Source organism: Solanum dulcamara, chromosome 2 (genome assembly GCF_947179165.1).
Source record: "Solanum dulcamara chromosome 2, daSolDulc1.2, whole genome shotgun sequence".
NCBI classification, from domain to species: domain Eukaryota; kingdom Viridiplantae; phylum Streptophyta; class Magnoliopsida; order Solanales; family Solanaceae; genus Solanum; species Solanum dulcamara.
Genome location: NC_077238.1, coordinates 40,937,050 through 41,009,138, shown reverse-complemented (window position 1 = coordinate 41,009,138; position 72,089 = coordinate 40,937,050). Strand labels below are relative to the sequence as shown.

Here is a 72,089-nt window from a genome sequence, read left to right as displayed (position 1 = left end):
TAGGAGAGTTGTAGAGAAATTTGCTTCTATTTCAGCACCACTGACAAGATTAACTCAGAAGGGGGCCAAATTCCAGTGGACTAATGCTTGTGAACGAAGCTTTCAATTATTGAAAGAGAAGGTGACTACAGCTCCAGTTTTAACACTTCCAAAAGGACCAGATGGGTATGTTATTTATTGTGATGCTTCAGGTATGGGGATAGGTTATGTCTTAATGCAACACGGAAAAGTTATAGCTTACGCTTCCCGGCAGCTTAAAAAGCATGAAAGAAATTACCCTACTCATGATCTGGAACTGGCAGCAGTGATTCATGCTCTGAAGATATGGAGGCACTATTTATATGGTGTTCATGTTGATATCTATACAGATCATAAGAGTCTCCAGTATATTTTTAAGCAGAAAGACTTGAATTTACGGCAGAGGAGATGGCTGGAGTTCTTAAAAGACTATGATGTCGATATTTTATATCATCCAGGGAAGGCCAATGTCGTAGCAGATGCACTCAGTCGTAAGTCCTTGGGTAGCTTGGCAGATGTTCCACCAGGAAAGAAGGAAATAGTTCACGAAATTGGTCAATTGGCCAGTCTTGGAGTTCGCTTGGCTGAATCGGGAGATAATGGGGTTTCTGTTTGAGAGTTTGCTGAATCTTCCATTATAGAAGAAATAAAGCGACATCAATATGAAGATCCTATTTTGGCACGGTATCGAGATACAGGTATTGACAAAGAGAAGACCTCTTTTGGTATTACATCTGATGGAGTATTATTATACAGGGGTAGGTTATGTGTACCTGACATTGCTGGGCTACGGCGACAGGTTATGGGTGAGGCACATTATGCTCGATATTCTATTCATCCGGGGACAACAAAAATGTACCATGACCTCAGATGTTTATTCTGGTGGGATGGTATGAAAAGAGATGTTGTTGAGTTCGTGGCCCAATGTCCAAACTGTCAGCAAGTCAAGATTGAACACTAGAAACCAGGCAGCTTATTACAGGAGATAGAAATTCCAACGTAGAAGTGGGAGATGATTAATATGGATTTTATTACAGGTTTACCTCCCACTCCACGAAAGTATGATTCGATATGGGTTGTTGTTGATAGGTTGACTAAGTCAGCCCATTTCCTTCCGGTTCGGATCACATATTCAGCTGAGGATTATGCCAGGTTATATATTAAGGAGATAGTAAAGCTCCACGGAGTTCCTGTATCCATTATCACTGATAGAGGTGCCCAGTTTACAGCAAATTTCTGGAGATCTTTTCAGGCGGGATCGGGCACCCAGGTGAGCCTTAGTACAGCATTCCATCCTCAGTCTGATGGTCAAGCCGAGCGTACTATTCAAACGCTGGAAGATATGCTGCGGGCCTGTGTTATTGATTTCAAGGGTAGCTGGGATGACCATCTACCACTTGTTGAATTTGCTTATAATAATAGCTATCATTCTAGTATTCAGATGGCACCGTATGAGGCTCTGTATGGAAGAAAATACAGTTTACCTATAGGTTGGTTCGATGTGGGTGAAACTAAGTTGATTTGCCCAGATCTGATTCAGCAGGCAGTTGAGAAGGTGAAGCTTATTCAGGAACGATTATTGGCAGCTCAAAGTCGACAGAAAGCATATGCTGACAACCGGCGTCGACCTTTAGAGTTCCAAGTGGATGACTGGGTATTCTTGAAAGTGTCACCTATGAAGGGCGTCATGAGATTCGGCAGAAAAGGAAAGCTTAGTCCGAGATACATTGGGCCTTATCAGATTGTCCGTAAAGTAGGCAAGGTTGCCTATGAGTTGGACCTACCAGCTGATTTAGAAGCGGTACATCCGGTATTTCACGTGTCTATGCTTCGCAAATTCATTGGCGATCCTTCCAGAGTATTTCCCGTACAGGACATTCAGGTGACCGAAGAGCTGTCCTATGAGAAAGAGCCGGTGGCTATTTTAGATCGTCAGGTCAGGAGATTACGCACCAAAGATGTGGCCTCAGTTAAAGTATTATGGCGCAATAAGCACCGAGAAGAAATGATTTGGGAGGCTGAGGAAGAAATGAAGAAAAAGTATCCTCAGTTGTTTTCTACACCCACAAGTAACCTAAATGTCTTATTTATCTATGTTGGTTAGTTAATAAATTATGTGAAATCATTGTGTTCATAAAACCCCCTAGAACCAATGTAACATTCGGGGTCGAATGTTCTAAAGGGGGGGAGAATGTTATAACCCGTACTTTGCGCCTAAGGACATGTTAGGGATACTTGTAATAATTCAAGGGTAAGACTATGCTTGGCCTTGTGATATACAAGCTTCATATGATTAAGTTGGGAGGTGGAATTATTATGAAAAGCTTAGGGGTAAAAGTGGAATTTCGCATGTGGAAATACTATAAAAGGGTGAGGACAAAATTGGAATTTGGTGATGGGAATATTGGAAAAGGCTAAGGGTAAAATTGGAATTTCACAACATGTAGTTTTTATGAAGATGTATGGGCTAGGTGCTTGGGCTTGGAACTTAAAAACTAAAAAAAATGGGCAAGATAGGCCCAATCATTAAGCCATGGCCCAAAACAAAAAAAAAAGAGATCCAAGCCCATGTAAATTCATCCATGTGATGAATGAAATAAAGAGGGCTCTTAGTCATAAAATCCTAGAAACTTCAAGACAAATTGACAAGGAGAAAAACAAAAGAAAGAAGAGAAAACAAAGAAGGGAAAATCGGCCAAGAAGACCAAAAATTTACCCCTTCAAATTTTATCCCAAAAATTATAATTTCCTAGTATTCCTACTAAGTCAAGTGTGCTCTACTACATGGTGTAGTTGTTTTGGAAGTTTGGAGGCTTGTTTAGTTGATTTGGAGATTTGGAGAAGTGAAGGAAAAGGTAAGAATTAATTCAATTTCTTTGTGTTATGAAGTTTGTTGATGTTGTAATATGTGGAGGTGTGTGCAATTTATAAAAATATGGAAGTTTGCATGGTATATGGTGCCATGTATACATGTTCTTATATGAGTAAGATTTATTCAATTTTTGTGTAGTATTTTGTGTAATATTTTTTTGTAGTATTTGAATAGTAGTTATGATAGTTATTTGATGTTGAAAATGGAAGTTGGATGAAATTTATTGAAGTTGGAAATATGGGTTAGGTGATGTAATGGAAAAAAAAATTAAGTTTGTATAATTTGTTAGTTGTGGTTATGGTTTTGGGAATATAAATGAAGTTTAAATGGTGTAAGTTGGTATTAAAATGGATTGTAGGAATTATGTAATTTTAGTATGATATTATAAGAATATGGAGGTAAGTTATTAAAAGTATGGATTGTTGTTGTTGATTATGAAGTTGAAAGAAGGAAATGAATTTGATTATGAAGTTGAAAGAAGAAAATGAATTGTAATATTTTTGTTGTATTTATGAAATTTTTGAGTGAAATATGGAATTGATGAAAATTGGATAGCTTACTTGAAATATTTTTCACCTATGTTGGAATGAGTTGAAATTAATTATGGACATGAAATATTCATATTTACTTGGAAATGCAAAGTTTGGTTGAAAGTTGTTGCACTAGTTGGAAAGAAACCAATTTATGTTATAGTGTGTTTAAATTGATTATTGATGGTATTGGTGTTGTTGTTGGCTTGGTTGTTGATATTATGGCCGAGTTGTAATCTCGGAGTTGTCATATATATAGGGGAGATGCTGCCGAAATTTTTGTAGACAAGTATTGGAAAAATTGAATTCTTAAAGTCTTATGAATAGTAATTGGTAAATGTGACCAATTGTAGATTTTGGTGGAAACGAGAATTGAAGTTGGACAACCGTAAAAAGCCAATAAGGTATGTAAAGCTTTACCTTTTCTTCTCTTGGCATGTCTTAGATGTAATAGGTGTGGATACGAGCCTCGGGGATCGCTCCATTCTTCGGAATCAACGCTCAAAATTACCCCTTTTCTATTCAATAGAATTGAATTAGGTATTTATGAATATTTTGAAAAAATTGTCTAAACTTCTAGAATTTGCACAAATGAAATTCGACTACCTTGAAACTCTTATAAATAACGTTATAAAGTTTAATGCAAGTAAATTGTATACGCCACCTCATTCGACCGAGGTGGGCCCCACTATTATGAATTTTTCTTTGTTATTCCGTTTGGCTTATGTTAGGTAGTACTGAGAGAAATTCTTTACTACTCTTCTGAATATTATATGACTAATTATTCCATTAAGTCCCATAATATATTTTGAAATATGGAGACGATTCCAGAAAACTATTTTGACATAGACTATCGTGAGGTTGGAAAGATTTGCGCTATTATTATTATTCAAGTTCTTTTTATATATGATTTATTATCAAAATCATGCTATCGAGTCTGTATAAGTATTTTAAATTTTAAATTGCATTTAGTTTCTCACTACTCTACTCGTGTATACTGTAACCACTCTTCCACTGAGCTTGGGCCAGGATATATTTTCGTGCGTATTTCTCTGCATTGTTCGCCGTGTCCCGACGTGAGGGGGCAGGTATAACATGTACATGGGGTGGTGTATATTATGCCACGGAGTTATGCTGTGCCATGTACACCTGTGTTTGGGATATGATATGATCCGATATAATATGATTTGATACGATTTGATATGGCCATCTGATATGATGTGATTTGTTATGGAGATATTTCCTACTCTGGTGTTATGCTGTGCTGTGGAGCCGACGATGGGAGGGCGACCATATTTTGTTCTTTGAGTCCCATAATAGGGCCGAATATGGCATATGTTTTTGCATATATGATTTGAGATTATGATAAGCATATTGAAATATTGAACATTTATTTTGTATTCTGTACATACTATTCAGATTATGATTTTATCTAGTACAGTTCATGCTTTACATATTCGGTACATTTTTCGTACTGACCCCCTTTCTTCGGGGGATGCGTTACATGCCCGCAGGTACCGAAGTTTGATTTGCTGATCCGCCGGTTTAGAACATCTGCTGTGTTATTGATAGAGCTCTCTTGTTCGGAGCTTGCATTTTGGTACTGACTTTATCTCTATATATTTAGATATGTTGGTCAGGGGTACGACGGGGCCCTGTCCCATCTTATTACTATGCTATCATCTGTAGAGGTCTGTAGACAGAGTTATATTGTGGGTTTTGTACATATGTCTTGGATTTTATTTGTTTCATGACGGTCTGTCGACCCTCGTGCCTATATTTGTTTTTTTTGATCTATTTAGTGATCTTTCCTAATTACTACCTATATTTTCTCGGCTAACATGCTAATTTAGGGTAAGGGTACGCTTGGGTGCTCAAATCGAGCATCAGTCACGGCCTACAGGGTTGGGTCGTGACACTTTTCTATTTGGAATGAAATGTCCTGCATTTCTGCTTTTGACAACAATAAACAATCACTTATTTAAAATAGCATAGTTGTACAAAAATTATTATATGAAAAATACAGTAAAATATAACCTTTATGCATGAAATAAGTGCATGCTTTGAAAAAATATTTTTTAATAGTAGCTTGGCCTTAAAAACAAAAATGTTGATTTCTTTTTTTAAAAAAATAAATAAATAAGTAAAAGAAAATGAAAAGTTATTGTCATGAAAAATGATTCATTTCTAACTAGAGGTAGCAAACCCAAACATCTATATTATGTTATCTATTTTTTTAAAACAAAATCCCAAGAACTTAAAGCTCTCTACAAATTTATCAAAAAGCTTTTGGTGAAAAGTTTTAGCTATTTCTTAACATAACTTAGATGTCTTGACATGTGTACAAATCAGTATAGTTAAAAAAAAAATTTAAAGGTTAGCAAATAATATTTCACTATAAAACTACAACAAACTATTTTGTTAATTGGCTAAAATAATTAACCCAAAAATGGTAACCAAACAATAAAAGGTGTCCCGTAATACATATACACAAAAATCATTAAAAATCAAACATAATATAAGTAATAAGATAAAAAGATTATTAATTTTTCAGATTTTTCTTTCTCCTAGATGAGTTTCGAGGATGTAAGAGACACAACGTGAAAGATAGGATGCGCATTTCAATGTCAAGCAGTGGCTATGGGTCTCAGAACGAGACCTTTTACGGCAGTGAGTCTTGTAGTAAGACTCCATTTTTGCTCCAAGAGTGTTGTTGCAGGAAAGTGAACAGGAGCACTTTTGTCATGAATCTACCCTCGCTCTTCAAGTAAAGTCAAGTGCAATAAAGAGAAAATTTGAAAATTTTTGCAAGAAATATTCAAAATAAAGTGTAAGGATTTTTATGTTTAAAGCTTTTTTTTTGGATCTAGATTCTTATCCGTGCTCAAACTCCTTCCGCCTACCTTCCTCTTCTAGAGAATGAACCCCTCCTATATATAAACTTGTCTGGTTATCCTCCTTTCTATTTGTTGATATCTTTTACCCTAAAATAATATGGAATGGGCCAACTAATACTATATTGGGGAACGAATATTATAGTTTTTTTGAATAAAATAATAGGAATGGGAGGATGAATATTATATATATATATTGGAAAGTTGAAGTGGGGACAAAGGGTGATGGGTATAGTTGGGCAGTGGGAAGATTGTATGAGTTAAAGTATATGTGTAAGGCTGAAAGTTAGTAATATGAGGTAGGGAATATATTAATGTTAGTGTGTTGTTGTAAAGGGAAAAGGGGGATGGGTTGCTGGAATATTTTAAAGGATAATGGTGTAGGGGGTCGTTTGGTAAAGGAAATATTTTGGGGTTGGGAAAAAGTGGTCACATGTAGGGGTGTCTGAAAAAGGGAGATGGGAATGGGCTTATTCAAATATTCATTGGGGGAATCGAAGAATTGGTGAATTTTTTCTAGTAGTATGGGTTAGTTGGTGGTATATTTAATATAATACAATATATTATAGCGAAGGTAGACAATTGAATTGGAAGTTGGGTCTAATTGTATAAAGTGTGATATATTATTATAGACAATAAATGAGAATTGAAGTTAGGTGTGCTGTAGTTGTAGGTATATGCATCATAAATATGTGATTGGCATCTGTTAATTGGGGGGAAATGGACACGTTGTAATGTAGTGGATTGCAACTATTGATATATTATTGTATATAGTATGACTAGTAAATAAAATGATTGGGGTGGCGAATTAGGAAGAAAATAACTTTAAAAGGTTAGAATTACAATCAAGAAATGGTCGTACAGTTTCAATTAATGTCAAAATAAGTTAATGTCAAAATAAGTTAAATTAAAAAATAAAATTAATTAATAAAGTCGGCTAAAAATTAAATAAAATGAATCAATATATATTAATTAACGAGCTTCTTAATTTTGATAAAGTAAAATAATTAAATTAAGTTTAAACTAGTTAACTTAAAATATGAATCTATTAATTAAGCCAAACTAATTAACAAAATATTTAGTTTAAAACAAAAAAATAATCTTTTTGAGACGATTTTTGAAATGATAAAAGAATAGTTATATAAATATATATATATATATATTATTCAAGAATTATGTTTTAAAAAATGCCAAAATTACTTTAAAATATTTTTAAAAAAATTGAATATTTGCTAGCTAATTATTTTTAAATTGTTTAAAATTGAAGAAACTCACTTTTTTTAAATTACATTGTGGAGGACCAATATTGGGTGTCAGTAGTTGTCCCTCTTTGATCGAAGATGATGAAAGATTTTTTTTTGAGAAAAGAAGTTGACGTAATAACTAATTTTATCTGGACCATCAACATTAAAATAAAGTTTATGAAAATACGGGGATAAGAAAAATTGTTAAAAGATTATGGCTTAACTTTTATTTCTGAGTTGCCAACATGTCTCGAGTTACCTGAGAATTAAGCCAATTGCGGCTCTGAAATTATGCCAGAATAAGGTGGAGTGAGTTGAAAATACCATAATTCATAAAATTATATCGGTATTAGTGAATGACGAAAATGATGACAGAGGCGGCCAAGGAAAAGAACAAGATTGAACAAGTGAAGAGTTATTTAAAAATGAAGTGAAGTAAAATGGAAATTTAAGATGTTACATAGTGACAATATAAAGAGATAAAGATGAAATTGAAATCTGAACTCAACAAAGGGTGAGAATATTAGGAAGAACGAAGTAAAGCCTAGCCAAAAAATTGTCCCAGTATCGAGTTATGACGAGATTGAATTTTAGGACTTGCAAATAGATCAAAGAAAAAGGTTTGAAAATAATTATGAAGTGCTAAAAGGTTTGTGATTTGGCTGAAAACTTGATGTGGAAATTTTCTACATACCCCAAATTGTGGTACGTTGGTTGAGTAGAGTTGGAGAGTAGATTCATGACCATTGTTGGTGAGTTTGACTCTCAAACAAATATTCCCAGTTCACTGCTTAGAAATAGTTCCACATTGTGCTAAGACTTCTGCAAAAGTTAAACTTGATAAGACAATTAGTAAACAAACATTAAATATAAAGCGATGTACAATAAACTCATGGAAATGACACCTCTAGGGTGTGAATATATAAAAATGCATCCTTGCAAGCCGTAATGATTTAATAAAATCTTTAACAAATCTTATGAAAATGAAGTTTTAAGGCCGATGATTCATGAGAATGCTTCCTTGTAGTGATGGTTAATGAAATGAGGCCTTCACCCAAATAATTTATAAAGAGGAGGTTTTTCGCCAAATGATTTATAAAGAATGTGACTTTTGAGTGCGGTTTATGAAAATGAGGTTTCTCAAGTCGTTGATTCATGAAAATGAAATCTTTGAAAATATTATATTTTTACAAGCGTTTTGTGCAATTATCTAAAGGCAATTGTGTAATGTATTTAAAGAATTTGTGCGATGAGTTAGAAAGGATTTGAAAGCCATGTGGAACGCATTTTAAAAATATCTGAAAGTATTTATGCAGTGCATTTGATAATGTTTGAAAGTATTTGTGCAATGCATTTGAATATATTAAAAAACATTTGTGTAGTCATTTGATAATGTATGAAAGCATTTGTGTAGTGCATTTGAATATATTGGAAAATATTTGTGCAGTGCATTTAAAAACATTTGAAAGCATTTGTGCAATGCATTTGAACATATTTCACAAAATTTTGTGCAATGTGTTTGAAGATATTTGAAACCATTTGTGCAGTGCATTTAAGAATATTTATGCGGAGCAATTTAATATAGGTAGTGCATTTGAAAATATTGTTGCATCAAGATATTTGGAAATTTCTAGAATCGTTACTTATATGTTTCCCAAAACATAAATTTATAAGTAATTCATACCATTTGGTGTATGGTCCTTTGAAGGCTGTAAACATTATTGGCTTGTTTGCTGACAAGCCTACATTCAAAGAAAAATTATGTGTTTCAGGGGGAGGTTGATTCGCATTGACTTTGAAGCTCTGGCTCTTCATACTTCTTTTTTTTCTTCAATTTTATTTCAACTTGCAACCCCCATCCATTATAAATCTTGTCTAATAAATAACAAAAAAATATTTGATTGAAAAGATTATATTAAAAGCAATAAGATAAATTATACATATATTGGCATGATTCAAAATGGGCCATTAGTGGCACCCACACTTAACCACCTTGGTGGGAGAACCAAAGATACAAAATCCAACTTATAAAATATGACAATAATGCAGAAGCTCAATTTATGAGTGTAAGAAATAATAAAACCACTTAAGTCTATTACATACGCTTTCTCAAAACCTGAAAGTCATCACTTCAAAGACATCTAATTATAAAATACTAAGTTTGAAAATATTAACACCAGAATAAATAAATAACTTAATGTGTCCAAAAAATAAGGACATCATGCCATGCTTGAGAGAATCCATCATGCGCTAGAAGGAATATCTCACCCTAGAACCTGATATGCTGGACACTGGCTAGAGCTGAGGTCGAGTTGAAGTCGCTGAAACACTTGCTGCACTCCACAAAATAAAACAAAGAAAAATACAAGTAGGGGTCAGTACAAGACAACATGTACTAAGTAGGTATCATCGACCGACTCCAAATAGAAATCAATATGCATAAAGTAATAGCGAAAAATCAACCATAGCACTTAACAGGTGGCAACCAACAAGATCAAGATCAAGTGAAAACACAATAAACCATTACTTAATGAGTCAACAATATCAAAAGTATACATTTGGACCTAAGCCTCCATACCACGGTCTTTTGGGAAATGAGTTATTTGAGATTGGATAGTATTAAGTCATTTTATTATGTTTTCCTTTAATATTACTGCATTAGAATGTGACGCCTGATCTAATAATATCGTGTCAGAACATGACACTCGTTCTAAATATACCTCATCGGAATGTGACACCCTATCCAAATATACCATGTTAGAACATGACACCCGATCCAAATATACCGTGTTGGAATGTGATATCCAATCCAAATATACAGTGTCGAAAGGTGACACCCAATCCAAATATAATTAATTTATCATTCTTTATTATCACATTCTACTTTACTAACAATATTTCATCAAGCCTTCTTTATTCAAGACATTATTTTTAGTACGGTAAATTCAAGATTATGGATTTCACGCTCTTGAGATTTCAGACCAATCACAACAACATATCAATTATTTAATCCACAAAAATCAAATTCATAGTAAACTTCACACATTACTCAATGACTATCAATTGCACTTGAGAGTCTATATATGATATAGAATAAACCATAACCTGCCTCAACCGAAGAACCAAAGTCAAGAAAGCTAATTCACCAATGCATTTCCTTTCTTCATAGCCTCACGCTTCCAATCTATCAAGTATACAATATTCGTAAGCAAAAAATTCCATAGACACCAATATTATATATATGTTTAACCTAGACCCAAAAACTAAATGAACTCTATAATCAATTTCCTAAAGCTCAAGCCTAGGGTTAAGCCTCAATTCCTCCAATGTCATAACTCTAATGGTATTCATATAATATAATACACCTAATATTTAATTACCTATCTCAATATATCAAAACTTAAATCATAATTTAATAACTATAAGAAAAAATCAAACCAATGACAAATTACATAAATAAACATCTAACCCACAATACTCTAAAAATAATCCCTCAAAATTCTGTGTACATATGGCATTACTATAACCCTAAACTCATCCTACACATGCCACACTCCCTAATGATTGGCTCATCATTAACCATCATTGCACATCTCTTAAACCCACCAAAATTCTCTTCAAACTCTTTTCTTACAATTTCTTTCACCCTTCAGCCAACCATAAAAAAAAAATTCACTACCTATCAACTAAACAAAAATTCAAAAGGTTGGATTTTCTTCTTCTTTTTTTGATTGAATTTACCTGGAGCCATCGTTCTTTTCTCGTCCGCTGCTAGTCTCGTGTCTTCTCCCTTTATCTTTCTTTTCTTTTCTAAAAGTGACAAAACCTACTAACTTATTTTAATAAATATGGAATAAGCAACATATGATATTAAATAAATCATCAATTTAGTCCATCAATTTAAATAATTATCTAAAGTTACCCCTGAATAAAATAACCATAGTTATCAAATAGTCCAAACTACCATCCAATATTTATGGGATACACCTTTTATGCATAAAAAGCTCTAATACTCAAAATAACCTAATGGGTCGGTACAACAGATACCAATTTACCCACTGTTCATCCTTGAATGGTCAAAAGAAGAGTGAGGGTAGAAAAGGGTACCTGACTTGATGAAAAAATGTGGATATCTTAAATGCATATCAGCCTCAATCTCCCAAGTGGACTCCTAAACAAGACGATTCCTCCACTATAACTTCATAGACGTAATCTCCCTTGACCTCAACTTGTGGACCTCCTTATCAAAAATAGGTACAGGCTCCTCCACATAAGAATAATTCTCATCAAGCAAGACCGAATTCCAGTGAATAATATAGTTTCCATCACCATGATATTTTTTCATCATAGAAACATGAAACACTAGGTGTACTCTGAAAAAATTGGAGGTAAAGCAACCTCATAGGCCACTACTCCAAAATGCTTAAGAACTCCAAACGTCTAATATACCTCAGATTAAGCTTACCTCGCTTACCAAATCTCACCACACCCTTCATGGGTGAAACCTTTAACAACACTTGCTCTCTTTCCATAAACTCCATGTCCCTAACCTTTCAGTCTGCATACTCCTTCTGTATTTTCTAAGCTGTTAGGAGCTTCTCCAGAATAAATTTCCCCCAGGCCTCACCTCAAACGCATTAAACCAACCAATAAGAGACCTACATCTCCTACCATACAATGCCTCAAATGGAGCCATATAAATACTCAAGTGATAGCTATTATTATATGAAAACTCTGCCAAGGTTAGGAACTAATACAAGTGACCACCAAAATCTATCATGCATGTACGAAGCATATCCTTTAGTACTTAAATTGTCCTCTCATATTGACCATCGGTCTAAGGGTGAAATGCAGTACTAAGATTCAATCTAGTACCTAACTCAGCATGCAAGGTCCTCCAAAAGTTAGAAGTAAATTACATACCACTATCTCATATGATAGAAATCAAAACTCCATGTAATCGAACAATCTCGCGGATATAGAGTTTGGCTAACTTCTATGCATCATAAGTTACCTTGACTAGAATAAAGTTAAAAGACTTAGTTAACCCATCAACAATCACCCACATTGAAACAAACTTACCCAATGTCTTTGGAAGACCAACCACAAAATCCATTGCAATCCTTTCCCACTTCCATTCTGGAATAGGCATTCTTTGAAGTGTCCCTCCAGGACTTTGGTGCTCATATTTTACCTACTGAAAATTTGGACAATGGGCAACAAAATCAATAATGTCACGCTTCATTCTACTCTACCAATAATGTTGTCTCAAATTATGATACATCTTGGTTGCACTAAGATGTATAGAGTACCTTTTACTGTGAGCCTCTACAAGAATAGTCTGAATTAAATTATCAATATAGGGTACACATAACTGCCTCGTAATGCTCATGATGTTATCCTTATCAATCACAGCCTCCTTAGTCTCTCCCTACAAGACTATATGAAGAATCTGACTCAGCTTCTCATCATCAAATTACTTTCCTTTAATCTTCTCAAGGAAAGAATATCTTGCCTCCACACAGGCCAAGAATCCTCCTTTCTCAGTTACTTCTAGCCTCATAAAGTCATTAACCAGTGTTTGAACCTCTCTAGCTAATAGACGTTTGATAACCTGTAAGTGAGCTAAACTTCCCATGCTCCCTGCTTTTCTGCTCAAGGCATTAGCCACTACATTCGCTTTTTACTAGGTAATAAAGGATAGCGATATCATATTCCTTTAGCAATTTCATCCACCTCATCTGCCTCTAATTCAAGTCTCTCTAAGTGAACACATGTTGTAAACTACGATGATCTATATACATTTCACATTTTACCCCATATAGATAATGTCTCCGTTGCTTAAATGCAAATACAACCGTAGCCAACTCCAAATCATGAGTGGGTAATTATGTTCATACACCTTCAATTGCCTTGAAGAATAGGCAATTACATTCTTCTCCTGCATTAGCACTACGCCTAAACTAGAATATGATGCATCACAATAAACAATGAAATTCTTACCTTCTACTGGCAAGGCAATAATCGGTGCAGTAGTCAATAAGGTCTTCTATTTCAGAAAACTCTCTTCACACTCCTCTAATCACATAAATAGAGCATTCTTCTGGGTTAGATTGGTCAGCTGGGAAGCAATGAAAGTAAATCCCTTGATGAACCGACAGTAGTAGCTAGCCTAACAAACAAATCTCCTTATATCTAAGACATTAGTGGGTCTTTCCCAACTTTTCACTACTTCAATCTTTTAGGAATCCACCATCACTCCATCCTTAAAAACCACGTGCCCCAAGAAGGACACTGAATCAAGCCAGAACTCACACTTGGAGAATATGGCATATAGACTTTTCTCCCTTAACAATTCCATAATAATCCTCAAAGTCTCTTCATCTTCTTTTCTACTCTTTCAGTAGATCAATATATCATCAACAAAAACAATAACAAAGAGATCCAAATATGGCATAAAGATTTCATTCATTAAACTCAAGAAAGCAGCAGGCGCATTTTTAAGCCCAAAAGGCATTACCAAGAATTCATAGTGCCCATACTTGGTTCAAAAAATAGTCTTTGATACATCTGCTTCCCGTATTTTCAGTTGATGGTAATTGGAGCTCAAATCAATTTTTGAGAAAATACAAGCACCTTGAAACTAATCGAATAAGTCATCAATGCAAGGAAGGGGATACTTATTTTTAATAGTCACCTTGTTCAGCTTCCTGTAGTCTATGTACATACGAAGGCTACCATCCTTCTTCTTTACAAATAAAATAGGAGCACCCTAAGCAGAGGCACTCGATCTAATAAAACCTTTACCCAACAACTAGTAAAGTTAGGCCTTCAACTCCCTCAACTCACTCGGGGCCACTCTATAAAGTGGAATGGAAATGGGGTGAGTGCCTAGATCCAGGTCAATACAAAGATCAATATCCCTATTAGGTGGCATACCAGGTAAGTCTGTAGGGAAAACATCCATAAATTCTCGCACTATCGAAATAGACTCAGTGCTTTAAAACTATCATCCCTGAGATGTGATAAGAAGGCTAAACAACCCTTACTCACCAACCTCTTATCACGAAGAAAAGAGATAATCCAACCTAGGTAGAAGATAGTCACCCTCCCACACCAACTGATCCATCCCAAGCTTGGCTAATGTCATAGTCTTAGCATTCCAATCTAAGATAGCAAAATTTGGAGAGAGAAAATTCATACCAAGGATTCCATCAAAGTCAACCATCTCCATAATAATCAATTCTACATAAGTTCTTCTCCCCACAAAAGTCACAAGGAAAGACCTATACACTTTCTCAACTAGTACAAACTCACCAACACGAGTAGAAACATGAATAGGTATATCAAGCAAGTTACAATATAAATTAAGTCCATTAGAAAATGTGGAAGATAAATAAGAAAATGTGGATCCAGGATCAAACAATATGAAAGCCATGCGATCACAAACTAGAAGAGTACATATGATAACAGCATCGAATGCCTCTACCTCTGACCTCTTGGGAAAGCATAAAATTGGGCTATGTCGCCCGTCTGACCATTTCTCTTGCCAGGCTTTACTCTGATAGCTCTAACCGGCCCACCACCCCGACTGAATTGGCGAGCACCACGACCTTGGCTATCACATCCTCCATAATTATGGCCTATACCACAACCACCGCCTCTACCTCTAGCTATTGGGGCTATATAACCGTGATTATACCAAGCCTGACTCTACCTTGGATAACTATTTTTTATATATCCAGTATTACCACATCTGTAATAAGTCGTAGGGTCAAGAATGGGTCTTTGTGAAAACAAATAGACTAAAGATAACCCCTAAAATTTGAAAAGGGTTGACTAGTTATTAACGGACCTCCATCTGAAACTTACAATAAAGACTGAATAGGACGGGCCGAATAATCTCCAGAACTCTCTCCTCTGGAGTAAGAACCACTAAACTAACATCCCTTACGAAACTTCTTGAACTTTATCTCTTTAGCAAAGTTATCTGGCTTAACCCCCCTCCACCTCTATCACAAAATCAACCACTTCCTGAAAAGATTTTGCTGAAGCAGCCACCTATAAAGATGGAATCTGTAAATCTGACTTCAATCCCTTCACAAAGTGGTGAATCTACTCTTCTGGACTAAAGTAAAGATGAGTAGCATATCTGTCTAAGGAAAAAATCTTGTCCTCATAGGAGGCAACTGACATCCTCCCTTGCTCTATATTTAGAAACTCATCTCTTCTCCTCTCCCTCAAGGTCTGGGGAATATACTTCTCTATGAAAAAGTCAGAAAAAGTTATCCAAGTTATAGGTGGTGCCTCTGCTGATTGGCACTTAACATGAGACCGCCAACATATTTTGGTGTCTCCCTGAAATTGGAATGTCATAAACTCAACACCAAATTGCTCTACTATATCCATCTTATGAAGCATCTTATGACAATCAACAAGGAAATAGTAGGCATCCTTAAATTCTGTACTCCTGAAGACCGGGGGTTTCAATTTCAAGAACTTAATAAAGAGATCATGCTTGTACTAGTCATTATCGGCCTTGTAGTCAATTGAGGAAACATATTTGTTCTCGAGGACGCAGTCATGAAGGGAGCCACAACAACTACATGTTGTACTCCTAGAATATTAGGTGATGGGGGAACTTGTCCTTGATCGGATAACCCACTGAGATAGGTGAGAACTTGGTGGATCATCTCTGGAGTAGGTCGGGGTGGTTCTTCTCTCTCATGAACCTGCTCATCATCCACTTCAACAGCCTCTCTAGCTACCACATCAGCTGGTGGAGGGGTTGCTGCTTTTTCTCTAGATGGCCCAGTTGTCTGGCCCTTGCCCTTGGTGGGCTTTCTCCCGCATCCTCTACCACGACTTCTCATTCCTACTCCTCCTCTAACTATAGCCCCAATGGCTGGTTCAAGTGCTATTGTTGCTCTAGTTTTAACTATCTGAGAAAATAAAGTAAAGAAAGGTCAGATACCAATTTGTATCACCTAGATCCCAATTGGATTCAAGTAATAGTAAAAAAGAAAGAAGGAATAGAGCTTTCCTAAAGTCTCGTAGCGTCTCGAAGAAAAATAAAGGCATCCCCATACCATTCCACAAGACTCTACTATACATGTCCAAGTGTGATGAGATCATCGAACCTAAGGCTCTAATACCAAGTTTGTCACGACCTAAAATGGGTCATGACTGGCACCCAAACTACAACTTATAAAATATGAAAATAATGTGGAAGCTCAATTTATGAGACTAAAAAATAATAAAACCACTTAAGTAAGTTTATTACATACGCTTTCCCAAAACCTAAAATTCATCACTTCAAGGACATCTAATTATAAAATACCAAGTTTGAAAAATATCAACACCAGAATTAATAAATAACTTAATGTGTCTGAAAATTAAGAACATCATACAATGCCCGAGCAAATCCAACACGAGCTAGAAGGAATATCTCACCCTGGAACCTGATATGCTGGACACTGGCTAAAGCTGAGGTCGAGTCGAAGTTAATGGAACACTTGTTTTACTCCACAAAATAAAATAAAGAAAAATACAAGTAGGGGTCAGTACAGGACAACATGTACTTAGTAGGTATCATCGGCCGATTCAAAATAGAAATCAATATGCATAAAGTAATAGCTAAAAATCAACTATAGCACTTAACATGTACCAACCAACAAGATCAATATCAAGTGACAACACAATGAACCATTATATAATCAGTCAACAATATCAAAAGTATACACGAGGACCCAAGCCTCCACACCACGATCTTTTGGAAAATGAGTTATTTGAGATTGGATAGTATTAAGTCATTTTAATATATTTTCCTTTAATATTATTGTGTCGGAATGTGACACTCGATTCAATACTATCATGTTAGAGCGTGACACTCAGTCCAAATATACCGTGTCAAAATGTGATTCCCGATCCAGAATTACCATGTCGGAATGTGACACCCGATCCAAATATATCATGTCAGAATGTGACACTCAATCCAAATATACCATGTCAAAACGTGACACCCAATCAAATATAAGTAATTTATCATTCTTTATTATCATATTACACTTTATAAATAGTATTTCATCAAGCTTTTTTTATTTCAAGGCATCACTTTTAATAGGGTAAGTTCAAAATTATGGATTTTATGGTCTAGGGATTTCAAACCATTCACGACAACATATCAACTATTCAAATCATAACAATCAAATGCATAGTAAAGTTCACACATAACTCAATGATTATCAATTTTTCTTAAGAGTTTATCTATGACATAGAATAAACCATAACCTACCTCAACAGAAAAACCAAAGTCAAGCAAGCTAATTCACCAATGACTTTCCTTTCTTCATAGCCTCACTCTTTCAATCTATCAAATATACAATATTCATAAGCAAACAAATCCGTAGACACCAATATTATAAATATCTTTAACCTAGACGCAATAACTCAACAAACTCTATAATTAATTTCCTAAAGCTCAAGCCTAGGGTTAAGCCTCAATTCCTCCAATGTCATAACTCTAATGGTATTCATATAATATAATTCATCTAATATTTAATTACCTATCTCAGTATATTAAAAATTAAATTATAATTTAATAACTATAAGAAAAATTCAAACCAAAGCCAAATTACATAAATAAACATCTTACCCACAAAACTCTAGAAATAATCAATCAAAATTATGTGTACGCATGGCATTCCTATAACCCTAAACTCATCCTACACATGTCATATTCCCCAATGATTGGCTCATCATTAGCCATGATTGCACATCTCCTAAGCCAACCAAAATTCTATTCAAACTCTTTTCTTACAATTTCTTTCACCTTCCATCAAACCATATAAAAAAATGAATTTTCACTATCTATCAACTAAACATAAATGCAAAAGGTTGGATTTTCTTCTTCTTTTCTTGATTGAATTTACCTAGAGCCGTCGTTCTCCTCTTTTGCGCCTCTAGTCTCGTGTCTTCTCCCTTTTTCTTTTGTTTCTTTTCTAAAATAATCATGTACTAAAAGTGAAAAAACCTATTAACTTATTTTAATAAATATAGAATAAGTAGCGTAGAATATTAAATAAATTGTCAATTTAGCCCATCAATTAAAATAATTATCTAAAGTTTCTCCCAAACTAAATAATCATAGTTATCAAATAGTCCAAAATACCATTCAAAATTTACGTGATGAACCTTTTATGAATAAAAAGCTCTACTACTCAAAATGACATTATGGATCGTTACATATATATAATACTAAAGAATTTCTGCAAAACATTATATTGTGACATGTTGTGAAACGAAGCAATGTCATTTTTCTAGAGTCTTTCATCTTCCTAATTATTCAATTGACCATATACTCTTCAATTCTCTTGATGTCTTCTTGCAATGCTATCCCTCAAAACTGTCTAAGTTTCAGTGAAAGAGAGATTCTGACATTCTATTACGATGAGACCAAGCCATATATAGGCTACCTATTATCCCATCACACATAATTTGTGAATACATTTCTTGAGAATTTGAGACAAAGGGGTCAAATCTTCCACAGGTTTCCTTTGTATCCAACATGAATTAGACCATAGATTGTTTGTTACATACAAAATAAAGTGGGGAACTGAAAATTTTCTCATAATGTGACCGAAGCCGATATAGGTCGCCTACGTATCCCACCAAGGGAATAAGGCCAATAGTAGTTCATAATACATAACAATGGGATCTTTTTGCAAAATTTCTACTAAGTTACAAAAATCGATGCGATTTTCCTAAATATCCCACCAAGGGAATCAGGTCAAAATGTAGTTCTTCAATACATACCAAAATATTACACGAAAATAATATAAAAGCTTCTAGACATAGTATTTCTTAACCGCATCTGATTTGATATCTTTTGGCCATATCTTTCCATCCATTTATGCTAGAATCAAGGCTCCTTCAGTTAATACTCGGTGAACCACATAAGGCCCATGACAATTAGGCACAAACTTCCCATTAGCTTCATCTTGGTGTGGGAATATCCGCTTCAAAATCAATTATCGCAGTTTGAACTTTCTTAGTCTTACCTTTTTATTGAAAGCTTTGGCCATCCTTTGTTGATAAAGTTGTCCATGACAAACTGCATTCATTCTCTTTTTATCAATAAGCATTAACTGTTCATATCGGCTTTGTATCCAATTAGAATCAGTCAACTCAGCTTCTTGGATAATCCTTAGGAATGGTATCTCAACTTCCATTGGTAATACTGCTTTTGTTCTATAAACTAAAAGATAAGGTGTTTCCCCAGTCGAATTCGTAATTATGGTACGATAGCCGAGAAGGGAAAATGGCAAATTCTTGTGCCAATGCTTGTAATTGTCAATCATCTTTCGCAATATTCTTTTGATATTCTTGTTAGCAGCCTCAACTGCTCCATTCATTTGAGGCCGAAAAGGAGTGGAATTGTAGTGAATGATTTTGAACTTCTCACGTATTTCATGCATCAAGACACTATTGAGATTAGCTCCATTATATGTTATAATTAAATTAAGGATGCCAAATCTACAAATAATGTTATTGCGAACAAAATTTGTCACCACTTTCTTTGTCACAGACTTGTATAAAGATGCTTCTCCCTATTTTGGGAAGTAATCAATAGCTACCAAAATGAACCTATGTCCACTTGATGCGGCTTTCTCAATAGGACTAATTATATCCATGTCACAGGCTGCAAACAACCAAGGAGAGCTCGTCATATTGAGTTCATTTAATAGAACCCAAATCAAATCACCATGAATCTGACATTGATGATATTTTCTCACGAAATGAATGCAGTCTGTTTTCATGATCATCCAGAAATATCTAGCCCACAGAATCTTCTTTTCCAAAGTAAAACCATTCATGTATGGCCCACATGTATCCCATGTATTTCTTCAATCAACTTGCTCTCCTCTTGGGAGTCAACATACCTTAATAACCCTAAATCTTGAGTCCTCCTATAAAGGATTTCTCTACTTAAGAAAAAGTGATTTGCAAGTCTCCATAGTGTTCTCCTTTGAATATTGCTTATGCCTTCTGGATAATCTCTTTCTTTGAGATACCTCACAATATCATAGTACCAAGGTTCTCCATACAATTTTTCATCTACATGGAAATAATAGGTCGGTTGATCTTGCACATTGATCTTGATCGTATTTATGTTATTCCTGTCTAGATGTTGAATCATAGAAAATATGGTTTCCAAAGAGTCTGCAAACTCATTTTGATCTATAGTAACGTGCCTGAATTATATCTTGACAAACTTCTTGTATAATTACTTCACGCATTGCAAATAGGGTAGTATCTTCATATTTTTGTTGCTTTATTCACCTTGTACTTAATGAATTAATAAGTCTGAGTCACCTATAGCCAATAATTTTTGTATGTTCATATCAATAGACATTCTGAGTCCAAGAATACAAGCCTTATATTCTGCTATATTATTAGTGCATAGGAACTTGAACTTTACTGAAATTGGATAAGGTAGACTTGACTCAGAGACTAGCACTGCCCCAGCACCGGCTCCTTTAGAGTTCATAGTGCCATCAAAGAATATTCTCCATCTAGGATATTTTTCTGAAAAATCCTCCCCAATAAATAATACCTTTTCATTCGGGAAGTAAGTTTTAAGAGGTTTGTACTCTTCATCCACAGGGTTTTCAGCAAGATGATCAGCAAGCGCTTGTCCTTTGATGGCTTTTTGAGTGACATAAATAATATCAAATTCACTTAGCAAAATTTGCCATTTGCCAGCTTCTCATTAGGTACAGGCTTCCGAAAAGTATACTAGAGTGGATCCATCATTGAGATGAAAGAAGTGGTATACGCACATCAAAAATACCTTAACTTTTGTGCGACCTAAGTCAAAGAATAACAAGTACATTCCAACAAAGTATACCGAGCTTCGTAAGGTGTGAATTTCTTACTAAAGTAGTATATAGCCTGTTATTTCTTCCCAGTTTTATCATATTGTCCCAACACACATCCGAATGCATTGTCTGATACCTACAAATATAGCAGCAATGGTCTTTCCAGTTCTGGAGGCACCAAGATGGGCGGACTAGAAAAATACTCCTTGATTCTATTAAAATCTTATTGTCAATCTTCCATCCATTTGATAGCAATATATTTCTTTAATAACTTGAAGATTTGCTCATAAATTACTATCGATTGTGCAATGAATTGACTAATGTATTTGATAGGACCAAGAAAACTCATTACATCCTTTTGACTTTTTAGAGGAGGCAAGTCTTGAATAGCCTTTATCTTTGAAGAATCCAATTCTATGCCCTTCCTATTAACAACGAAACCCAATAATTTTCCAACAGGGACACCAAATGCATACTTTGCAGGATTTAATTTCTATTTATATCGCCTCAAAGAACTTCTTCAAATCTGTGATGTGATCTGAGCTCTTCCATGACTTTATAATGACATCGTCCATATAGACTTCAATCTCCTTATGGATCATGTTATGAAAAATAGAAGTCATAGCTCTCATGTATGTTGCCCCTACATTCTTTAGTCCAAAAGGCATTACCCTATAATAATATACTCCCCAAGGTGTGATGAATGTCATCTTCTCAGCATCTTCTTCATCCATTAGAATCTGGTAGTAGCCTGTAAATTAATCAAAAAATGACTACAACTCATGCTTTTCACAATTATCTATAAGTATGTGAATGTTCGGAAAAGGGAAATCATCTTTAGGGTTTTTCTTTGTTGAGATCTCGATAATCTACACATACTTTAATTTTTCCATCTTTTTTTGGCACTGGCACTATGTTGGCCAACCATGTACGATACTTTGTGACTCGGATGATGTTGGCATAAAATTTCTTGGAAACTTCTTCCTTAACGTTTAAACTTAGATCAGGCTTGATCTTTCTTGGCTTTTGCTTGACTAAGGGGCAAGATGGATCTGTCGGCAACTTAGGGAAAGAATATATGTGCTTAGACCCAACATATCATCATAAGACCATGCGAATACATCCATATATTATCTCAAAAGATCAATAAGTTCCTTTCTTTAGGACAGAGTCAAATGGATGCTAATTCTTGTTTCTTTCACTAGTTCTGAATCTCCAAATTTACCATCTCAGTTTCACCCAAATTTGACTTTTCCTTATCCTAAAAATGTTCAAAATCTTCAATCAACTCTTTAGGATGCACATCTTCTTTATATTCCACAAAACATTATTCTGTACTTGGAATTTGTTTGCTTGTTTAATTACATGTCACATTCTCGATATTGACAGATTTATTAGTTTCCTTTATGAAAGAGAGAAAGAATAATAAAATAAAATAAATAATTAAGGACAAAATTTTGAAATTTAAAGAAAAAAATATAGTTTAGATATGGCATTTAAGCTTTTGAAAGGTTGAGGCAAAATATATCAAGTTCATAAACATGATTCAGGCCTTAATTTTGAATCATGTTATTTTATTTATTATAATAAAATCATCTTCCAAGATTCCCGAAGAAACGGGGATGGGTTACAAGTCCAATTGATCAAAGCATCTTTAGGCTGAATATCTCATATGATCGGGATCTCAGCACAATCCTTCAAAATTATATTGCATTCCACTTCTTCAATAAATAGGTTTTTGATTACTTCCATGAGGTTGTCTTCAACAACTTCCTCTAATTCTTTTGTAAAACATGCCTTGGAAAATGACTGATTCAAGAGTAGGATGGGCTGTGCCAAGGGAGTATCACTTTTCCTTCTAAGATTGGCCGAAGAGACTTCTTCAGGAGTAGGATCATATCCTAAGCCAAAGGTGTATTTCTGATGAAGAAATTGAATGGGTTCCACTATTCCATACAAGTTCACTCCAAGACCTCGACCGAGCATGAAACCATTATTGAACATTTTCCAAGCCACTATCATAAGTACATAGTTCAATTTTACCCTTTCAACTTGAGTGAAACACATAATCTCTTTAGTATAGAATACAGACTTATCCAGTTCTTTCATACTTTCAACAACAGGGATCAAATTATCAGAATACATTGAATTATTACCTTCTCCATGAATAATAATTTTGTGATGATTTTAGATAAATTTTCAAAGTTTGGTGAAGGGTAGAAGGGACTGCACCAGCCATATGGATCCATGACATCCCAAGCAATAAATTGTAACTAGCATATATGTCCAATACTTGAAATACCACTACGAACTCCGGGAGTCCAATTTGCAATGGAAATTCAATTTCGTCAATGACACCCCTTTGTATCCCATCAAAACCTCTAACCTTTACATGACTTTCACAAATTTTTCCAATATCAATTCCCAAAGCTCGAAGGGTAATAAAAGGACATACGTTAATGGATGAACCATTATAAATCAGAACTCTAGTAATAAACTTTTCCCTATACCTGACAGTAATGTTCAATGTTTTTTTATGCCCCAAACCTTCAAGTGGTAATTCATCTTTATGAAAAGAGACTTTGTTATCTTCCAAAACTTGCCCTACCATGGCTGAAAAACTCTCACTTGTGATATCGGCCGGAATATAAGCTTCACTTAGAACTTTCACCAAAGTGCTCCTGTGAGTTGCAGAATTCATCAGTATTAACATTAAGGAAATTTGGGCCGGAGTCTTCTTCAACTGTTCAACAACAGAATATTCCTAGGTTGGCATCTTCCTCCAGAAATCCTCTATTTTAGCCTTTGTCATAACCCTTTTTTGGTTATTTTCCTTATTTGATCCTGTTCTGCAACTTCTTCAAGGGCATAACATCGCTTAGATCTTGTCATTTCCACAGTAGCAGTTTTACAATTATATTTTCTTTTCCTTTGTCTTTTGCATCAGTCGAGTAACTCCAAGGAACCACTTTAGTGTCAAAAGAAGTTGATTGAGAAACCAAAAATATGATCTTAGGCTTAGGAACCAGAACTTCCACTTTAATTGGCGTTCGTGCTTGGACTGTGATTATGGGAGCAATAAAGTCTTATGTCATAATATTTTTCTCTTATTTGATTGATACAATGATTACTTCCAAATTGCATTCTTCATTAATGGAAATTATGTTCACATTTCCATGGTTTGGCAGAGGATTATTATTTACATTAGGGGCAGCACCTTTGAGTTGAATGATTCCTTCTTTGATCAATGCCTCAATGTTATCCTTGAGAGTAAGACAATTTTGGTGTCATGTCCATCATCTCCAGAGTAATAAGAAGAATGCTTAGTCTCATCATACTATCCTGGAAAGGGATTGGGAATTCGTCCTTGGATTGGTTGGAGTACCCCTGCAGTTCTCAACCTTTCATATAGTTGGGATAAAGGTTCGGCTAGAGGTGTATAAGTTTTGGATGGTCTTCTTTCAAAGTTTGGGTGGGGTCTAGGTGGATTTGATGGATAATTTTATGATTGGTAGTGGGATTGAGATGAGTATATAGGCTGTTATCATGATGGATTTGGACAGGTAGATTTTCTGTGTGGATAATATATTAGTTGAGTGATATAAAGTGGGTAAGGGATGGTAGAAGGTTGGCAATAGGGCTGAGGAACTTGGGTATACTGACTTTAGTATGAAGGTTGGGGTAATGGTTTTTGTTATGTTAACATTTGGTTTGGCCTACGTTCTTGGATGGTCATGATAGCGGACTCTCCATCCTTCTTCTTCTTAAGATCTCCTAGAATTGAATATGACTGGATTGCCTTACTTGTTGCTTGCAAGGCTGCCAAGTTAGTGATTCTCCTAGTTTTAATACCTTCTTCAATGAATTCTCACATCCTTACAACTTCAAAAAACTTATCCTACCATACTTATCATCTTTTCATACTATGTTGCATCCTTTTGATATTGTATAAAAGGAGAGGTTATCTCACTTTTCATCATCGAAGGTAGAGCTTTCACGACGTTTGCTCTCCACCTCATGGCATACTCCCTGAAAGACTCCATTGACATCTTTTCCAACTTCATCAAATAGAACCTATCTGGTATAGTCTTAGTGTTAAACTTGAACCTATCCATGAACTCTTATGCCATGGTATTCCAACTATGCCATTTATTTGGAACCTGAGTTGTGTACCAATCCAGGGCTTCTCTTGTTAAACTTCTTATAAATAACTTCATTCTAATGGCCTCATCTTTCTCCACTCCAACTAGCTTGTTATAATATGATCTTAAATGAGCTCGAGGATTTCCCTTACTATGAAACACATCAAATTTTGGTACCTTATATCCCACAAGCAACTCAACATTAGGATGAACACATAAATTCTCATACTCAAGACCTTTACACCCCTTTTGGACTTGGATACTTCTGAATGCTTCCTTCAAATTATGAATCTCATTAGCTACACTTTCATCTATTTTTGAGTTGGACTCTGTCTCTATCTCCTCATAGGGATCGACTTCTGGCATGACTAGCATTGGGATAACAAAAGGTTGAGCTTCCACTACATATACTTGTGGAATAAATTATGTGTTAGGAATTGCAGTCTGTGTCACCGGTATGTGTTGGGTTACTTGGTATTTTTGGGTGAGCGAGTTAGTTTGAGTGAGTGGGGAGTTTGGGTAAATGGGATATTTTTGATAAGTGGAGCTTAGGTAAGTGATGTAGTTTAGAGGACTGGAGTTTGGGAAATATATGGGTAGTGAAAGGTAGTAGATTAATTTGTTGTGAGTTGATATTTATAAAAGTGACTTGTGGTTGGTTGATGGGTCGTTTGGGAACAAGCAAATTGGTTTTGAGAAGGGAAGGATTTAGTGGAAATTCTTGAGGCGTAGAAGAGTCAACATATGGAATAGTTGCATTTGTCCTATACTTAGGAAGTGGTGTATTTAAACTAATGGACAAATTAGTAAGGTTTCAAAGTCGATCAATTTCGCTTTGCATATTGGCCATTTGTTTCATCAGGCTAGCAATGTGTTCATCATAAGGGATTAGATCCCTTCCTTCTGAAGCCTTAGGTTCATCTCTTGGGATAGTGACAAGTCCCAAACCCCTTTGGTCGAATACACTTAAATCAGCTATATCGGTGGATGATTGAGCTTTTGATCTAGTAGAGTATGGATAATCCACCAGTTCACAGTCAACGCAAATCAACCTTTGGGGAAATAAATCAAAAAGAAAAAAGAACCTCTGTAAAATAAGAGAGAAAAATGTTAGTATAAAGTGGAGAATCATTGCTTTAATCAATCAATTAGGAATATAGTGTTGAGAAAACATGCATCACATAGAAAATAAATCACATCGTAAAAGGAGGAATACATAGCACAAATACGTCCAAATATGCATAGGACCTATTTTATGTTAGAGGTGTGCCTAAATGCCAAATAAATGAGATTATAATAGGTTGATCCAAGCTCGTAAATTGAGACAACTCGAGTTGGAAGACAAAAGACCAAATTTTTATTAAATAACAATAGAAGGGTACAATAACAACAAAAATACATAAAAAGATGACATAACATGGAAACAATCCTAAGACTTGGCCTAATTTTTACTCTTAATCAAGATGGTGGAGGGAATGAGGATGATGCTCCAACATTACTAGGCTCTGCTCTCGCATTATCCAAAAATTGCATTATATTCATCATTTGATCCCACATCTCTGGTGTAACTATTTTGGTTTCAAGATGACAATGTTATATACAAATTGCAGTCCTAATATCCTCAAAACCTTGCTCACCCTCCAAGTTTATGCTATTGCGATCCTCTCGAAGCCATGTCTGATATTCTAGAATTCTTCTTGTTGGTACATTTCCTACCTCTATTGTGATAACATTATCCCATTAATGAAGAATCTCATGAGCTCTAGGGACTTTAAAGTCTAATCCGAAGGAAATTTTAGAAAATTTCATGTTTCGTTGAAGAGGAATTATATGTGCTTGACCGAACTATTAGAGCACGCGTACCAAAGCATATGGCTAGAGACCTCCCAATATGATGAGCTTGATGTAATAAAACCTTATACATATTATGTAGGCAATAGGACATGAGAGTAGTTGATATTTCCATTGAATTTGGTCACTAGTGCAGGAAATCAAGAAGTCATACCAATCATTAGTACCAACTGGAGACATAAACCTTTTTATCCTATCATAAAACTGTTAATATGATTTGTATTACTAAATCATACGTCTACCATGTTGTCACGTTGGTAAAAATGTTCTATCGCCCACATTTGCAAAAGAAGATTGCAACCTTCAAAGAAGTTTGTTTCCCTTCTTTTACACTTTTCAAGAGCTTGAAGTATTTCAGCCAAAATCATAGGAACCAAGGTGATTTATTTTCCGTCAACTCCTTTGAAAAACGCTTTAGACACACAAAATATACAAGTGCTAATCTTTCCATATTCTCGTGGGAATACCAAAGTTTAGAGTAAAGCCACAGCAAATGCAATAAAACAATTAACTTGCCAATGGTTAGAAGTGCAAGAGAATTCTTTTTCTAAATAACTTGTAACTGTCCGAGCATCCGTACCTCCCATATAAGTAATCTAAGGAAACCCAATTATGTTCTAAGCACCCAAGTTTGTTGGTGTTTTTCAATCCTATGTATTGAAGAAATTTCTTCCCTGACTGGCTATGTAAAATAATCTAACCTCTTCATCGATACTTCAAACTAATAAAATAATGGATTTCCTCCAACGTATGTGTTATCTCAAAGTCCCTGAATGCGAACACAACATGATATGGATCCCAAAATGGAAGTAATGCTCTAACCACATGTTTGTCTAGGGAGATCTTGATTAGTATAGTGCGGAACCCAATTTTTTTTAATTGCTAATTTCTCACTGGGGCTGAAATTTTCCCACCATCTCTTTAATTTGTACGGGATACCTGCGACCATCCTAATTTTAGGCACTTGGGAGATTGAGTCCATCCTACAATACAAATTAATAAAATGAGGACACATTTTCCAAACTCACTATGTCAAAATTAGGCTTGGATCCATCTATCATTATCATGTTCCATAAAATATGCTTAGTGGTTGTTGGGTAGTGAAACCTATTGACATATGGGTAGTTTTCCTAAATGTGTAGTTGACACCATGGGTCAACCCACCTAAGGTGTATGCATGCATGACTTAGATTGAAAGGGAAGCACAACTCTATCTTCTATTTTTTAAGATTTGGCTTACTAAACAAAAGGTTCCCGAGCGGACAACTCGAGTGAAGAGGCTATGCGGTCACACAAAAAAATATCTAAACACCCGTGCATATGCCAACTCTCCTAAATTTTGGGATTTTTTGAAAAAGTTTTGTGGGTGTGAAAAACACACCTCACGTGTACGTGTGATAGTGTTAATTTTCCAGAATTGGAGAAAGTATAAACGGAATGACAATTTATAAAGTAGTAACAAATATACAATTACATAAAGCAATAAAAATTACAAGCATACAATTAATATCAAGCAATAACAAATAAATAATCACATAAATAAAACATCAAAATAAATAAGGTAAAATATACAACAAAGAAATGTAATGAATAACCTAAGTCTGTTATGGTTTAGAACCTAATATTCTCCAGCAGAGTAGCCAAGCTGTTATAACCCCATTTTAACTCGATGTAAAATGGTGTAAAACATATTGGTAATTCCTAAATTATTTAACTTAAGGAGTTACACCTAATTATTTTTAAAGGTAAATTAGGATACCTAAATAAATTCACTAATGTAATGCTAAAAATAAACTCTAATTAGTGGTATACTTAACTTATGTGATTTAGGTAAGGGTTCTAGTTATCCTAAAGGGAAGAGGTTAAACATCATTTAAGATTCGTTAAGAAACGATTACCAACCAAACTTAGGTTAAATGATTAAAACTAAAAACATTGCTCAAAAACTTTGAAAAATTGAGTAATTAAGTGAGAAAAGATTTTCAAACTTGAAATTAATAGACGAACATTGCACTTCGAAACTCTTTTCTATTTGGAATGAAATGACCTGCATATGCTTTTGACAACAATAAATAGTCACTTGTGTAAAACAACATAGTTGTGCAAAAATTATAAAATGAAAAATACACTAAAATATAACATTTATGCATGAAATAAGTGCATGCTTTGAAAAAATAATTTAGTAGTAGCTTGTCCTTAAAAACAAAAATGTTTTCTTTTTTTTAAAAAAAAAATAAGTAAAAGAAAATGAAAAGTTGTCTTCACAAAAATTGATTCATTTCTAACTAGAGGTAGCAAACTCAAACATCTATATTATGTTATTTATTTATTTATTTTTAAAAAAAGTACCATGAACTTAATGCTCTCTACATATTTATCAAAAATCTTTTGGTGAAAAGTTTTATCTAATTCTTAATATAACTTAGACGTCTTGAAATGCGTACAAATCATTATAGTTAAAAAAATGTTTTTTAAAAAGTTAGCAAATAATATTTCACTATAAAACTACAACAAACTATTTTGTTAATGGCTAAAATAATTTACCCCAAAATGGAAAACAAAGGATAAAAGGTGTCCAGCAATACATATTTACAAAAATTATCAAAAAGCAAACATAATATAAGAAATAAGATAAAAAGATGAGTAATTCTTCAGATTTTGCTTGCTCCTGGATGAGTTTCGAGGAAGAAAGAGGCACAAAGTGAAAGATAGGATGTGTGTTTCAATGTCTAGCTTTCACAACCCAACCCCGTAGGCCGTGATGGGTGCTGAACTAGACACACCTGTACACCCGGCCAACTATACCTAGTCTGTCTCCTGATCACTCTCAAAATACACCAACAGGTAAGAAAATATACAAGCCGACAAGGCTGTGGTAACCTGTGGGGTCATTGCGTGATACACATATATGCGAGCCGACAAGGCCGCCACGACACAGGGAATGCCCTAAACCATAATTCATATCCACACAACTATACATTCATATCCACACAACTATACATTCACGCATATGCGACTCATGTACCACTCATATACAGTTCATATGCAGTACACATACAGCTTATATACACTTATATACACACACAACTTATATACGTACAACCCACATCTGTATCCATAGACCTCTAAGAGTAAGAAAACAATAACATAATGCGGGACAGGGCCCCCGCCGTACCCATGAATAAACTAATATGCACATCAGAGTTTAGTACCCAAAATCAGGCTCCAGCACAATGGAGCGCTCTTGGACTATTGAGTGGGACTCCTATGCTGGTGGATCCCCAACCTGTGTACCTATACCTGCGGGTATGAAATGCAGCCCCCCCAAAGAAAAGGGAGGTCAGTACACCATATGTACTGAGTATGTAAAACGTAACATAATACAATTGGAGGTATATCCGAAACAGAGAAGTAGGGGAACAAATTATCAAATCAGAAATGTGTACCTGTACTCTGTGAATTATAAAAGCATGCATGCTTAATTTATACAATATAGCCGGCTCATATCTATAGGACCATCATAGGCTCGGCACCATCACCACTTTATTACAACACATCATCATCATATATATATATACATACGTACCCATCCCTCTAGTGAGGGACTCGGTGAGTTGTTCATGTCATTGTCGTATCATATTTTCATATAGCGTACCCGGCCCTTTAATGAGGGACTCGGTGACAATGCAATGAACTGTGCACGATTACATACCCGGCCCGGGACTCGGTGAAAGAAGTGTTACAGTATACACGAGTGGAGTGGTGAGTAACTATATGCATTTTAAATCATTATCGGAGACTCGACCGTATAAGAAGAATAAACTAGCGTCTGAGGATCAGAGTAGTAATGTGATCACCTCAAGTGTCTCCTAGTTTCCATTTGGGGCTACATCAATTATAATCTCGGGGATCCTATATATATACTAAAGTAATACTAGCCAGTTATGAAATCGGAAGCAGTTATCATCCTATAGTCTTTAGGGCTAGGAGTCTGTACATTTATTACTTTCTTAACATATAGAAAGTTCTAGGAAAGTAGTTCGACATCCATAAGTGAATAAGAGACACTTAGAAATGAAATTATTTCAAATATCATGTCACCTTTTACTTGCCTCTAAGACATGCCAAAAGAACAGAAAGAATAAGCTTTACATACCTCTTATGGACCTCCCCTAACCGTGTTCGCGTCGCTGTCCTCGAAACCTATTTAACATGGAAGTAATGCAAGTATTAACAACCTTAGACTTTTCAGTAACTTAGACTACTTATGAGTATTCATAGCATTCCTCCCTTCGCTCGCCTTTTCGACTAGTCCCTTAACTAGTTAAGGCGTTAACGGAAATCAGACAGCACCTCCCCTATAATGTGCCCCATCCGAATTCCCCAATCATGTCCTTAACACCTACATCCAACCAAAAACATAACCAGCAGCTCATATATATGTATATTATAGCAGCATTACACAATATAAACCCCAAACAACTCATTCGAAACTACGATACCAAAACTAGGGTTTTTATCCTTCCTTTTGTGCATTCTTTAATTTGTGCAAAATGGAGGGTCCTGTGTCTGAAACCAGCAGCCCCCATGCCATTTTTAACTCATTTCCATCACCACAATACATCACCAAATGACCAGCAGTCACACACCACAAGCACAACTCATTATTCGATTACAATTCAACTATAGCGATTCCAATTTCGTTTATTTCGAATGTCGAACTTTTCACGACTTTCTCCCCACTTAAATCAGCCTATAAGGTGTATAATACACCCTATAATAACATCATAAACTTCAAATTAGAGGGGAAGACCTTACCTTTCCCGAAATTGGCTAGAACTCACAGAAATTGTGCCTCGAAACTCTTTTTAGTGTGCTGTAACGTCGTGGCAGCTTGCTATCCGAATTTTAATGAAAAAAACCCTAATTTTATACTACTAATACTTCCATGTCATCGTGGTATACGCTAGATAATTAATTTATGGAACGAAACCGGGACTTACCTTATTTTTCCCTTCTAGCCGCCATGTTTTTCTCCCTAGATTAGGGTTTGTTTTCTCTTCACTTTGGCTTAATTTTTGGATAAGAACTGAAGTTTATGATGTATATACACATATATATGTGGTCCTAGGGAGTGAAACGTGTCATCCCCTAGAGGTGACACGTGTCCATCCCCTATTGGGCCACCCCATCCATGCGCTAAAGGAGGGGCTGCCATGTGGTAGTGGGGCCCACCTCCCCCAAGAAGGTGGGTAACCTACTTGACCCCAACAAGGTGGGTCACCTGCTTGCTTGAGGTGCTGCCACGTGTCACCCTTTCATTGGCTGCCCTGCATCATTTTTTTCTCTTCCTCATGGGTTCGTAATTTCGTCTTATTTTAAGAGCCTATGTCATCCATACTACGTAAGCTTGGTACGTACTCCAATAGCTTAAGTATGTAAGACTTCCAAGTTAGTAGCTTACGTACGTAAATCGAGTCCAATGACTCATTACTTTAGCCTCCAATTCCTTCTGAATTCTTATGACTCTATTTCCAACCTTCTCTACTATGGGGTATCACATTCTCCGTTCCTTAGAGTCGTTTGATAGTGTCATAGCCTATCCGGCTCACATGACAATGTCTAAGGAACTTAAGAGACATTTCGAGTTTAGAAAATGTGGGGTGTAACACTAGCGGTGGCTATGGGTCTCAGAACGAGACCTCTTACTGTAGTGAGTCTTGTAGTAAGACTCCATTTTTGGTCCTAGAGTGTTGTTTTGGGAAAGTGACCGGAAGAGCTTCAGTCACGAATCTACCATCGCTCTTCAAGTAAAGTCAAGTGCAATAGAGAGAAAATTCAAAAATTCTTTGCAAGAAATATTCAAAATAAAGTGTAAGAATTTTTGTGAGTTAAAACTTTTTTTTTTGGCTCAAGATTCTTATCCTTTCTCAAACTCCTTCCGCCTGCCTTCCTCTTCTAGAGAATGAACCTCTCCTCTTTATAAACTTGTTTGGTTATCCCCCTTTCTATTTTCTGATATCTTTTTCCCTAAAATAATATGGAATGGGCCAACTAATACTATATTGGGGAATGAATATTATATTTTTTTTGAATAAAATAATTAGAATGGATGGATGAATATTATATATATTGGAACGTTGAAGTGGGGAAAAAGGGTGATGGGTATTGTTGGGTGGTGGAAAGATTGTATAGGTTAAAGTATATGTGTAATACTCAAAGTTAGTAATATGGGGTAGGAAATATTTTAATTTTACTGTGCTGTTGATTTTGTTATAAAGGGAAAAGGGGGATGGGTTGATGGAATATTTTAAAAGATTATAGTGTTGGGGGTTGTTTGTTAAAGGGAATATTTTGGGGTTGGGAAAAAGTGGTCACATGTAGGTGTGTCTGAAAAAGGAGGATGGGAATGGGCTTATTTGAATATTGATTGGGGGAATTAAGGAATTGGGGAATGTTGTCTAGTAGTGTGGGTCAGTTGGTGTTATATTTAATATAGTATTATATATTATAAAAAAAGTAGACAATTGAATTGGAAAGTTGGGTCTAATTGTATAGAGTATGTTATATTATTATACACAATAAATGAGAATTGGAGTTAGGTGTGCTGTAGTTGTAGGTGTTAACATATTGGAGGAGTATATGAATCATATATATGGTATTGACATTTGTTAATTGGGGGAAAAAATGGACACGTTGTAATTTAGTGGATTGCAACTGTTTATATATTATTGTATGTAGTATGAGTAGTAAATAAAATGATTGGGGTGGGGAATTAGTAAGAAAATAACTTTAAAAGGTTAGAATTACAATCAAGAAATCGTCATATGATTTCAATTATAGTCAAAATAATTTAATGATTTCATTAAAAAATAAAATTAATTAATGAAGTCGGCTAAAATTTAAATAAAATGAATCAATATCAGTTAATTAACGAGTTTCTTAATTTTGACAAAGTAAAATAATTAACATAAGTTTAAACTAATTAACTTAAAATATGAGTCTATTAACTAAGCCAAACTAATTAACAAAATATTTAGTTTAAAACAAAAAAAATCTTTTTGATATGATTTTCGAATAATGATAAAAGTAATAATTATATAAATAAATATATATATTGTTCAAGAATTATTTTAAATAATAAAAAATATATTTTTGGATTTTTGCAAGCTAATTATTTTAAATTATTTAAAATTGAAGAAACTCGATTCTTTTAAATTACGTTGTGTCAATAACCAGCTCATTTGAAAATTGAAATTTAACCACTCGGGTTCTACAATCAATAGAAGCATAACATGCATATAGCCAATCCATCCCAAGGATGATATCAAAATCGATCATCTCAAGCTCAACTGGATCACATAAGGTATCTTTATGGAAAACCATAACTGGACAACTTTTATAGACTCTTTTAGCCACAACTGACTCACCTACAGGAGCATAAATGGAGAAAGGCTCTAACAATGTTTCGGGACTAACATCAAATCTCATGGACATATAAGGGGAAACAAAAGATAAATTTGCACTCGGATCTAGCAAAGCATAAACATAATAGTGAAAGATCCGTAACATACAGGTAACAACATCGGGCGTCTCCTCCACCTCCTTCCTACCATAGAGAGCATAGAATCTATTATTGCGTTGACCACTCTTTTGGGCCACCTTAAGCAACTTGTCCTTGAGGACGAACATCTTTATCCTTACATCCTTAGCATGATTACCCGACTTACCACACCGGTAGCACACATTCAATTCGGCTAGACATTCACCTTGGTGGTTCCACCACACTTCTTGCATACGAGAGTAACTTGGCCAATGGGAGCACCTCCTTGAGATTTAGGGTTGGGCACCCTATCTTTATCAAGCCTTGTAGTAGTAGCATTAGAATACCCTTTGATGGAGTACCTTTGGCAAAAACGAGAATGTCCACCACTTCTAGACTTAGCACGAGAGAATTCACTATCATTTGTCCTTGGCCTCTTAGACTCCCTATTCTTCAACTTTAACTTCTCACTTTCTAGTTGCTCCGCATAGTTCATGATTCTAGACATATCCATCTCTCGAATTAACATAGCCATTTTGCACTCCGTTTCAACCATATCCGACATACCCAATACAAACTTGCTCATACAAGCTCTTGAGTCAGCCACCAAGAATGGAGCATATTTTGACAATTGAGAAAACTTGAGGGCATACTCCCTCACATCATACAACCTTGCTTGAGGTTGATGAACTCTTGCACCTTAGCCTCCCTCAACTCTAGTGGGTAGAAGCGATCAAGAAACACCCCTTTAAACTCATCCCAAGTCACGGGCTCCACCTCTCTTGGCCTCTCACTTTTCCATTGATCAAAACAAATTTGTGCAACACTCCTCAATTGGTACGTAGCCAACTCTGCCCTTTCAACCGGGCTAATCCCCATGATCTCAATAATCTTATGGATGCTATCGATAAACTCTTGGGGATCCTCATCAAGCTTAGAACCCCAAAACTCCGAAGGATTCATCCTCATAAAGTCATGAACCCTTGTTGCAACCATAATAGCATTCAGACTCATGGAAGAAACCACCTCACGATTCCTTGAGCCATAACAGCTTAAGCGAGTACTTGAAAGGCTGCTCTAAACTTGGCATTGGAAACTTGATCATTCATAGGATCATTCGGAGCTTGTTTCTCCTCTTCAACCACGTTCCTTCTAACTGGTATCTTCATGGAGGCATATTCTAAAAATTGCAAAGAACAAACGTTAGAGGCAAAAGACTTAACTAGTCTACTGCATGACATAGATCATGAAAGAAGTGAGACCTTTCCTAAAATATTTCATAGCCTTATATACATGGATGTGGAGCGCTTCACACCAATGAATAAGACTCGACTTAATGATCTTGTGATCATTATTTCAAATTTAACTTGAAAAATCATAATTTTAGCTATGACTCATTGAAAACTATCTTTATAAATCATTTAACTCATGATTAACTCATAAAAATCATCTTTAACTCATGATCATCGCTTGAAAATATGAGAAGAAAACTAGTTATTGAATGATATACTCCTTTAAAAACACTCAAAACGACTTAGAATAAGGTTAAAATGCTTTGCAAAGGACCAAAATAAACCAAGGACGTGTGTAGTAAATTGCTGAAAAAAATTGTAGCCATCCTTCATGGAAGGAAATATGGCTTGTAATGGATTTCACGGTCAGTAGTGGCAATTGTGAACGTGCAACTAACTAATAGGGCTTCACTAAAACAGGCATAACATTTTAGTCCAAATTCCAAATGAGGCAATCTTTATGGCATTGGAAAGAACATTCAAAGACCTTTAATTTGATAAGACACGGGCCACTGAATTTCTTATGTTCTAGGATATATGATTTTTTGAACTTAATCCATATAAAATCTTATATCCAAACTCAATCGATAAGGAGGCTTTCTACTTAACTTTCTGCTAGAGTATTCTTGTGACCTTAAAACTTCTTTAAATCTATTTCCACACTAAAGAATTGACCATAACACCTATGTACAATTAAGAATTATATGGTGCAACCCTATATGCATATGAAAAATTGTTTAGGTTTTAGCTTAGAAATTTTTAGGGTGATACAATATCATACCCTTGGGAACATTTCCCTTCAAATGAGCCTCAAACTAGCATGAATAGTACACGGAAAGAGGACCATCAACCCTACCTGAATGTAGTGACACATTTAAATTGCATAAACTATGAAACTTTCAACTTAATATAAAACATAGCTTAAAATCAATTTCATGAACATACATGCATGTGAAAGATATGGAAAAATTGAAATGTAAGAGTAGATAACACTTTGTAAGAGTAGACATGAGGAGCTAACACTTCAACTAACACTGAGAATCAACTACACAGGTTCTAAAATCAATTAGGGCATAACAAACATAAAGCCAAATGTATACCAATCATAATACCGAATCAGAAACTCATAACATACTTGATGAGGTACCTTGTGAAGTTAGTGAGCTAAAAAAGGGTAGGGCTGAGCTCACGGGAGACCATCCTCATCATTTTAGCAATAAAAGGGAAATTCCTAATCTTATGACCCATCTTACCACAATAAAAACCTAGAATTGAACTGGCTAGACAATCTCTCGGGTTGTTCCTCCCACACTTCTGATATGCAAGAAAAGTCTAACTACTAGAACGGTCACTTTGATGCTTAAGTTCTAGGACCTTGTCCTTGCTTAATTAGACACCTGATCATTTGTAAAAGATTGACCACCATTGGTTCGAGCCCTATTGGACTCCCTTTTAGACCTCTCTTTCAACTTCTCTTCCTCTATTTGCTCAGTATGTGTCATGATCCTAGAGATGCCCATCTCCTTGATAAATATGGAAATTTTGCACTCTTTGGAAACTAAATTTGAGACTCCCAAAATGAACTTACTTATGTGAGATCTAGGGTTGGCAACCATGAAAAGAGCATACTTTGACAATTGTGTGAACCTCAATAGATATTCCCTCACACTCGAGTTTCGTTGCTTCAAGATGATAAATTCTTGAATCTTAACTTTCCTTAACTCCAAAGGAAAGAAACAGTGAGAAAAGTATCCTTGAACTCCTAATCAACGGGATCTGCATCCCTAGCTCTTTCACCCTTCGATTGATTAAACTAAATTTGATTGACTCCCTTCAATTGTTAAGTAGCCAAATCCGCCTTCTCTATCAACATCAGCCCCTTAATATCAACAATATTATGAATCAGTTCAATAAACTCTTAGGAATCCTCATCCAACTTGGACCCATGAAACTCTAGTAGATTTATCTTAGTAAAGTCATGAACTCTTGTCGCCTGTATACCCATAGTTGGGTTCATAGGAGCAACTACTACCCTGTTAACTTGGACCGACATAGTGTAAGACCTCGGATGTTGGAAAGTCAAAAAATAAGGAAAAAAATGAAATCCTTGAAAAACTATAGATTTTGGCACCAAGTGACGACCACGAAGGCCATCAGGAGCCATGGTCCATACCATACCTCATGGTGAGACACAATGGTGGTGGGTCTGCAACTCAGTCCTACAGGTAAAGGACCATAGTAAGGGATCACGAGCCATGGTGAGCACTACGGATAATAATGCCCTCCGTAGTGAGCCCTCCCCTAAGGTACTCAGAAAACTTTCCAAGGAAGGGACCACATTTGACCACCATGAGATGTGTAACCTTTCATGTACTATGGTGGTTTCCTTGGTGGTCTCTCTTACAGACCATCCTGCAGGTTCTGCACCACACCTCAAGTTTACAGACCATGAAGGTCTCCGTGGAGGAACTACTGAAACTTCCCCTACAACCCCCATGATTCAAGAATCAAGTCCAAATTCACATAAACCACCACGGACCGTGGTGAGGATCATGGATTGTGATGGGTCCTTCGTGTTTTCCTAGTATCTAATTTTAATAAAGGGTATTTTAGTCATTCCTTATGTTTTCTTTAATGTATATGGACATTTTTGGGACTAGATTTATTATGTAATTATCCTAAATACTCATAAGTCTATTCTTTTCCCTCATTAACTCCCAACCAACTTTAAGAATTGTCTCTCAAGGTTCCTTCTACAGTTCATCTTCTTCATCAAATTTTGGCTAGGGTTTCTTCAACAACAAGTCTTATTTTTTCAATTCAAGTTCAAATTCATTCAAGGTATGTGGGGATTGGGTCATGGGTTCCTTTCACTCATGGAGTCCTAAGTTTTTATTTAAAATCTCATGAATTTCAATTGGGTTTATAACCCTAATTTGATGAATTGCATTAGGATGTTTTAGTTATGTTTTTATTTGTTATCAAAATCATTATAAGTAGGTTTCTACATGAATTGCATGATTTTAAGTATAATTTTTAATGCCCATGCACAAAGTTATTTTCAATGATGATTTACATTAATTATGGTTATGAAGTTCATTGATCTAAAAGTATTCGAATGGTTTTCATTCAAATTGACTTTGTATATGAATTTTACTCTAAATTCAAGTATGAATTATAATCATGGATTGTAATTATGTTCAACTTATTATTTTCATGCAAGTTGTGAAGAAAGGTGACTTAGGGCCCTATGTCGAGACCTTGAAACCTAATGACATGACTTATGCAAATATGATATTGTAATTTTGAAAGGTTAATAATCATATTGCAAGTATGTTATGGAAATGATCTACTCTATGCATGTTAAACCTATGTATAAGTTTCAGGGTATATGTTAAGTATGATCACTATGTATGTATTCTGTAGGATTTGACTTAGCACCGAATGATGACTTGAGGTTTGGGCTCAACTTATCGGGTCCTTATATAACATATCTTGTCTCATAACTATGTGCCACCATAGGATTTTCCTTTACGGCCTAGCTAGTGGATCCACATATAGCATATGTACATGACTCGACTAGCAGGGTAGAGTCTACCTTGGCAAGAAGATTCTTCTTTCTTCATTGTTTGGGGAGAAATTGGACTTCCATTTTATAACTCACATGGTCTTATTATTGGTTACGTTTCTATCCCACATATGTATACTCTCTTTATGTTCTTTTATGATTTTCAAATATGTCTCTTAATTGCTTTGATCATTATAGTTTTCTCATGACTTTACCCATTCTCTTTTATCATGTACATTAAATTGATCATTGCATCCTATGAGTTATATTGCATGTTATTCCCCTATACTAAGTACATTCAAATATACTTACGTATATTATTGCCAATATTATCTCATAATGTAGGGGTTGAGGATCGTATTCATATACGTGGCTATTTGAGTTCCATTCGGTGAAGTGATGGTGAGTCCTTATCTTATCGAGGGCTAGTTATGACTTTGTTTTCTATCCTAAAGATTTTGTTATATTTGTATTGAGGATGAGAAGGGTTATGTTTTAGCCCCCGCTCATCTTAAGTAGTATAGGCATTATTGTACATATGTTGTAGAGTCTATGTAGTCAAGTTTATATTTCTTTTATGATCATGTTTTAGATTCTTTCCATGTTACTTCCGCAGTTAATTTACATTGTGTATACTTATAATATGTCAAGAAGCTTGGTTGGAGCCTTTTGAGGTTGTAATCGCCATGTTACAATTAGGCTTTAGGTTGGGTCGTGACAAACTTTATATCAGAGTGCAAGGTTTAAGATGTACTCAAGAGTCAAACATGCTACGTCAAGTAGAATATTGTTCATGGTTGTGAAGTGCGCCACATCTATATATAGAAGGCTATAAGGTGTTTTAGGAAATCCTTAGTTCTTTCATGATTTATGTCATGCGATAGAGTATACTCTAATACTTCCTCTCCCAAACAAATGTTCTTTGCAATTTTCAGAAAATGCCTCCAAGAAGACAATTCCCTCAAGCTAATGGTCCTCTTCTCAATCAAGTAACAAATGAAGAGTTCCATACCACCATCACTATGCTAGCCCAAGTTGTGTCCAATCAAGAGGTTGTGGCTTCTCCTAATGCTCTTACTCCATCTTTTAGAGTGAGGAACTTTACAAGAATGAACCCTCCCGAGTTCCATGGTTTGAAAGTTTATGAGGATCCTCAAAATTATATTGAAAAGGTCTATAAGATAGTGAGTATTATGGGAGTGACTACGGATGAGAAAGTAGAGTTGGTGGCCTACTAACTCAAGAGTGTTCCTCAAGTGTATACTCAACGGACATTAAAAAGGGTGGATAAAGGAGTAATTAATTGGGAAGCATTCAAACTTGCCTTCTTGATCACTTTTTACCTCTTGAACTAAGGGAAGCCAAGGTGTTGGATTTCATCAGTCTTTGATAAGGCAACATGGGTCTGATGGATTATTCCCTCAAATTTACCAAGCTCTCAAAGTATGCTCCTTCATTGGTTGCCGATCTATATGCCTGAATGAGTCAATTCATATCGGGGGTATCCAATTTGGTTGCCAAGGAATTTCATACAGACATGCTAATTAATAAAATTGACATATCTCAGCTCATGACTTTTTTCAAATAAATTAAAGGAGAGAAACTCAAGAAGATAAAAATAAGGGATTTTAAGAGAGCTTGGTATAAAGGTGGGTTCTCCAACGCTAGGAATAGTGGTAGTGGTGGAAGTGGCCATTCTTAAAAAGTCCAAGGTTCGGGAAAGAAGTTTGATAAGGATAGGGTGACATACCCTAATGCTCAAAGAGGAGGTGTGAATGCTATTAACCCTTCATTTCCCAAGTATGGGAAGAATCATGAAGGGATATGTTTGATCAGTATAGGTGCTTGCTATGGATGTTGCAAGGTGAGCCATAGGAAATCTGAGTGATCTCATGTTGACAACAAAGGTAGAGAAGTTCATCCTCAAGGCCAAGTAGTTGAAGGAGGCCATGTACAACAAGGTTCCCAAGCTCAACCTAAGGGTAGCCAACACAACAATCGGTTCTATGCTCTCTTGGTAGGCAGGAGGTGGAGGAGATTCCCTATGTTGTTACCAGTATGTTATGGGTCTTTCACTATGATTTTTATGTCTTGCTTGATCCAAATGCAAATATAAATATTAATGGAGCCTTTTTTCGTTTATACATCAGTAGGTGAGTCGGTTATGGCTAAAAGAGTCTCTAAAAATCGTCCATTTTCAATTTACCATAAAGTCACCTCTATTGATCTAGTAGAACTTGATATGGCCGATTTTGGTATCATTCTTGGTATGGATTGGATTCATGCATGTTATGCCTCTATATGTTGTAAAACTCGTGAGGTTAAGTTTTAGTTTCCAAATGATCCAGTCCTAGAGTGGAAGGATAGTAATTCCTTATTTAAGGGTTAATTCATCTCATGCCTTTAAACTCGAAAAATGATTACCAAAGGTTGCATCTACAATCTAGTTCGAGTTAGAGATACTAACTCCAAAATTCCTACTCTTGATCAGTTTCAATTGTTAATGAGTTTCCAAAAGTTTTTCCTAAAGATCTCCTAAGTATTCCTCCCAAAGGGAAATAGACTTTGGTCTCGATATCCTATACTTAGGCTATCTGTATTCCTCCTTGCCGAATGGCTCTGGTAGAATTGAAAGAGTTAAAGGATTAGTTGAAGGATTTGCTAGATAAGGGTTACATTAAATTGGGTATCTCTCTATGGGTTGCTCATGTTCTTTTTGTCATAAAAAATGGTGGATCTCTTTAAATCTGTATCGATTATCGATAGTTGAATAAGGTCATAATTAAGAATAAGTATCTCATTTCAAGGATTGATGACTTATTCAATCAACTTCAAGGAGCGAGCTACTTTTTAAAGATTAGTCTCCGATCGGGCTATCATGAATTTAGAGTATGGAAATGTCACATTCTGAAGATGGCCTTTAGAACTCGGTATGGTCACTTCAAATTCTTCATTATGTCTTTTAGACTAATGAATGCCCCTACAACTTTTATGGATTTAATGAACAGGGTGTTCAAACAATACTTTGATATGTTCGTGATTGTGTTCAATAATGATATTTTGATCTATTTTTGAAGTGAGGAAGGGCATGCGAATTATTTGAGGATTATGTTTCAAATTCTCAAGGACCGCCAGTTGTATGCAAAGCTTAGTCAGTTGATTTCCTTGGTCATATTATTCCAGAGAAGGAATTATGGTTGATCCAAAGAAGACCTAGGCAGTTAAGAATTTGTGTATACCATTAAGTCTTTCTAATATCTAAGTGATTATAGACAGTTTGTGGAATTTTCTTTCATTGCATTACCTTTGACTACTTTGAATGGAAAGAAGGTGAAGTTCCAATAGTTTGAGATATGTGAGAAAAGCTTCCAAGAGTTGAAGGATAAGCTTAACTCTGCTCTGGCGTTGACTTTACTAGAAGGTTTCAATGGGTTTGTTGTTTATTATGATGCTTCATGAGTGGTCTTGGTTGTGTGCTAATAAAAAATGGTAAAGTGATAGATTATGCTTCAAGGCAACTCAAGGCACATGAGAAGAATTACCCAAGTTGGCAGTGGTGGTATTTTCTTTGAAGTTGTGTAGACACTATCTTTATGGTGTCTATGTGGATATTTTCACCGATCACAACAGTTTGCAATATGTGTTCACTCAAAAAAACTTGAACCTTCAACAAAGGAGATGGCTGGAATTATTAAAGGACTATGACATGAGTGTGCTATACCATCAACATAAGGCAAATGTGGTTGTCGATGCTCTTAGTAGACTGTCGATGAATAGGGTTGCTTATATTGAGGATGAGAAGAAAGAGCTCATTTGGGATGTGCATATATTAGACCATTTGAGTGTGCGATTGGTTAATTTTGATGATGTGGTGTTACTGTGAAATATTTTTTCGAATTTTCTCTTATGGAAGATGTAAAGGTAAAATAAGATAGCGATCCCACTTTAGTTGAATTAAAGAAAGCGGTTTCTAAAAAAGGCATTAAGGCTTTCTCCTAAGGGGAAGATGGTGTTTGAAGATATCAAGATCAATTGTGTGTTCCGAATATTAATGGCTTAAAAGAAATGATATTGTCCGTAGATCATAGTTTACGGTATTCTATTCATTTCGGTTCCACAAAGATGCATCGAGATTTGAAAGAAGTGTATTGGTTGAATGGCATGAAGAGGGATACTACGAAATTTGTGGCTAAGTTACCTAATTGTCAACAAGTATAAGTTGAGCATCAAAAACTGGGAGGTTTGTCTCAAGACATTGAGATTCCTACTTGAAAGTAGGAGGCCTTGAATATGGACTTTATTACATGTTTCCCTGTACTTGTAGGAAAAATTATTCCAATAGGGTGATTGTTGACCGAATGACTAAGTCGACCCATTTTCTCTTAGTTAAGACATCATATTTAGTTGAGGACTATGGTAGATTGTATATCTGGGTATTGGTCAAGCTTCATAATGTTCCATTGTCTATCATTTTGGATTGAGGTACTCAGTTTACATCTCAGTTTTGAAGATCTTTCCAAACGGGTCTTGGAACTATTTTCCATTAATATAGTTTGCTTATAATAATACTTATCACTAAAGCATTGAGATGACTCCATTTGAAGCTTTGTATGGTAGGCGGTGTAGATCCCTATTAGTTGGTTTGAGGTAGGTAAATTTTCTTTGATAGGACCCGAGTTGGTATTTGAGGCTAAGGAGATGGTTAGACTCAATAGAGGAAGATTGAGAATGGCCCAAAGCCGACAAAAATCTTATTTGAATGTGAGGAGAAGGGAAATTGAATTTGAGGTTAATGATTGTTTTTACTTGAAAATTTTACCATAAAGGGTGTGATGCATTTTGGTAAGAGAGGCAAGTTAAGTCCCCGCCATGTTGGCCCATATCAAATTTTGAGGCTAATTGGTAAGGTGGCTTATGTTAGATTTGCCTTCAGATTTGGCATCGGTGCATTCGGTGTTCGATGTGTCATTATTGAGGAAATTTGTTAGTGATCCTAGCTCTATTGTGCCACTGGACAACATTGAGGTGAAGGAGAGTCTTTTTTATGAAGGTTTCAGTTGAGATCTTAAACCAGCAAGTTAGAAAGTTGAGAAACAAAGAAATGGCTTCAGTTAAAGTGTTATGGAGGAATTAAGAGGTTGAGGGTGCTATATGGAAAGCTGAAGCCGATATGATTTTCTGATATCCTCATCTCTTTCCGTCCGTGCCTAGTTGAGGTATTTAATTCCTTCATGATACATTCATCCCAAATCATGTGTTTCAGTTGTTCTCATGGTTTCATATGCATTCATGTTCATAAAATGAGTTTTAAAGTTACGTTTTTTCTTGAGATTAAAGATTTCATGTTTTATGCATTATTGAGATATTTTGCATTCATGTTGATTGTTATGTTCCTTTCTTATTATGTTCATGCTACCTTGAATTCCATTCGAGGATGAATGTTCCCAATGAGGAGATATTGTATGAGCCCAAAAGTTGGAAAGTCAAAAAATAAGGAACAGAAAATGAAATCCTAGAAAAATGCAGATTTTGGTACCAGTTGATGACCACGAAGCCATCACAAGCCGTGGTCCGCACCACGTGTAATGACCCTCTAGGTCAATTTTGAATTAGAGCACTCATTCCATTGTTTAGAGCATTCCTATAGTAATCTCAAGTCATTTATGAATTGCTGGCACTGACGTTTTGGTAGCCTGGTCGTTCGTTTGGGTTTCAGGCCCATTTTCCTATTTCTAGATCTTTTATAACTCGAAAATTTGACTTCAATCATAACTTTAGGAAAACAACCTCAGAACAAAATTTTGACGGTTCTAGCAGCTTCAAAATGTCCAAATTAGGCTAGTAGCATGGTCGGCATGAGTACCGAGGCAATCAGTACGAATTTGTGGCCATTTGGCGCTTTTGCCTTTGAAATTAGGCCTATGATTGACTTTAGTCAATATTCTTGAAAAATGCACTCCGATGAAAATTCTAATAGAGGGTTAGCTCTGTAATGTCAAGTTTAGTCTAGAACGACCCTATATTTGCTTACTGAGGCTTTTTGTCTAATCCCGAGACGCGTTATGGATTTTGTCTCAAAAGGGGCCTTGGGTGTGGGATGCACTTTTAGTCTTCATGACCTTGTATGGAAATTTGCTTATGCCATTGAGTCTAGAATTTCAAATTTAGTGGGGTAGCATATCTCATTTGTAGGCACAGAGTTCTAAATGAATTCCGAGCACATCATCGGAGAACTGAACATGCCAAAGTCCATTTTTCACTTACCGTTGATAATGCGACTCCTGGTCCCTAAAGTGACTAGGAGGTCGCTAAATCGATCAGCCCTCTAAGGCTGCTGTCGCTTAAGAAATAGTCCTTTCACTAAACCGACTGGTCGCTTAAGAGACCTTGTGTCGCTAAAGCTATGCCCGCCTCTTTGTGGGTGTTCCTTAAGAGATCACTAGGGGGTCGCTAAAGCAAAATTAGAGGGTAGTTCTTAAGACCCTTTTCCATATTTTATCTCTAACTTCAAATTACATTTTTTCCATTAATTATTGGGCGATTCAAAAGGTTAAATTGTGTGGATATTTTAGGCAAACCCAGTGGTGTGTTCAAAATTAGGAGTTGAGGTTTTCCTTGAGGTAAATTTTCCTTTACCCCTGCATATCTAGTGTTCTCAATGCTAAGATATCAATGTTGAATGCATGTTTTGGTTGGGTCTATTTTAATGTATGAATTGTGTTCCTTTTTGGAACATAAGATGGGGTTAGTAGTTGAAGCCTATTCTTAGAATCAATTCTGTGAGTTCCAGAGTAGGTCCCACAATTCTCAGTTTTTAACTCTAAAATAGGTCCGTCTCTAAATTCAATAAGTTTTGTGTCATAACGACTATATTAATGTTGTGATACTATTATTGATAGAGTGGAAGCATTATGATTCTATTATTGATAGAGTGGCAATATTCGAAGGCCATTCGGAAGGGAAAAATTTAGTTTCGTGAGTTAAAGCGCGTGTGGTCGGCCTATAGGTAGGTTACGATTTTCCCTCGAGAGATTAAGCATGTTTAAGCAATTGTATATTGAATTGTATGAGTTGGAAGGGTTTGGGTGTCGATTATTCTAAATTCCTAGAATTCATATCCTAGGCACTATTTCGGGATATTGTTGGACTGTTTAAGCATGACTTATGTTATTGTTGATCATCCATGCCTAGTGATGTATGTTGTGCCTGTGGTTATATATTTTGAAGAATGTTTAACCTTAGTCTAGGCTTAGACTATTGTTGCTTTAGACTTGCGCGATTTGGTGTCGTTAGGCCTTAGAACTTCTCCGACGTCATTTTTGATAGTTAGCTCCCTGTAGATGATATAGAAGACTTGAGTCTGATAGTCTGAGCTTTAGCTAAGTTTTAACACATCCTGGGACCTTACCTCAGTGATGTCGTATTCTTCTATCGGTCCTGTATCACTTGTTCCTTGATCCTGGCAGTCTTCTCGATGATTTTGGGTTTATATGGTTCGAGATAGAGTGATATATTGGTGGCACTTGGTTTAGGGGTACTCCCTGTGACACTCGGTTGGCCTTTGATGTTAATTATGTTCGACTTCTTAGCTATACTTACCCTTTTGAAGTCTATAGTCCTGCTTACCCATGTTCGACTCCTTGGCTACAGTTACCCAGTTGAAGCTTGTGGTATAGCCTAGTCGTGTTTGACCCTTTGTCTACAGTTAACAGGTTGAAGTCCGTGGTCTAGCTCACTCGTGTCGAATCCTTAGCTAAAGTTACCCAGTTGAAGTCTATGGTCTAACTTACATGTGGTTCAATTTCTTATTCCCAAATGCATCTTCGATTCAAATCGTTATATACATTCAGCTTTGGGTTATGTTTCAGGCCTTTAGGATGGTTCAGTTCAGGTCCGGGGAAATTGGTGATATTATTGGAATTCTTTTGGCTCCATCATTTTACTTCAGCTATCCTTGCTCATGTCGGGATTAAATGAGTCCGTTAGGTGGTTACCTTAGACTTGTACATGAGCTTGTCCATTGGGTTTATGGGAGCCCGGCGGATTTAGATAGATTATGTCTCTTTGTTTGTTGAGTACGCTCATGTACATACCTACATTTACTTCTTGCCCTATCTTTGGTTGTGGTTACATTCTCGCATTTTGGTTTACTTTCTTATCATGTTCAGTCGGCCTATGATGCCTACTGGGTATCTGTTGTTTTGGTACTCATACTACACTCTGCATCTATTTTGGTGATACATGTCTGAATATTAGTTACGGTGTTGATTCAAGCTAGTTGTGGTCGTGATCAGAGTCGAGGGTGAGCATATTGCATTCTAGATTTACCCGTCTCCCTCTGTACATATGTTTTGCATGTCTTTTCCTTTTTGAGACAACTCTATTTTCGTGGTCCACTTTTGGGACTTGTACTCGTTTTGTAGTAGCTTTGTACATGTGATTCAAGGTTCTAGGAGGGATCTTTTATTTGTATATTTTTCATTAGCTTCCACCCGTTCATGTATGTTCCTGTTATTTCATTACCATTGTTAAATTGAATTATTGGTCTTCTACCCTGACATTCCATTACTCACAATTCCGGGATATAGGTTAGCTTGCCTACTGGTTGGTCATCATAGGCATCATCATGACTTGAGAAATTAAGTCATGTTACCACACCTCATGGTGAGCCACCTTGGTGGTGGTTCTGCAACTTAGTCCTGTAGGTAAATGACCACAGCAAGGGACCACGGGCCATGGTGAGCATCACGGACCATACTACCCTCTATAGTGAGCCCTCCTCTAAGGCTCTAAGAAAACTTTCTAAGGTAGGGACCACACTTGACCACCACCAGATGTGTAGCCCTTTACGGACCTTGGTGGGTTCCATGGTGGTCACTCTTGCATACCCTCCTACATTTCCTGAACCACGCCTCAAGTTCATAGACCATAGTAAGCTCCATGGATCATGAAGTTCTCCATGGAGGAACTATTGAAAATTCCCATGCTACCCCTGTGAATTAAGAATCCGGTCTAATTTAACAGACACCACCACAGGCCATGGTGAGGATCACAGACCATGATGGGTCCTCCATCTAGTCCCAGTTTCTAGTTTTAATGAAGGATATTTTATTCATTCCATACATTTTCATTAATGTATGTGGACGTTATTGAAACTAGATTAATTATGTAATTGTCCTAAATACTCGTAAGTCTGTTATTTTCCCTCATTAACTCCCAACCAACTTTAAGAATTCTCTCTCAAGGTTCCTTCAAGAGTTCATCTTCTTCATCATGTTTTGGCTAGGGTTTCATCAAGTCTCCTTTTGTCAATTCCAAGTTCAAATTCATTCAAGGTATGTGGGGGTTGATCCATGGGATTCTTTCTCCCATGTAGTCCCAAGGTTTTTATTCAAAATCTCATGAATTTCAACTGAGTTTGTAACTCTAATTTGATCAATTGCATTGGGCTATTTCAATTATGTTTCTAGTTATTATCAACTATCATTATAAGTACGTTTCTATATGAATTGCATGATTTCAAGTTAAATTATGAATCTCCATTCATGAAGCTATTTACAATGATGATTTACATGAATTATGGTTATGAAGTTAAATGATCTGAAAGTATTCTCAGGTTTTTTATTCAAATTGACTATGTATATGAGTTTTACCCTAAATTCAAGTATGAGTTATGATAATGGATTACAATTATGTTCAATTTATGATTTTCATGCAAGTTATGAACAAAGGTGACTTAGGGCCCTATGTGGTGACCTAGAAACCTAATGGCATGAATTATGTAAGTATGATATTGTAATGTTGAAAGGCTAATACTCATATTGCAAGTATGTTATGAAAATGAGCTACTCTATGCATGTTAAACCTATGTACAAGTTTCATGATATATGTTAAGTATGATCACTATGTATGTATACTGTGTGATTTGACTTAGCACCGAATAATAACTTGAGGGGGGGGCTTGACTTATTGGCTCCTTATATAAAGTGCCTTGTCTCATAACTATGTACCACCATAGGATTTGCCTTTATTTCCTAGCTAGTGGATCCACATATAGCATGTGTACATGACCCGCTTAGTTGAGTTGAGTCTATCTTGGCAAGTAAATTCCCATTTCTTCCATTGTATGGGGAGACATCAGGATTCTATGTCATAGATCGCATGATCTTATTGTCGGTTATGGTTCTATCCCACATGTGTACTCTCTTTATGTTCTATTATCATTTTCAACTATGTCTCTTAAATGTTTTGATCATTATGGTTTTCTCATGACATTACCCATTCTCTTTTATCATGTACGTTAAATTGATTATTGCATCCTATGATTTATACTGATTTCATGCCCCCATACTTAGTATATTCAAATGTACCAACGCATATTGTTTCCTACATTGTCTCATAATGTAGGGGTTGAGGATCACATTCCAATACGTGGCTAGATGAGTTGCCATATCGGTGGAGTTTTGGTGAGTCCTCATCCATCGAGGACTAATTATGAGTTGTTTCCTTTCTAAAGATTTTGTTATATTTGTGTTGAGGGTGAGCTAGGGGCATGTCGTAGCCCCCGCTTTCCTTAAGTAGTAAAGGAATTGTTGGACATATATTGTAGAGTCTATGTAGTCAAGTTTACACTTCTTATCACGACCCGACCTAGGGCCTAGTCGTATCACGGCGATCGAAACCTCGAAGGGCTCCAACCAATCCTCTTGTACATATGATAAGCATGCATAAGGTAAAGTAAAAGGTATGTAGGGGTTGATCCATGGGTTTCTTTCACCCATGCAGTCCCAAGGTTTTTATTCAAAATCTCATGAATTTGAACTGGTTTTGTAACCCAAATTTGACAATTGCATTGGGCTGTTTCAATTATGTTTCTATTTGTTATCAACCATCATTATAAGTACGTTTCTACATGAATTTCATGATTTCAAGTTAAATTATGAATGCCCATGCATGAAGCTATTTACAATGATGATTTACATGAATTACGGTTATGAAGTTCAATGATCTCAAAGTATTCTCATGTTTTTCATTCAAATTGACTATGTATATGAGTTTTACTCTAAATTCAAGTATGAGTAATCTTTATAATATTGAATTTGGACTAGAACGATCTTTTATGCATTTCTCGAGGCTTCTAGTCTCATTTTGATCCCTTTAGTGGATTTTGACTTAAAATGATGTTTGGGCATGAAACCCACTTTTTTGTCGAGATAACCTCCATTGGAAATTTCAACTATGCTATTGAGTTCAGAATACCAAATTTAGTGGGGTATAATAGTTTGTTTGTGTGCATGGGGTTTTAAATAAATCTCAAACACCCCATCAGAAACTTTAAAATGGGAATGATTTGCTGGTGTGCTGGTGCACCATATCTGATGCACCCCCACTCAGCCAAGAGTCGAAAAATATTATATATATATAGTCGACATCGACAATCAGAATACAAATTGATGATTAGGTATTCATAACAGGGTAACCTAGGAAGGGACAGATAAGATTCGGCGAGAAAAGGAAACTTAGCCAAAAATATATTAGACTGTATCAAGTTGCTCGTAAGCTGGACAAAGTGGCCGGTTAGTTGAGCTTACCACCTTATTTGGAAACTATACGCCCAGTCCATCAGATAGGGATACTTCGCAAGGGTACTGACGAGCAACCCAGGGTATGTTCCATAGATGATGTCCAAGAAATGGAATCCCTCGAGGAATAACCTATCGCTATCTTAGATCGGCAAACTGGAAGATTGTAGACTAAAGACGTGCCTTCCGTCAATATACTGTGGCAAAACCAAAACCAAAAAAGGGGATGACCTAAGAAATTGAAGACTACATAAAACATAAATATTCGTACCCATTCCTGATATCTACAAGTAACCCCAACTCCTGAAACTCGTATATTAATTACTTGGATGAAAATATGTATGATCGCAATAGAAAACAATCTCCCTACAATCGGTATAAGGTCTTGAGGGAAGTTTTATTTAATATTCGGGGATGAATGTTCTAAAAGGGGGAAAGATGTTACACCCCACACTCTGGAGCTTGGAATGTCTCTTAAGATTCTTAGCAGTTACTATGTGAGTTGGATAATCTACAACGCTATTAAACAACTCCAAGGAAGTGAGAATGTGATACCTCATAGTAGGGAAGGTTGGAAATAGGGTTATGAGAAGTCGGAAGAAGTTGGAGGCCAAGTAAGGAGTCATAGGACTCGACTTACCTACGTAAGCTACTAACTTAGAAGTCCTACACACTTAAGCTACTTGAGTACACGTCGAGCTTAAGTAGCAAGGAGTGCATAGGCTCTTGAAGTAAGACCAGATTATGAGCTCACAAAAGAGAAATAAGGAAACGACACGCCTACTCGAAGCAAGTAGTTGATGCACCTAATTGGACCAGAAGATGATGCACCTACTTAGGGTCAAGTAGGTGATGCAGCAGCTTGGGGTGGACCCCACTGCCATATGACAGCATATGATTGGCCATATGGGTTAAGGTGGCACCCTAGGAGGCTGCCACGTGTCACCCTAGGGGGCTGCCATGTGTCATCTTCTAAAGAGGTGTATATATATGTGTTAAGTGGCTCTTAGTCACATTTTTCATCCAAATCTCCAGCCAAAATAAAGGAAAAAAAACGTGAAGAACACAAGGAACAAGGAAGCCACAATTTTGAGAAATTAAAGGTAAGTTCTTTAATTTTTCTCCGTGAATTAATTATCTACGGTGTTCCTCAACCACATGGATATGTATATATGTATATTACAGTACCTATGGAACCATATCTTCAGCTTTACAACTTGAGAGAATGTTGAAAGAACAAAGAGAGAAAACGTTAAGAGCTAGTTAACAAACCTATTTTTGAATGAGACTATTGTTAGTAATATTAGTATAAATTCTTGTGTACAGCTTCGTTTTGAGTGATTAAATATGTTTTGGAAAGGTATTTTATAGTTATATAACTTTCATTTAGCCTTTAAAATCCATTTTTGCTTTTATCTGCTCGAAAAAGGATGATGAACTATAGAGAAGGTACTGCCCAGAATTTGGTTTTGGACATCTTACACAAATGGCTATTGGTATTTTGGGCATATCCTTTTGTACATAATTGATGTAGGGGTGATTAGAAATTTTATGCGACCCTAAGACACATTTCTATAACTTTCATGAAGGACAGAAAGCCTTTTTCCCTCAATTACCCCTTCGAAACGAAGCAACAATGCAAGACAGTAAGCTGTCCAGAATTCACGTTTTGATAGGTTTGAGTGAGTTGTTTGGGGTTTGTATTTTGTGATGTTGGTGTGAATTACTTGTATATATGTTGCAGGTTGTTGTTGTTGGTTGGATGTAGTTATTAGGGGTGTGATTGGAAATTTGGATAGGGCATGTTATAGGGGAGGTGCTGCCCAATTTTCGTTAACACCTTAGCTAATTAAAGAACTAGTCGAGGAAACGAACAAGGAAATAGATTCCATGAATACTAAGGTGCAACTGAAGGTGCTAGAAAGTCAAGAGTGGTTGATATTCGTATCACTTCCATGTTGAATAGGTTCAAAGGATGATGAGGCAAACGTGACAACGAGTGACTCGTACGAGGTATGTAAAGCTTTCTCTTGGCATGTTTTGATATAAGTACGTACAACTATCTTTCTTTCCTTTTGGCAAGTCTTAGCCTTAAGTGAATTGTCTGTAGAATGTGGGGATAATTTCATTCCCAGAACTCTAGGTATGCCTCATAATCCCTAACTACAATTAGGTGTTGACACCCCTACAAGAATTGAGCATTGCCTGTTAAGGCTTCTACGTGCTAAAGAGTAGTGTATGGAAAACTATCTTTCCTTTCTCTTGATATGTACTTGGTACGAAAATGAGATTATGATGCCATAGTTGTTCATCGAGCCCCAGGATGGCCCGGGTATTAGATATGTATATAATGACCACCTGAAGGAAAGTACAAACTATATAGAGTTTACTCTTTTTTTTTTCTGGCATGTCTTAGTTGTAAGTTAAATATGATGTGGGCTCCGGAGTAACTCCATTCTTAACATCTCCTATTTATTTTTGAATATCGAACTCTGATAGTAATTGAACTATTTCCTTGGAAACTTCTATATGTTAAAGAGGTACCAAATGTACAGGCTCCAAGTCTTAAAGACTACACGAGACTAAGTATTTTTATTCCATAAATGATATGGCCCTATGTTAATACATGTCTAGGGTCCCCGAGATTACTTTTAAGGAGACCCATAAAGGCATTTAGAGGACACTCGAGATAACTAAAGAGTTACTCGGGTCCTCAAACAAAAGCTTAAGTTTCTTATTTTGTTGAGTCTTTGATAATGATTTAAATTGCATATAGTTACTCACTACTCTACTCGTGTATACTGTAACCCTTCTTTCATCGAGTCCTGGGCCAGGTATGTTATCATGCACAATTCACTGCATTGTCCACGAGCCCCTCACTAGAGGGTCGGGTACGTATGTATATATATGATGATGTGTTGTAATAAGGTGATGATGTATTGTAATATGGTTGTGATGACACTGGTGCCATGATGGTTTTATAGAGTTAATTCACCGGTCCCTCGAAAGGGTCGTCTATATGATATGATTCGAACATGACTGCTTTTATAATTAACAAAGTACAGGTATAGGTTTCTGACTTTATAACTTGTTCCCCTACTTCTCTGTTTCGGATATACCTCTAGTTGTATTATGGTATGTTTTACATACTCAGTACATATGTCGTACTGACCCCCTTTTTTGGGGGGGGCTGCATTTCATGCTTGCATGTACAAGTACAGGTTTTGGGAGCCTAGTTTTTGATTCTGCTCAGCTCAGCTAGAGGAGGCTCTATTGTATCGGAGCCTAGTTTTTGATACTGACCATTGATGTATAAAATTGTTTTGTCTATTCAGGGGTACGGCGGGGGCCCTATCCTGCTATATGTTGTCGTTAATATTTTTTGAGGTTTGCAGACATGTGTATGTGGGTTGTGTATATCAATTTGATTCAGCTGGGTCTACATGATGTATGGTATATGTTATTATGTTATGGTAGCCTTGTCTGCTCGCATGCCTTTTCATATTATGACACAAACGAAAAGGGCTACAGGTTTATGAAAATGTTATCTCCCAATGGGGCTCTGTTATATGATATTGTTTTATTTATAGTTCAATTTGACCACAACTAATAGTTAGGTATACGGGGGGTCCAGGTCGGATCCCAATCGCGGCCTATGGGGTTGGGTCGTGTCAAGCTTCCCTTAATATATTCGAATATAGCAGTTACATGGCTACTACTGACTTTGTTTATCGAGTAATCACCTTGTTTTAATCTTGGCATACCTCCATTCGTAAGTTGCAGCAATTTTTTTGCAAATCTACATCCCCTATCTCAAAGGGTCTGATCATCTTTCACGGTGGAGTCACATATGTACAATACTTCTTTATACCAACAACGCCATGCAAGGCCAACGTATACATACATCCATATCCTCTCATATCACAGCTGCATAGGGCTTCCCAGGGGGTTATCCATCCTAGTACTACTCTCACCCAAGCACACTTAACTTCAGAGTTCTGATGGAATCCGGTGTGTTAGTGCTGGTATGATCGCATCCATCCCTTGTGGGGTCTCGTTTGAATTTTAAGCATTCCTATTTACACATGATAGCATTAGTTAATTTTCTCTTATACTTGTATTTCTCTTGTACACTTCCCCCATTTAGGGTGTATCCATGTCATTGTCTGTTTATTTCTAACTTTCCAAATGCATAGAATTCCTTTCTAACCTATTTAGTATACTGCGTTATTTCCATATCTTCCTTTACATCCCCTATACTTTGGGTTACCCATGTACAAAACCTTAATACTATCATGAGGTACTTAGAAACCTCAATTTAAAGTACCAACTCCAGTCTTGAACACTGGTATTCGAATAATATCCTTAATGTAGCAATGTATTCAAAGCCACAGTCCATCCATCCCGATCAGTATTTAGCTCGTGCTCATAATTGATTCAAATTCTCCACTCGGGAGCACTTATACTTTGATGATCCGTGTTTCAATCTTCGTCATAGTACTAGCTTTATTCTAGTGGATACCACTTGACCTTTTATTTTGAACATTCCATATAAATTTGTGTAAGTCTTTCTTATTCATTCACTATTTGCCTTTCTTTCTTCCACTTAACTTATTCTGCTTTACACATTTTACTGTACTGGCATGCACTCACAGTCTAGTTGGTCACACTTGCTTTTGCTTATGTTACTTACCCTCAAGTTTCCTCCTATTTCACTATAGAGGAGAGTTCTCATCCTTTTCTTTTTTTGTTACATATATATCACAATATTAATTCAGTCGGTACCTTAATATATCATTCTATCCAGATCTATCAGTCTTCCTTAAATCATCTTCTTAGGGTCACAAGTCTTTTCCAACTTTGGTTTACCATATCAATATCGACCTCCTAGTTTCTATTGCTATCAATTCAGCAATTAACTTATTTCTTGAGGTCAGCCATACTTAGGGTTTATCTAATTTTCATCATTATTGTGTACATGATCTTTCAAGACATACTACAGCCCTGTATCCCATTCTCTTTCTATTTCTTGGAAAATTTGGGTAGAGTTTCCTCTGTATTTCTTACTATCTAAAACCTGCACACAGAAAATACCAACAGTGCCTCACAAGGCGACACACATAAATATACATATATACGTATCATATCACATTATATTGCAGCCTCACAAGGTGCCCAATATCAACAATAGTATAAAATGATGGACTTACCACACATGTCCAACTCGAACTACGCCTGTTAGTCTTTTCGTCTACTTTTTCTTTCAATTTTCAACTTTATCTACTTTTTCCTTTCAATTTTCGACTTTACATGTCAATCGTATTTCCATACCTTACTTGGCACAACTCTCTCGTTCCTTGGCTTACCTATGCGCTTTGTAACTTCCCATATTGTCAGTCATTTTCTTCTATTGACGTTGTCCTTTATCTGAAATCAAAGGTTAGTATAAGGAATTCCACTTCCTATGACTTAGCTCTATCGCACGACCTTAGATATGAAAGAAAGGAAACATATTAAATGTCCTGTAGCCTCTTATTTATAGATGTGGTGTGCAATACATCGATAATCAAGACTCTACTAGACACAGACTATAGACAATCCAAGTACGAACTGCTCTGATACCACTTCTATTATGACCCAACCCCATAGGTCGTGACTGGGGTCCAACCTGGGCCCCCGTATATGTATCTAGCAGATGTAATGACTAATATAAGAACTATACATAAGAACCCCAGTGGGTCATAGCATTTTCATGCTTGTTGCCTCTTTCATTTGTACCCTATCATGAAAGGGCATGCCAACCGACAAGGCTGCCATAGTATCTTAATATTTACAATATATCATGTAGATATAACTGAACAAAACTTACACGTATAACCCACACATATGTTTATAGACCTCTAAGAATATTAATAGTAACATATGGCGGGACAGGGACCCCGCCGTACCCTAAATAAGCAAATATATACATAGGAGGTTTGGTACTACAACTCGGCTTCGAATCAATAGAGCTTCTTCCAAACTATCTGAGTGAAATCCTAAGCTAGCGGACTCCCAAAACCGTGTCTATACCTGCGGGCATGAAACACATCCCCCTCTAAGAAAGGGGTCAGTACGACATACGTACTGAGTATATAAGCATAATATAACTGAGATAACAACTGAAACAGGGATGCAGGAAATCAAGTATAGCATTTAGTAGGGTACTGTACCTATACCTCATAAAATAAATTCCTGTCTACCTGTATCACGTACCGTATCCGGCCCGCTCGGGGACTCAGTATTATAAATACATCATCTATTACGATAGGCATATGCATATTGTTAGCGCTGTGGGATATATAGCCCGATCCATAGAGATATGATAGGTTAGTGCCAAGGAACGTCCGGCCCGATCCATACACATATAACATATTAGTGTCGAGGAGCATTCGGCCTGATCCATACATATAATACGTTAGTGCCGAGGAACATACGGCCTGATCCCTATATATATAACACATTAGTGCCGAGGAACGTATGGCTCGATCCCTATACATATAACATGTTAGTGCTGAGGAACGTATGGCCTGATCCCTCTATAATATAATAATGCATATACGTGCACATAAAACTTAGTAGCATAACAAATATTTCCCAAATATCATCATAAGGTGTGTCAAAGAGTCTCTAGTTATAGGAGCTTACACCTCCAATCATTATACAGCATATAGAAGGCTCAAGGGTCGTAGTTCAACTACTTAATGGCCCTTATCATTTAAAAGTGAGTCCAAGTCATGAGTCAAATCAAGAACCTGTAAATGGAATTGTCTCTAACTCATATCAGATATCGTTTCACTTACATTAAGTTATTTCAAGAAAAGGAAGAGATAGGCTTTACGTGTATTACTTTTTATCATGTAGAAGGCTTACAAGACCATAACTCAACCATCGCGGGAGTTCTAACATCAAGAAGTAACTAAGATTAACGAGTCATGCTCGGGGTTCTAAGAATGGAACTACTCCACATCACACATACCAACCACTTATGGCTAAGACATGCCACAAGAAAAGAAGAGTTAACCTTTACATACACTACTTTTCAGCATATAGAAGACTTGAAGGGTGGGAGCTTAACTACTTTAAGAGTCTTAACATTCAGAAGTGATCACGAATTATGAATCATGTTCAGAGCTCATGAATAGAGTTACCCCAAGCTTCATACACATATCATTTGTCACTTAAATCTAAGACATGCCCAAAAGAAAGAAAAGATAGGCTTTACATACCTCTTACGGATTAATCTTTATCGCATTAGCCTCGTCGTCCTCTGAACCTATTTAACACAAAAGCAATATGAATATCAAAAACCCTAGATTTTTCAGCATCTTAAGTTATACATGAGTATTCATAGAACTCATTTCCTTGCTCGCTTCCTCGACAAGTTCTTTAGTTAGCTAGAAAGTTAACGAAAATCGGGTAGAACCTCCCCTATAACATGCCCTATCCGAATTTCCAATTACATCCCTAAGAAATACAGAAAACCAACAACAACAACCTACAGCATGTATACAATCAATTCGCTTCAACATTACATAATACAAACTCCAAGCGACTCGCTCAAAGCTACGATATCAAAATAGGGTTTTTAGTTTTTAGTTCGTACAAACCGGAGGGTCGTGTGGCTTCAACCAGCATCTTCCCCACCTATTTTAGAACACTTTTAGTCCCTACAACACATCACCATGCACCTGCAACCACACACGACAAGCACAACACCTTGCTTCGACTATAATTTAACTATAGCAACTCCAATTTGGTTTGTTTCGAACGTCAAGCATATTTATTGAATTTACCTCTTTCCATCCACTTACACAATGTATAATACACTTCATAACCACACCATAAACTCCAAATTGAAATGAAAACCCTTACCTTAACCTAAACTCGTCAAACTCGCCAAAATTATCAAAACGTGAATTCTGGACAGCCTACTATCTTGTATTGTCGCTTAGTTTCAAATGGGTAATTGAGGGAAAAACAATTTGAGTCCTCAATGAAAGTTATATATATGTGTCTTAGGGTCGCATACCATTTTGAATCACCACTACAGAAATTTGGTACAAAATGATATGCCCAAAATACCAACAGCAGTCCTTGTAGAATTTCTAAAATGAAATTTGGGCAGCAGCTCCCCCATGATTCACCACCTTTTTTCGAGCAGAGAAAAGCAAAACTGGGTTTTACAGGATAAATAAAAGTTATAGACCTATGAAATATATTTCCAAAATATCTTGAATCACTTGAAATGAAGCCTTACACAAGGAGTTTTACTCATTTTACTAACAGCAATATCATTAAAAAATGGGTCTGTTAACAAGAACAAAAACCTCCTCTTTTCCCTAACAATAAATTTTATGTTTTTAAATACCGTCATATCACCGTAGGGACGTTAAATAATTAGTTCACAGAAATAAATCGGGGAACTTACCTTGGATGAACCCTAGCCGTAGCTCCCTTATTCTTGCTCTCTAGCTTTTCTCTCAACTTTTTCTAAGGCAAAGATGCTGAAAATGATGTTGATCAGCAATACACATGTATATATATGTGTCCTTAAAAGGGGACATGTGGCAGCCCCAGGGGTGATACGTGGTATCCCCTAGGGTGCCACCTCATGCCCTACAACCAATCATACACTGCCATATGTCAGCGTAGGGTCCACCCTAAGTAGATGGGTCACCTACTTAGCCCAAGTAGGTGTGTCACCTACTTGTCACCTTCTTGCTTCATTTTTGTGGGTTCATAATCTCTTCTTACTTTAAGAGCCTATGTATTCCTTTCTACGTAAGCTCAACACATACTCCAATAGCTTAAGTACGTAAAACATCCAAGTTGATAGCTTACGCAACTAAGTCGAGTCCTACGACTCATTACTTGGCCTCCAACTCATTTCAAATCCTTATAGACCTACTTCTAACCTTCACTCTTAAAGGGCATCACGTCCTCCCTTCCTTAGAGTTATTTGATCATGTTATAGATAATCTAGATCACAGGACAACTTTCAAGAAGCTTAAAAAGATGTTCTAGAACACAAAGGTACGGGGTATAATATCCTTCCCCTCTTGAGAACATTTGTCCTCGATTATTAAGTAGTCTCATAAGGTCTTACGAGTGTTTCAATATTTCTCTGTATTGGTTGTCATCCAAAGGCCTCTTATTAACCCATATAGTCAATTTAAGAGGGTAGATTATTTCTTTTCCATTTCTTCTTTCCAGTTCTCTTAACACACATCATATTGTACCCTTTATATGAACATGTATAGGATCTTAAAGTGGCTTGGAAGATGCCTTAGCATTTCTATACTAGTCTGTACGTAAACCTGTATCGTTTCTTACTTCATTCATCTGATGTTAGGGCGCCACTATAGCTTTTGTCTTTAGTACTGGTTGTACCTTAAAGGTTTTGATTCAAACCATCTTATACCTTCCCTTAATGTATTCGAATATAGCAGTTACATGGCTACTACCGACTTCATTTATCGAGTAATCACCTGGTTTTACTCTTGGCATACCGCCATTCGTAAGTTGCAGCAGTTGTTTTGCAAAGCTACATCCCCTATCTCAAATGGTCTTATCATCTTTCATAGTGGAGTCACATATCCACAATACATCTTTATACCAACAATACCATGCAAGGCCAACATATACATACATCTATATCATCTCATATCACAGCCGCATAGGGCTTTCCAAGGGATTACCCATCTTAGTACTGCTCTCGCCCAAGCACGCTTAACTTCGAAGTTCTGATGGAATCCAGTGCGTTAGTGCTGGTATGATTGCATCCATCCCTTATGGGGTCTCATTTGAATTTTAAGCATTCCCATTTACACATGATAGCGTCAGTCGATTTTATCTTATGCTTGTATTTCTCTTATCCACTTCCCCCCTTTAGGGTGTATCCATGACATTGTCTGTTTATTTCTAACTTTCCAAATGCATAGGAGTCCTTTCTAACCTATTTAGTATATTGCTTTATTTCCATATCTTCCTTTACATCCCTTATACTTTGGGTTACCCATGTACGAAACCTTAATACTATCATAAAGTGCTTAGAACCCTCAATTTAAAGTACCAACTCAAGTCTTGAACACTGGTATTCGAGTAATATCCTTAATGTAGCAATGTATTCAAAGCCACAGTCCATCCATCCCGATTAGTAATTAGCTCATGCTCATAATTGATTCAAATTCTCTACTCGGGAGCACTTATACATTAATGATCCGTGTTTCAAGCTTCGTCATAATACTAGTTGTATTCCAGTGGATACCACTTGACCTTTTATTCTGAATATTCCCTATAAATTTGTGTAAGTCTTTCTTATTCATTTACTATTTGCCTTTTTGTCTTACACTTAACTTATTCTGCTTTACACATTTTACTGTACCGGCACGTACTCATAGTCTAGTTTGTCACACTTGCTTTCGCTTCTGTTACTTACCCTCAAGTTTCCTCCTATTTCACTATAGAGGAGATTTCATGTCATTTTCTTTTTTTGTTACATATATATCACAATATCAATTCAGTCGGTACCTTAATATATCATTCTATCCAGATCTATCAGTCTTCCTTAAATCATCTTCTTAGGGTCACAAGTCTTTTCCAACTTTGGTTTACCATTCAATATCGACCTCCTAGTTTCTATTGCTATCAATTCAGTAATTAACTTATTTCTCGAGGTCAGCCATACTTGTGGTTTATCTAAATTTCATCATTATTGTGGAAACGACCTTTTAAGACATAGTATAGCCCTATATCCCATTCTCTTTCTATTTCTTGGAAAATTTGGGCATAGTTTCCTCAGTATTTTCTTACTATCTCAAACCTGTATGCAGAAAATACCAACAGTGCCTCACAGGGCCAGTACGCATAAAGATACATATATACGTATCATATCACATCATATTACAGCCTCACAGGGTGCCCAATATCAACAATAGTATAAAATGATGGACTTACCTCACCTGTCCAACTCGAACTACACCTGTTAGTCTTTCTGTCCACTTTTCCTTTCAATTTTCAACTTTATCTACTTTTTCCTTTCAATTTCCGACTTTACATGTCAATCATATTTCCATACCTTACTTGGCACAACTCTCTCGTACCTTGGCTTACCTATGTGCTTTGTAACTTTCCATATCGTCAGTCATTTTCTTATATCAATGTTGTCCTTTATCTGAAATCAGATATTAGTATAAGGAATTCCACTTCCTATGACTCGGCTCTATCGCACGACCTTAGATATGAAAGAAAGAAAACATCTTAAATTTCCTGTAGCCTCCTGTTTATAGATGTGGCGCATAACACATCAATAATCAAGACTCTACTAGACACGGACTGTAGACAATCCAAGTACGAACTGATCTGATACCACTTTTGTCATGACCCAACCCCTTAGGCCATGACTGGGGTCCAACCTGGGCCTCCGTATATGTATCTAGCAGATGTAACGACCAATATAAAAACTATACATAAGAAACCCAGTGGGTCATAGCATTTATATGCATGTTGACTCTTTCATTTGTATCCTATCATGAAAGGGCATGCCAGCCGACAAGGCTGCCATAGTATCTTAATATTTACAATACATCATGTAGACATAACTGAACAGAACTTACATGTACAACCCACACATATGTCTACAGAACTCTAAGAACATTAATAGTAACATATGGTGGGATAGGGGCCCCGCCTAACCCCTGAATAAACAAATATATACATAGGAGGTTTGGTACTACAACTTGGCTCCGAATCAATAGAGCTTTTTCTAAATTGTCTGAGTGGAATCTTAAGCTGGCGGACTCCCAAAACCTATGTCTGTACCTGCGGGCATGAAATGCAGCCCCCCGAAGAAAGGGGGGTCAGTACGACATACATACTGAGTATATAAGCATAATATTACTAAGATAACATCTGAAACAGGGATACAGGAAATCAAGTATAGCATTTAGTAGGGTACTGTACCTGCACCTCCTAAAATAAATTCCTGTCTACCAGTATCACGTACCGTATCCGGCTCGCTTGAGGACCCAGTATTATAAATACATCATCTATTACAATAGGCATATGCATATTGTTAGCGTTGTGGGACATATAGCCCGATCCATATAGATATGATAGGTTAGTGTCGAGGAACGTCCGGCCCGATCCATACATATATAATATATTAATGCCGAGGAGCATTCGGCTCGATCCATACATATAATACGTTAGTGCCGAGGAACGTACGGCCTGATCCCTATACATATAACAAATTAGTGCCGAGTAACGTACGGCCCGATCCCTATACATATAACACGTTACTGCTGAGGAACGTACAGCCCGATCCCTATATAATATAATAATGCATATACGTGCACATAAAACTTGGTAGTATAACAAACGTTTCTCGAATATTATCATAAGGTGTGTCAAAGAGTCTCTAGGTATAGGACCTTACACCTCCAATCATTATTTAGCATATAGAAGGCTCAAGGTTCGTAGTTCAATACTTAATGGCCGTTATCATGGAATTGTCTCTAACTCATATCATATATCATTTCACTTACATTAAGCTATTTCAAGAAAAGGAAGAGATAGGTTTTACGTGTATTACTTTTTATCATGTAGAAGGCTTACAAGACCATAACTCAACCATCGCGGGAGTTCTAACATCAAGAAGTGACTAAGATTAATGATTCATGCTTGGGGTTCTAAGAATGGAACTACCTCCATATCACACATACCAACCACTTATGGCTAAGACATGCCACAAGAAAAGAAGAGTTAAGCTTTACATACACTACTTTTCAGCATATACAAGACTTGAAGGATGGGAGCTTAACTACTTTAAGAGTCTTAACATTCAGAAGTGAGCACGAATTATGGATCATGAATCATGTTCAGAGCTCATGAATAGAGTTACCCCAAGTTTCATACACATATCATTTGTCACTTAAATCTAAGACATGCCCAAAAGAAAGAAAAGATAGGCTTTACATACCTCTTACGGATTAATCTTTACCGCATCCGCCTCGTCGTCCTCTGAACCTATTTATCACAAAAGAAATATGAATATCAACAACCCTATACTTTTCAGTGTCTTAAGTTATACATTAGTATTCATAGAACTCATTTCCTCGCTCGCTTCCTCGACTAGTACTTTAGTTAGCTAGAAAGTTAATGGAAATCGGGCAGCACCTCCCCTATAACATGCCCTATCTGAATTTCCAATTACATCCCTAAGAAATACAGCCGAACAACAATAAGAACCTACAGCATACATACAAGCAATTCACTTCAACATTACATAATACAAACTCCAAGCGACTCGCTCAAAGCTATGATATCAAAATAAAGTTTTTAGTTTCTAGTTCGTAAAACCTTTAACCGTACGAAGCGGAGGGTCATGTGGCTTCAACCAGCAGCTTCCCCATCTATTTTAGAACACTTTTATGCCTTGCAACACATCACCATGCACCTTCAGCCACACACCACAAGCACAACACCTTGCTTCCACTATAATTTAACTATAGCAATTCCAATTTGGTTTATTTCGAACGTCAAGCATATTTATGGAATTTACCTATTTCCAGCCACTTATACAACGTATAATACACTTCATAACCACACCATAAACTCCAAATTGAAAGGAAAACCTTTACCTTAACCTAAACTCGTCAAACTTGCCAAAATTATCAAAACGTGAATTTTGGACAGCCTACTGTCTTGTATTCTCGCTTAGTTTCTAAGGGGTAAATGAGGGATAAATGATTTGTGTCCTCAATGAAAGTTATATATATGTGTCTTATGGTCGCATAAAATTTCGAATCACCCCTACAGAAATTTTGTACAAAATGATATGCCCAAAATACCAACAGCAGTCCTTGTAGAATTTCTAAAATAAAATCTGGGCAGCAGCTCCCCCATGCTTCACCGCCCTTTTCCAAGCAGAGAAAAGCAAAACTGGGTTTTAGAAATAAATAAAAGTTATAAAACTATGTAATATATTTCCAAAACATCTTGAATCACTTGAAACGAAGCCTTACACAAGGATTTATACTCGTTTTACTAACAGTAGTATCATTCAAAAATGGGTCAGTAAACAAGAACAAAAACCTCCTCTTTTCCCTAACGATAAATTTTATGTTGTTAAACACCGTCATATCACCGTAGGATACCTTAAATAATTAATTTACATAAATAAATCGGGGAACTTACCTTGGAAGAACCCTAGCCGTATCTCCCTTATTCTTGCTCTCTAGCTTTTTCTCAACTTTTTCTAAGGCAAAGACGTTGAAAATGATGTTGATCAGCAATACACATGTATATATATGTGTCCTTAAAAAGGGACATGTGGCATCCCCCATGGTTGATACGTGGTAGCCCCTTAGGGTGCCACCTCACACCCTACAACCAATCATACACTGCCATATGTCAGCGTGGGGTCCACCCTAAGTAGGTGGGTCACCTACTTAGCCCAAGTAGGTGTGTCACCTACTTGTCACCTTCTTGCTTCATTTTTGTGGGTTCGTAATCTCTTCTTACTTTAAGAGCCTATATATTCCTTGCTACGTAAGCTCAACACATACTCCAATAGCTTAAGTACATAAAACATCCAAGTTGATAGCTTACGCAAGTAAGTTGAGTCCTATGACTCATTACTTGGCCTCCAACTCGATTCAAATCCTTATAGACCTACTTCCAACCTTCACTCTTAAAGGGAATCACGTTCTCCCTTCCTTAGAGTTATTTGATCATGTTATAGATAATCTGGGTTACGGGACAACTTTCAAGAAGCTTAAAAAGATGTTCCAAAGCACAAAGGTATGGGGTATAACACGATGGGCCCTACCCCATCATATGATTATGCTATCATTTTGTATAGGTCTATAGATATATATTTATGGGTTCTTTATATGTTTTGGGCTTTTCTGTTCCGTGATGGCCTTATCGGCTTTCGTGAGCTATATCTGTTTTCGTGCACTATCTAGTGACCTTAATTAATTTCTATATTTATTAATTCTGCTAATATGCTAATTTGGGATAAGGGTACGTATGGGTGTCCAACTCGGGCATGAGTTATGGCCTACGAGATTGGGTCGTGACAATTGACACTTTACTAAGTGCATCAGCAACCACATTGGCTTTCCCAGAATTATAATACACACTCATGTCATTGTCCTTGAGGAGTTATAGCCACCTCATTTTCAATAGATTGAGGTACTTTTGTGTGAACACATATTGGAGGCTATTATGGTTAGTGAACACATCCACATGCACCCCAAAGAGGTCGTGCTGCCAAATATTTAGAGCAAAAACAACGACCACCAATTCAAGATCATGGGTAGGGTAGTTACGCTCATGCACTTTCAATTTTCCTAGAAGCATAGGCTATGACCTTGCCATTTTACATTAAGACACAACCCAAACTAATATTTAAAGCATCACAATAAATCACAAACCCTTCTAATCCTTCTAATAGAGTCAAAATATAAGCGGAGATAAGTCAATCTTTCAAGGTTTGGAAACTCTTTTCATAGTCATCCGTCCATATGAACTTTGCTTCCTTTTGGGTTAATTTATTCATTAGAGATGAGATGGAATAAAACCCTTCAACGAACCTTCTATAGTACCCGGCTAGACCCAACAAACTCCTAATGTCCGAATGAGACAATGGTCTAGGTCAATTCTTGACCGCCTCTGCTTTCTTAGGATCAATCTTGATCCCTTCACCGGATACCACATGACCAAGAAATGCCACCTCCTCCAACCAAAATTCACACTTACTAAATTTTGCAAACAATTGATTATCCCTCAACGTTTGAAGCACAACCCTCAAGTGGTTCTTATATTCTTCCTTACCCCGAGAGTAGACCAAAATATCATCAATGAAGACCACAACAAAAGTATCAAGGTATGGTTTGAACACCCTATTCATTAGATATATAAACACCTTCAGCGTATTTTCCAATCGAAAACTTGTCACCACAAACTTGAAGTGACCATACCTTCTCTGGAAAGCCATTTTGGGAATGGCACACTCTCTCATCCTTAGTTAGCGATAGCTGGGCCGAAGTTTGATCTTTAAAAGGTGACTTGCCCCTTGCAATTGATCAAACAAGTCCTCTATTATAGGGATTGGATACTTTTTCTTACTGGTCACCTTATTCAATTGCCGGTAGTCTATGCACATTCGAAAATACCCATCCTTCTTCCTTATAAATAGAATGGGAGCACCCCATGGTGAAATACTTGTCCTATGGACCCTTTTTCTAACAATTCTTTTAATTGTTCCTTCAACTCTTTCAGTTCCCTCAGGGTCATCCGGTAAGAAGGAATAGAGATAGATATCAGGGAAAAAATATATGCCGTCATCAATTTCCCTTTGGGAGTGATACCGGAAAGATCATAGGGAAAGACATTGAGAAACTCATCGACTACTGGAACCGACTCAAGAGGAGGACTTTTGGAGTTGACATCCCTAACCCTCACTATGTGGTAAATACAACCCTTAGCAATAAATTTTTGGGACTTAAGAAAAGAAATGAACTTACCCTTGACAACTGAATCACAACCCTCCCATTTAAGAATAACATCAAAATCTACCATGTCAAGCTCAATGAGATCACAAGAAATAACTTTCTCTTTTTTTAGCAACAACTGACTCACCAACGAACGTAGATATTAAATAAGGTTCCAATAATATTTTGGGATATACATCAAACCCATTAGGAAGAAATGAGGTAACCAACAACAAATTGGCACCCGAATCTAATAATGCATACGCATCAAAATCAAAGACTTTTAACTTACAAGTCACAACATCGGGCGAATCCCCTAACACCTTGAATGGAAGGGTCATGATTCGGTAGTGAAAGGTAGGTTCATTTCTTATCTTAAGGCTCAAAAGTTAATTGCTAATAGTTGAATTTACCATATTGTGAGGGTTAGGTATGTCGACTCCAAAAGTCCTTCTCTTGAGTCAGTCTCCATGGTTAATGAGTTTCCCGATGTCTTTTCTGATGACCTTCTCGGTATTCCTCCCTAAATGAGAGTTGATTTTGGTATCAATCTCCTTCTTGATACCTAATTTATTTCTATTCCCCCCTACCAAATAGCCCCAATGGAATTAAAAAAATTAAAGGAATAATTACAAGATTTGTTGGAGAAAGGATGCATAAGGCCAAGTATCTCACCATAGGGTGCTCCCGTGTTGTTTGTGAGAAAAAAGGATGGGTCACTTCGAGTGTACATAGACTACTGGCAATTGAACAAGGTGACCATTAAGAACAAGTACCCTATCCCTAGGATAGATGGTTTGTTTGATCAATTACAAAGGGTAAGTCATTTCTCTAAGATTGATCTCCAGTCTAGCTATCATCAATTAAGGATAAGGGAGTGTGACATTCCCAAGATGGTATTCCGAACAAGGTATGGTCACTTTGAGTTTATAGTGATGCCTTTTAGGTTGAAGAAAACACTAGCAGTGTTTATGGATCTAATGAATACGGTTTTTAAACCCTACCTTGATACCTTTGTGATGGTCTTCATTAATAACATCTTGATTTACTCTCGATTTTAAGAAGTATATAAGGATCACTTGAGAGTTGTACTTCAAACCTTGAGGGAGAGGCAATTGTTTTCCAAGTTTAGTAAATGTGAGTTTTGGTTGAAAGAGGTGGCATTCCTTGGTCACATAGTTTTTGTTGATGGGGTCAAGGTTGATCCTAAGAAAATAGTGGTGGTGAGAAATTAGTAGAGACCATTGTCCCCTTCAGACATTAGGAGCGTTTTGGGTCTAGCTTGTTATTATAGAAGGTTCGTTGAAGGGTTCTCTTCTATCTCATCTCCTATGACGAGGTTGACTCAAAAGAAGGCAAAGTTCCTATGGACAAATGAGTGAAAAAAGAGTTTCCAAACTTTGAAAGATCGACTTACCTTTGCTCCTATTTTGACTCTACGGGAAGTCTTAGAAGTGTCTGTGGTGTATTTTGATGCTTCAAAGATTGGTTTGGGTTGCATCTTGATGCAAAACGACAAGGTTATAGCTTATGCTTCTAGGAAATTAAAGGTACATGAATGTAACTACCCTACCCATAATCTTGAGTTAGCAGATTTTGTATTTGCTTTAAAAATTTAGAGGCATTCTCTCTATGTGGTACATGTGGATGTGTTCACCAATCACAAGAGTCTCCAATATGTGTTCACCTAAAAGAACCTTAATCTAAGGCAAAGGAGGTGGCCTGAACTCCTCACAGACTATGACATGAGTGTGCATTACCATTTAGGTAAAGACAATTTTGTTTCCGATGCGCTTAGTAGAGTATCTATAGGGAGTGTATCTTATATTGATGAAGGAAAGAGGGAATTGGTAAAAGATGTTCACCGGTTAGCTAGATTACGAGTGAAGTTGAGTGGTTCCGCTGATGGTGGTATAGTTTTTCATAACGGGTCTGAATCATCTTTGGTAGAGTATGTTAAGTTATACCAAGACCTTGACCCGACATTAGTAGTGTTAAGTAGGTTGGTAAAAGAAAAGAAAGTAGAGGTCCTTTCACAAGGGGGAGATGGGGTACTTCCCTACCTAGGTCAGTTATATGTTTTGAATGTGGATGGCCGAAGGGGTTTGATCTTGAAGGAGGCTCATAATTCTTTGTACTCTATTCATTTGGTTTGACTAAAATGTACCGAGACTTAAAAGAGCTTTATTGGTGAGGTGGCATGAAAAAGGACATAACAAGGTTCATGGTTGAATGCCAAATTGCCAACAAGTTAAAGCCGAACATCAAAGGTCGGGTGGCCTAGCACAAGACATTGAAATCCCCACTTGGAAGTAAGAAGATATGAACATAGACTTTGTAGTGGGTTTGCCTCATACTCAGAATTGTCATGATTCGATTTGGGTAATTGTTGATAGAATGACTAAGTCGGATCACTTCCTATTGGTCAAGACTTCTTATAGTACTGAGGATTATGCTGTTTTATATTCGAGAATTGGTAAGGTTGCATGGTTTACCATTTTCCATTATTTTGGATCGTGGTACCCAATTCACTTCTCACTTTTGGAGATCGTTTCAAAGAGGTCTTGGCACCAAGGTGAAGCTAAGTACCATATTCAATCATCAAATTAATAGGAAAATTGAGCAGACAATTCAAACACTAGAGGATATGTTAAGGGATTGTGTGTTGTAGTTCAAGGGAAGTTGGGATGACCATTTACCATTTATTGAGTTCGCCTTTAATAATAGCTACCACTCAAGTATTGAGATGGCACCATTTGAGGCTTTGTATAGGAGGTGATGTAGGTCTCCAGTTGGTTGGTTCGAAGTGGGTGAGATGTACTTGTTGGGTCTTGATTTGGTACTTGAAGCTCTGGAGAAGGTGAGAGTCATTAGAGGAAGGTTGAATATGGTTCAAAGTCGTCAAAAGTCTTATTCTGATATAAAGAGAAGGGATCTTAAGTTTAATGTAGATGATTCGGTATCTTGAAGGTTTCACCCATGAAGGGTGTAATTTGGTTTGGTAAGAAAGGAAAATTGAGCCCCTAGGTATGTAGGGCCTTATAGAATTTTGAGATGTGTTGGCAAGGTTGCTTATGAGTTGGAGTTGCCTTTGGAAAATGTCGTGCTTCATCCGGTGTTTCATGTGTCTATGTTAAGAAAATATGTGGATGATTCCAGTTCCATTGTCCCATTAGAAATGGTGAATGTTGAAGAAAACTTGACCAATGAAGAGGTCCCGGTTGAAATTTTGGACTGGTAAGTTAAGAGGATGACAAACAAAGAAGTTGCATCTATTAAATTCCTTTGGAGAAATTTACAAGTTGAAAACGCTCTATGGGAAGCAGAAGAGGATGTGATGAAGTGATATCCTCATCTTTTTCATTCTACTCAAGCCTAAGGTACTAAGTTATTCATGCTCAAATGTTTAAGACTCCTACATTTCAGATTTTCCTAAGTCTTCATATCATACATGTTCATGAAGTTGAATTTTAAAGTTATGTTTTATGTTGAGTTTATAGATCTCATGTTCTATGCATTTCAAAAGTCATTGTATTTCTTGTTGGGTTGCTAGTCCTTGTTTTATGTCCTTATATTCTAGTTAAATCTCATTTGAGGATGAATGATCTCAAGAGGGAGATATTGTAAGACCCCGGAAATTGAAAAGTCCTAAAACAAGGAACAAAGGATGAAATCCCAGAAAAATATAGAAAACTAGCACCAGGTGATGACCACGGAAGGCCATCACGGGCCTTGGTCTACACCACGCATTGTGGTGAGCCACAATGGTGGGGGTTCAGAAACCCAACCCTATAGAGAAGGGACCACAGACCGTGGTGAGCACCACGGACCATAGTGCCCTCAGAAAAACTTTCCAAGGCAGGGAACATGACTTAACACCATGGGACATAGAGCTCTTTACGGACCATAGTGTGCTCTGTGATGGTCACACTTGTAGGCCTTCCTATTGACCCTACACCACGACCTCTATTCACGGACTATGATACCCTCCACGGACCATGAAGATCTCCGTGGAGGAAGTTCAGAGACTTTCCCTATAAACCCCCGAAAGCTTCTTCTAAGTCATTTATATCAGGATACTACCACGGACCGTGGTGATGATCACGGACTATAATAGGTCCTCCGTGAAGCC

At 36.5% G+C, this 72,089-nt stretch overlaps 1 protein-coding gene and 2 pseudogenes across 1 annotated transcript; all 3 read right to left on the bottom strand.

The window, feature by feature from the left end:
* Positions 1-15,673: 15,673 nt before the first annotated feature.
* Positions 15,674-19,971, bottom strand: LOC129871303 (uncharacterized). Its single transcript, XM_055946208.1, has 3 exons — positions 19,618-19,971; positions 16,118-16,500; positions 15,674-16,028 (listed from the first exon to the last, which is right to left on the bottom strand). Exons 1-3 carry the CDS (start codon positions 19,969-19,971, stop codon positions 15,674-15,676), a joined length of 1,092 nt encoding a protein of 363 aa, XP_055802183.1.
* A 35,366-nt stretch (positions 19,972-55,337) lies between these two features.
* On the bottom strand, positions 55,338-55,455 carry LOC129881245 (5S ribosomal RNA; annotated as a pseudogene).
* A 5,666-nt stretch (positions 55,456-61,121) lies between these two features.
* On the bottom strand, positions 61,122-61,242 carry LOC129881301 (5S ribosomal RNA; annotated as a pseudogene).
* Between the last annotated feature and the right edge of the window lie 10,847 nt (positions 61,243-72,089).

What these genes read in the sequence shown, in the direction of transcription:
- LOC129871303 (XM_055946208.1), bottom strand. Translation starts at nt 19,971, where the DNA reads ATGAATGGAGCAGTTGAGGCTGCTAACAAGAATATCAAAAGAATATTG. An exon ending in CCAAAGCTTTCAATAAAAAG is followed by an intron (nt 16,501 to 19,617) that starts GTAAGACTAAGA and finishes TTATTTTCTCAG; the next exon opens with ATAGTTAAAACTAGAGCAAC. An exon ending in GCGTCCTCGAGAACAAATAT is followed by an intron (nt 16,029 to 16,117) that starts GTTTCCTCAATT and finishes CCCGGTCTTCAG; the next exon opens with GAGTACAGAATTTAAGGATG.